This window comes from Pyrus communis, chromosome 10 (genome assembly GCF_963583255.1).
Source record: "Pyrus communis chromosome 10, drPyrComm1.1, whole genome shotgun sequence".
Lineage (NCBI taxonomy): Eukaryota > Viridiplantae > Streptophyta > Magnoliopsida > Rosales > Rosaceae > Pyrus > Pyrus communis.
The window spans coordinates 9,880,130-9,952,218 of NC_084812.1; the positions used below are offsets into that span (position 1 = coordinate 9,880,130).

Genomic DNA, 72,089 nt, shown 5'->3' on the forward strand with positions numbered 1-72,089 from the left:
GTGTGAAGGTATTATGCGTAATGCTTACAACCAGCAGAGTACCGGTGTACCAATGTTTCTGATTGTAAACAAGATCAGGGCCACAAGAGTAGCTTTATTAAAGTGGCAGCAAACAATTTTTAAAGGCAGGCAGGAGGAAATTAATGTTGTGCGACAAAAGTTCGGTTTCATCCTTGCCCAACCATTCACGGAAGATGCACTGGCTGAACGAAACCGGTTAATGCAGCGGTTTGATCAATTATTGGGTCAGGAAGAGATATACTGGAGGCAAAGATTGTGTGCGTTATGGATCAAGGCTGGTGACCGTAATACACAATTTTTTTCATCAACGAACCAGGAATAGAAGGGCCAAGAATTCTAAAAAACGGTTGAAAGAGGAAAGAGGAGCCTGGGTCTATGATGATGCAAGAATTGAATGCATGTTGATTTCATACTTTTAGGGAATATTTCAAACGGCAGGGAACAATCAGGATGATTATTGAGGCCGTGGACACTAAGGTAACGACAGAGATAACTAGCACGCTAGAAGCGGCAATCACTGATGAGGAGGTTCGAGATGCGGTATTCCAGATGCAACCGTCTAAAGCGCCGGGGCCCGACGGAATGAATCCTTTCTTTTTCCAAAAACTTTGTAATATCGTAGGGGGGATATAACGACTGCAATTAAAAACTTCCAAGCCACAGGGAGACTATTGAAGCAAATAAACTTCACACACGCGACCCTTATTCCCAAAACAAAGGAACCAGATGAGGTAGCTCAATTTAGGCCCATTAGTTTATGCAATGTATTGTTCCAAATCATCTCTAAAGTACTTGCGAATCGCCTTAAAGGGCATAGTTCGAATAATGCGCATTTGTGCCAGGTCGTCATATTGCAGATAATACCATTTTGGCGTCAGAGATAGCTAACTACCTGTTTAGACGGCGCTGTGGAAAAAAAGGTTTTGCCTCGATAAAGCTGTATATAAGTAAGAATTGAGTGGGGGTTCCTACATTGAATCTTTACTAAGATGGGTTTTTTCTCAGCATTGGATCAAACTCATCATGCTTTGCGTGACTATGGTCTCTTATTCTGTTTTGGTGAATGGATGCCCACAGGGTTATATACTCCCATCGCGTGGATTACGCCAGAGAGACCCTCTTTCACCGTACTTGTTTATTCTCTGTGTGGAGGGATTGTCAGCACTAATAGCTTAGAGGGCATGGCAGGGAATGATACAAGATGTCTCCATATGCAAGGAAGCATCGATGATTAGTCATTTGTTATTTGCAGATGACAATTTACTATTTTGTCAAGCGACGAAATCAGACTGCAGGCAAGTACGGGAGGTCTTAAAGATGTATGAACATGCTTTCGGGCAGAAGGTGAACCTCGAGAAAAATGAGTCTTGTTTTAGCAGAAATGTAAAGCGACCGGTACAACGAAAACTTGCTGGGATACTTGGTGTGAACCGTGTGGAGCGGCATGAGAAAGACCTTGGTATGCCAACATTTATGGGAAGGAACAGAAGCTTGTGTTTTGGGTATCTAAAGGATCGTGTATGGAAGACATTAAAGAGTTGGAAGGGTTATATGCTAAGTGCGGCTGGGAAAGAGGTGTTGGTGAAGGTAGTGGCGCAAGCAATCCCAAACTACTCCTTGAGTTGCTTTCTTCTTCCCAAAACCTTCTATGATGACTTAAACAAGTTAATTGCTTCCTATTGGTGGAGTGGTGACAAAGGAGACAAGAAACTACATTGGTGCTCTTGGGAACACCTTTCTAATCCAAAAAATGAGGATGGTCTTGGGTTTTGACTCTTATATGTATTCAATTTGAGTATGCTAGCAAAGCAGGGATGGCGATTAATGGCAGACCATAACTTTCTGGTTGCTACAGTTTTAAAGGTTCTGGAAAAGAATTTGCACGACAAGGAAAGTTCTAAGCTTGTAAGATGGCAGGTGGGCACTGGGTAATCCATCCGTATCTGGGATGACCCTTGGATCCCTATCCCATCTCGATTTCACCCATATTCGCCCAAACCAACGGGGTGCACGATGGCAACGGTAAATGAGTTGATTAATCCAAGTGCAAAAAGTTGGAACATTAATATGCTAGAAAACCTCTTCTCTACTGAGGAGGTAAATTTGATCCGGACAATTCCATTAAGTGTTCGAAATCCGCCGGATCACTCGTTGTGGCATCACGAGAGACATGGAAGGTTTACGGTCAGGTCGGCCTACCATGTGGCAAGGAATTGGCTTCGGCCCACAAACCAGGCAACATCATCCTCTAACGCTAATGGTTCTAAGATTTGGGCAAAAGTGTGGAACGCAAACGTGCCACCGAAAGTTAAAATCTGCATACGGCGACTGACTAATGAGTTGGTTCCTACTAGGGCTAACTTGGTGGCAAGACATATTACCACGAATGTGGAGTGCGTACTGTGTGGTGGGTATGGGGAATCTACCATCCACCTAATGAAGGAATGCCATTATGCGAAATGTGTGTGGATAAGCTCGCAGGTGGGTCCACTTTTAAGGAACACTCACCTTTTATCCTTCCTAATATGGCTCAATGAGATTGTGGATCTAATACCTAAGGCAAGCTTTGATGTGTTTCTGATGGTTTGTTGGGCATTATGGGGGGCACGGAACAAGAAACTCTGGGACGATAAGCTGGTGTCTCCTAAGATATGCACTGCTAGTGCTATTCAATGGTGGTTGGAGTTTACCAGAATCACAAATCCAGGTGTGGAACAAGACAACATATTGAGAAACACCCCCAGATGGACTGTCCCACCCCAGAGGTGACTCAAGTTGAACATTGATGGGTCCTAGAATGCAGAGAGCTTAGTTGCTGGTTTCGGTGCCATGATCAGGGATGGTGATGGTCTCTTTGTGGCTGCTAGTATTGGAAGTTTTGAAGACATAGCCTCCCCACTGCTCTCGGAAGCTATGGCAATGAGGGCAGGTTTGCTATAGGCGATTGACAGGGGTTATCAATTTCTTATTATTGAAACCGACTCGCTTCAGATTATAGCGGTGTTAAGGGATCTTATCCTCAATTTGTCACCCATAGGACAAGTTGTGGAGAATTGCAAAGCGTTACTCAATACAACCACTGAAGCAAATATCACCCACATTCGCCGAAATGCAAACACTGCTGCTCACCACCTTGCAAAAGTCGGCCTGTCTTTGATGCAAAGCTGTGAATGGATCGATTCTCCACCTAGTATCATAACTGATATTATTGTTGAGGACTGTATGTAGTTCTACGTTTAGAGATAGATCAACCTTTGTAATGCAGTTAATGATGAAATGAAATCCACTATTATATCTTTTAAAAAAAAATAAAAAATTTGACACAACATTGCACTTTTCTATAGGTTGACCTTTTTATCATTTGAGAGTTGGGTCAATTAAGCTTCATTACAATTTACATAATATCAAAGTTGTGGATCAATGAATATTTTCTATTTGCCAAACAAATTGCGGATCAATCACCCGAAAACCTGAAAACTTTATTAAAAGAGCTAGCTAGCATCTCCAATTATAAAAAAAATTAAAAATTAAAAAATAAAAAAAACAGTACCTGGTATTGCAAGTTAATCCCACTTTTCTTATATTCCACATAGAAACACTTAGAAAACTAATCGATATAGCCGAAAACAATCACCTAAACAATAAGCACAGATGGATCCAAAACAAAAGAAATAACAATCCACGAAATACCACGAAAAAGCTTGTATCTCAGTTAGTCGAGAGGAAAAAAATAAAAAATAAAATAAAATAAAATAAAGGAAACCAATTATCGTTGCTATAAATATAAAATCAAAATTCAAGAGAAACCCACAATTCAAGAAATAATGACTTGCCTGATGTCATTTACATGCCCGAAATATAATTAAGAAACATAGGGTGTCAAAACAGACTTCCCTTTCATGTTCTCATATTTTCCCTTTCATTTCAATCAATTCGGACGTACTCATCGCTTGATATACTTGTTTTATAACAAAACTTTCAGTATCATATGATTTTCTTCGTGTTCATGAGTTGATATTACATTTCATCACGCAGTAGTGCAGAAAGTGCTAACAGTTGGCCGTGCTTACTAATAGTAGCAATTGCATGGTTACCCAATACTTAACCATTATCTTATGACATCATAGCCAGTGACGGATCCAAGATTCTCACATTGGATAGTCCTAACCATCCAATGTAAAACGTCCAAAAAAAAGAAATAAACAATAAACTTACAAAAATTAAATAATAGTATTTTTCATTCATAAATCTTGGTAAAAACAAAGCTAGGTCATCATGAATAAAATCCCTTCTTCTAATTTGTAAATATTTGCCACTTAGTACTACGGTCTAGTAGTATTCCTCTTCACTTGTAAGTGAGAGGTTTTAGATTCGATTCTCGCCAAAGGCTAATTTGAACCACATTATTGCTAGCCCATTGTGAGGCTAAGTCCACCATCTCCCCCTTAGTGTAGATAATATTGATTGTTCAAAAAAAAAAAAATTGTACATACTTTGATAACTTTTCACAATTTTACGGAAAAAGAAGGAAAAAAAAAGTTTTTCTTTTGTTAAATATAAATAAAGGTAATGGTTCCTATTAAGATCATGTAGTATTATTGTATTAGTAGAGATAGAGTATACAATTCAAGTAAATCTTATTTCTATGAGAAAAAATGATTTAGATGTGATTTACAAAATACAGGATTCTTAGCACATAAAATAGGATTCACAATAAAAACTGGGCCTTTGACCATTTCACCCAATAGAGATTTAACCAAAAACAAAAAACAAAATAGAGATTATAAAAATTAAAATTAAATAATAAGAAATAGAATAGTAGATGAGAAAGTGCTCTTCAAAAGCAATATTTTAGTAGCAATGGTAAGCCCATGTAGCAAATAAAATAAGAAAAAAAAGGAGTTTCAACCTTCTTCCTTGCGGGAAAGCTACAACTCCTCTACCTCCTCCATGGATGCACTGCACCAGAATTTTGATTGTACCATGGTCCATCCATAACTATGTCATTTAACAAAATAAATTTCCTAGGCATATCCCATATAGTCCTAAGCTTGAATCTGATCTCCCTATTGTAATATTTGGAAGGTCCCCGAAGGATCTTCATAGGCGTTTTTCTAGCATCCGGGTGGTTCTAGGACCACCTTGGTCCCTCTATGAATCCACCCCTGATCATAACTACACTCATTGCTCTTAATTACTTAAATTGAGTGGTGCATGAGTATTACAAAAACATGCATGAGGGATTTACAAATGACTACTTGGAAGTAATCATTTACAAATCCAAGTAGTCATTTGTAAATCCCTCTTACATACCTTGCAACATAGTTAATGCTCATATTGTGCATTTTTAATCCTTCCTATCTAACTTCTTGTGATCCTTGTCTTCATTTGCCTAAATTTCTTGAAATTTAAAAGTCTCTCACCCAAATGTACTCTTAGTGAAAGTGACAAAACCGCATGGTTCTTTTTTATTTTTTGGTCAAAAGGTAGAGAAATTTCATAAAATAAGTCCAAATGGACATATCAAATAAGGATTGGCATACAGAAAGAAAACACCACTTATGCAAGCAAAGCATGAGTAAATGGTCTTCCCTATAGCAAATTACAAATAGTACATAAAGAAAATAAACATGAAACGGTCTCAACCCAAAACAGATCCTCCACGAGGGCTTAAATAGTAGAGGCCCAAAGGTGGCTAATAGAGAAAGCCCTAAAAGCCTAGGTGAGGAATCAACTGCCACAGTTGCTTGAAAACCAGAAATGGTAAACATTTCACACTGCCAGATTTGCACCACAAAAATAATAATTATTCACCCTTACTTCGGACCATATACAGACATTCACAATTGACAAATGAGGTAGACCATAATCTTTCGAAAGATTGGGCACACTATCATCAATTGAAATATGGAGCAAAACCAGGCAGTGAAGGGGAAAAATAGGAAGAAAAAAAAAGGAAAGGTAAGGAGGGATGAGAGACGCTGGGTAAAGGAGAATGAGTGGAGGAAATAGGGTACAAGGGTACTGAGGAAGGGAACGAGGGTAGGGGGAGGTGAGGGGGATGGGTAATGTGGTCTTTGGAAGATAGAAGAGATGACGGGAAGGGGTAAGGGGTAAGGAGGAGAACAAGACAAAGTGGGCAGGAAGTGAGGGGGAAGACTAGAGGAAAAGTGCAGTGGGAATACCACCAGCCTCAAGCCGAAGCAAGAGGCAGCGATTGAGTTGATTCAGAGCTTTAGGTTTTCGATGAGAGGGAAAAGGTTGTGATTGTTATCTATTTATTTATTTAATTTTGTTTGAGAAACTGGAAATGATATTACCAAGGAAAGAAGCCAAAGGAAACAAACAAAAGCCAACGCATGGTAAACAGAAATGCAAAGATGTGGGGGCAGGGAACAAACGACACCACCACATATGGCAAAAGTGTCACCCAACCCACACACAAAAACAGGCTAATTCGGAGGACAAGGTAATCCATCTTTGTTTAGAATTCTTACACGAAGATGGAAGTCGATCAACCCAAATAGAATCGCACATCTTCATAAATTGGTACAACGCAACAAAATCCACCGCTTCATTCCCCGATCTTGGGACCCAAGACCAGCTGCAAGTTTGTAATGAGGCACCAATATCCAAAGCCCGAGACAGTGCAGGGAAGGCCTCCCAAAAAGCGTTGTCAATAGAGTCCCGCAAGCAAGAGATGACATGCTTAGTCAGACTTCACAATGACCTGGGCCAAGTGCTCATGCTGGGCAAGGAGACAACCTTCGAGCATAGCAAGAGCCTCAGCCACAGTAGCACTTGATGCACTGACCTTCTTCTGCTTGACCGCAAGACATCTGCCTGTTGAATCTCGGAGCACCACACCAACGACTCCCTTAGAAATCCCTAGTTTCCAGCTTGCATCAACGTTGATTTTGGCCATGTGAGTGAGTAGGGGAGTCTATGGAGGCCGCGACATTTAGGACCGCATAAAAATGACAGTGGGCTTACTTAATAGGGTACCAAGCATCACGAACAACCCCACCTCCAAAGATATGGCGTTGATCGTCTGAATAGGGGACAAAGGCTTGTGATTAAACACAGCCTTACAACGACTGTTGCATATGTTCCAGCAAGTGAAGCAGCCGTCGTGAGGAAAAAACTTCCTCTCTTCCTTACTTCCATAGCATTCATTTCCCACTTCAGTAATCCAAGCATCTAGGGTCATAACTGAGAAGCAGTCGACCCTATAGTTGAGAGGTCCCCCAAACCAAACACGTTCTATCCAAAGGCACATAAGTAGAAAATGTTTGATTGATTCCTCTTCCCCATTGCAGATAGGGCAGATGGGGAAGGGTGCACATCAGTGTTTGAAAAGACAAAGTTATGTTGCTAAGGCTCCACGAAGTCCCCGCCACATGAAATTCCGAACCTTAGGTGGGGCATCGATACTCCATATGCATTCCCAAACCCCGGGATCCACTTCCCAAGAAGACGAAGGGTGGCGTGACCTGAAACGTTAAGCATTAGCATAAAGCCATCGATAACCGGATTTAACGGTATATTAACCCTGCGGTTTTACCGGCCAAATCAATCAATCATGATGATTGAGATTACCAACTTGAGTAACGAAAATGGCAAAGCACTCCCCATCAGGAATAATGGAACAAATATTGTCCAACTGCCACTCCCGAGTCTCATGGTTGATAATGGTGGAAACTTTTTGGTTGACATCAAGAGTAGCCCCGAGGGTTGGCGTAGAGTGGCCTAGCGGGATGCCCGGGACCCATCTATCAAACCACAGCTTAGTTTGATCACCACTCATTATTTGCCAATGGGCTCCCTTTAAAAGTAAGTCTCTACCTTCCAGTAAACTTGACCATGCCCAAAAAGCTCGGCCACCCTTTTTAGCTTCTAAAAATGAGACATAGGGGAAGTATTGGTCTTTAAGAACCCATGCTCAAAGCGAGGTAGGATTAAGGATCAGACGCCAATTTTGTTTGGCAAGTAAGGCCAGGTTGAAGTCCTTCAAGTTTCGAAACCCCATACCTCCATCATGTTTTGCAAACCCCAAAGCATCCCAACTAACCTAATGGATATATCTCTCATTTTCCTTTTGCCCCCACCAAAACCAAGCAATAGCAGCATCGATATATTTGCATAGGTTATCGGGAAGCTTGAAGACATTCATCAGGTAGGCCGGGACTGCCTCCACCACTACCTTAATTAATGTTTCTCTACCGGCTTATGATAAAAACTGTTGCTTCCAACCGTGAATTTTTGCCATAACATGGTCTTTCACAAAGGCTAGCGCATCTCACTTCGAGCTACCCCAGATAGTCAGAATGCCAAGATACTTCCCGGGGTCATTAACTCTAGGTATATTCAAGATGGTGCAAAGTTCCTCGCACACCAATGCTAGAGTGTTAGCACTAAAATACATGATGGATTTTTGGAGGCTTACCTCCTGACCCGAGGCGTGGCAGTATGCCTCAAGAAGTTTGACAATGTTGATGCAAATGGTCTTAGACGCATTTAGGAAAATGAGGGTGTCGTCAGCGAAAAGAAGATGGGATAAGCATGGCCCATTACTACAGACTTTGATGCCCTCCAAGAAACCAAGGTCCGTAACATTCTGAATAAGCAAAGACAAGACCTCACTAATTATGAGAAATAAGTAAGGTGATGAGGGATCTCCTTGGCGTAGACCTCGCGTTGGCTTGAAATTTTTTCCGGGCTTGCCATTGATTAAACCAGCGAAATTCGCCGTCGAAACACATTTCAACACCAGATCAATCCACTTCTCATCAAAACCCATTTTTGCCATTATAGCTTGGAGGAAGTCCCACTCCACCCGATCGTAAGCTTTGTTCATATCAAGTTTAATGCCCAACTTGAAATTCCTCTTCGTCTTCCTAAGCTTCAAAAAATGGAACACCTCATGTGCGCTTATAATATTATCTTGGATCTACCTTCCTTCCACAAAGGCGTTTTGACATGGGGAGATAATATTTGGAAGAAGTGGTTTTAGGGCTCGTTTGGATGTGCTTTTAAAATAATTGAAAGCACTTTTAGAGAAAATATTTATGGGATCCAAAAGCACTGAAAGTGCTTTCTGCAAAAAGCATCAGTTATGTGTTTCTTTCGGGAAGCACTTTTAAGTGTTTTTCCATGACTTACTTGTATCTTTACTGAATATTGGTTCTAAAAATATTTTCACTAAAAACACTTTCAATTATTTTAAAAGTACATTTAAACGAGCTCTTAATCGATCTGTCAGAATTTTTGATAAAACCTTGTAGGAGTAATTGCAAAGATTGATGGGGGCAAATTGGTTCATGGACTCCTATAGAAAACAAAATTAGTAAATTTGTCTTGGTAACAAATTATTTAGAAGGATTAACCAGACCTTGCTCATGGATCCCATGTTAAGTAATAGTACACAAGGATCCTATTATCTTACCCAGATATGTATGTCAGACTTATTAGTGATAAGTTCTCTTTGCTTGCATAAGTTTTTGAAAATTTTATATTGATTGGAGTCATTTATAATCTGAAAATTCTAATTGTTAAATTTTACACAGTGTATCTTTAATCAATAATTTAACAAATTAAAATTTTCAAATATAAGATATACTGAAATACAATGGAAATTCCGCCTTAAAGCTCATCTATCACTTATTGTTGTAAGTTCTTCTGCTATCCAGTAACCACCAATTCACATGCCTGCATGGCTTTATCAAGGGACATGATCTATGCTACGTACCTCTGCACCAAGGATTTTGTCCATCCTCGCAATTGTCAGGTTTGAAGGAAAGAGATCATTTCCGGATCTCTTCCACCAAGGTCACCGGATCAAGTGATCTGAGCCTTTGAAATTTCATCCAATGAGTAAAAATTATTATAGCTTTTAAAGAATCAAAGCAGATGGGTCGTTGGATGAAATTTCAAAAGCCTAGATCACTTGATACGATGACCTTGTTGGAAAAGATCCGGAAAAGATCTCTTTCCAGGTTTGAAACCCTAGGTCCCTTGCTACCCTCTCTCCCTCTACGTTTTGCTGGAGCATGACCTAGCTATTTGGTTATTTCATTTCAGTTGCATACAATTAAATGTAGGTTGACCCACGTAAGAGGAATGTTGTAAGGATTAAGAGCATAAAAAAACAAAAAACAAATTACAACTTATATTGTTATAATTTTAAACATCTAAGGGTTTTTGTTTGGATTAATATTTGAACATTGGGCTGCAAATGTTTGGAAGCCCAAAGATACCAATTAAAGGGAGACTTGCCCGAGGCCTAAGCATCAAGCCCAGAGACAAATTAGCACCTTCCCATTAATGCATAGGCTATATGCCTATGATTTGAACGTCAAGTGATGAGGACTAACTCACAATCAGCCAAAAAGCAATTTTCAGTGGCAATACAAGTAAAAAGTTGATGACTCACTACCCTCCAAGTGCTTTCGGGGCAATAGCAAAGTCACTGTAGTCGGGCTAATCTACTTATAAAAGGAGGAAGGGGCCCCAGAGACAAGGACACTTAACCAATCAAACAAACAAATATACAAACTCTGCTTTCAAGCCAGATTTGCATCCAAAAGCTGTAATCAGCCCAGATCTCAGTCATTTTTAGGATATCTCCCTCACAAAAGCTATATTTTGTCTAGTTTAAAGCTTTACTATCACCCTAGTGGCGTAGTATCGATTCTTTTGTGTAAGCTGGTTTACCATCCATCCATTTTTTAGCATAGAAACCTCTGTAAACTCAAAGAGAAGTGATTGCAAGAAGTTCAACCTTGCCCAACAAGGTGAAATCTTGCTTAAAGTTCTTTGTGTGTTTTCTAAGATAATAGATCTACTGCTTAATGTATTCTCCAGCATGTATTCAAGTCATATCCATATGTTTTCCTACTTTAAGAGTCTCATTTGCATCTGGATCTGGTCAACTTAATGGATATGCTTTCATTTAAAAACAATCAAGAACCAAATAAATGACTTAAGGGATCTGGACTCCACTCATTCGAAATATACAAGACTATGAACTGAAAGTCCTTGGTCACAAGGTAAGAAAAAGAACTTAATGTGGACTTAACCCATCCATGACAATCCTTTGATAATAAGAAGTCCGAGTAACTTGGGACGCAAGTAATTGACTAAACACAATCTTGTTCTACATTTGCTATATTGAGATAGCAGTGACACGCCTAGCACTTGGTTAGTTTTGATTGCGAGCCTCAAGGCCTACACCTAAGGCCCCATAAAGGCACTTTTCAAAACTAACCATGTCCTCTTCCTGCAGCACATCAGCATGCAGGAGCCCGACTACACCTTCAAAATGCCAATCCCTTGGAGAGCTGTGCTGAAAGCCGATGAGCTCTCTTTGAAGAAATCTTTGCCCAAACAGTTTTTGTATAATATGTCCACATTACACGAGGATTTAGTGACAAGAATATTAATACGATAATGTTAAACCTCAGTCGGTCTCTCCGAAACTTAAACAAACCTTAATCATCGTTTCACGTATGTCGTGGTTTTGTTCTTGTCCAAATATGTGGCTTTAAGTTAGCAAATTACTTATCTAGCAAATTAGAGTTGGGAATACTTTTCAACTTTAAATACATATAGACTTTGACTTTTGTTCCGCACCATATAGACGTTTGAGCCAATTATTTGTTCTCTAATCGAGACTCTTGACTTTTGAGTCAATGCTTTGTTCTCTGGTTGCTTTCTACATATAAAAGTAAAGACTTTGACTTTTATACGTGGCTTTAAGTTAGCAAATTGCTTATCTAGCAAATTAGAGTTGGGAATACTTTTCAACTTTAAATACATATAGACTTTGACTTTTGTTCTTGACCACATGGACGTTCGAGCCAATTATTTGTGGAGGCAGATTCTCTATCCTCTCATTTTTCGTGCCTTTTTGTACCTTTTTGTTTGTGTGGTCACGGTTAAGTCACGTTAACATTTTATATTACTATTCCTTTTTGTCTTATTATCTCTATAAAAAAATAATATAAAATGTTGACGTGGCTTAACCGTGACCACACAAAACAGAAGAGCACGGGAAGTGGGAGGGCAGAGAATTTGCCTCCATTATTTGTTCTCTAATCGAGACTCCTGACTTTTGAGTCCATGCTTTGTTCTCTGGTTGATTTATACATATAAAAGTAAAGACGAGATGAGAGATGCGAACCAAATCAAAGAAATTGAGAGTTAATGATGCAGAAAATAGAGAACATGACAGAGAAGCTCCTTTTGTTTTTCCTTTTGTTTATTTGCTTAGCAAAAGCTAGTACCTCAACGCCATCCCCGCTCCCCAACATTCACAACCAAACTCAAAGTCCAAAACATTTTGTGTTGATACATGGAGGTTGTCTTGGAGCATGGAGCTGGTATAAGGTGGCCACTCTCTTGAAGTACTCAGGTCACCGTGTCACAGCTCTAGACTTGGGAGCATCCGGGATCAACCCGATTCAGATAGAGCAACTCCCTTCGTTATCGGAATTTGTCGAGCCTTTGACAAAGCTCATGGTTTCTCTACCACCAAATGAAAAGGTTATCCTTGTGGCTCACAGCTATGGTGGTGCCGTCATATCTATCTTCATGGAGAGGTTCTCTCATAAAATTTCTGCTGCGGTGTATGTCACAGCTATCATGTCTGGTCCTACTCTTAATTTCTCAACTATATTTGCAGAGGTAATGAACTTCACACCGACATAGATTGGGTTGTGCTATATGTCTTCTTTGTAGTGCCTTACTACTATGAATTGAAATTGACCATATGCCGTACCTTGTTCATCGTATCTTGTGAATCAAGAAATGTGATGAATAAGTATGGTATAACTATATCGCTGTGTTGAGGGTTTCCTCCATGAACTTATTTGAGAGACACCTTGTTTGTACACATGTCGTACATCTTGTTCATTGTTGTCCGCATTCTACCGATCAATGAGATAAGAGTAACTAACAACTAATTTTCTTTTAAAATGTATAGGCTACCAAAAGATTTGACTTTAAGGACTCTCAATTCAGATATGACAACGGAACCAACAACCCTGCAACCTCCTTTATCTTTGGGCCTAAAGACTTGGCGACAAGCTTGTACCAGCTCTCACCACCATATGTAAGTCTTAGTAGTTAATTGAATCGGAACCGTATTCTGCTCTATTAACCCTATTGGCTGGTGATTGAAATAATGTGCAGGATTTAACCTTAGGGTTACTGTTGGTGAGATTTGTTCCTCTGTACAATTATGATGTAATAAAGCTCACGAAAGAGAAATATGGATCAGTTCCTAGAGTATTCATTGTGTCCCGCCAAGACCGTACGATTGTGTTGGATGTGCAAAAGTTTACGATCAAGAACAATCCGCCAAATGAAGTGAAAGTGATAAACGGTTCTGATCACATGGTCATGCTCTCTAAACCCGTGGAGTTGTTCTTCCATCTCCAAAATATCGCTGAGAAATATCATAAACACGGACATGGTTAATTCAGGCATACTAGCTTGCGTCCAATGCACCACATGTAACATATGTATGTATAATTAGATGAATAAATTAAAGAAAGTTACTATTTTCAACCCGCAGCCACTGTAACCAAAAAGAAAAAAAGTGTACCACAAGTGTTATACTATTATCCAAATAAGTGAGATTTTTTTTTAAAGTAATAAGTACTAATAATTATTGGGAATTTTATCAAAAAAACTCACGGTACTGTTCACTTTAACGAAAAACCACATTTTTACACTAAAAAGTCACTCTTGGTACTATTCACTTGACTCTTTATTTTGTCCTTATAGTTAAAACTCAAAGTTTTCAAGCCATTTTCATTAGTTTTCCTATAATTATATGGGTCCGTGAACATTAGCTCAAGAGGCATGAAGTATTTTATGTAAATCTAACTATGCACTCTAGTATAAGTTCAAACTCTATTGATGTCACTTTCTCATAATAACTAACTAATTAATCCATTAATGCTATCACTCTATTAAAAAAAGCTTAAAGTATTACATGTAAATCTCATATCAATTTTATGTGTGAACTCATAACAGTATAAAGAATAATGAAAAGTTTGAAGGATTTCTGAAAATTGTTAGAGAGCAAAGAGAAAAACTCAATTGAATACAATAAATGAAGACAATTAGAGAGCAAAGAGAAAAACTATCTCCCTTTTGTACTTTTTCTCGAATGAAATGGTAATTCGTGTCAAGATGTTTAATCTTGGAATGGAACACAAGATTGGAACTTAATGCCAAAGCTGACAAATTGTCACAATGAAGTGTGGTTTTGATAAGAACTTATGAATGTCTTTGAACACATATCAGATCCAAAATACAGCAGTTGCACAATGAGCTAATGCTTTGTATTCAACTTCTGTTGAACTCCTCAAGACAATTGTTTGTTTCTTTGACTACCATGAGATTAGATCGGATCCCAGATACATTACAAAACCTGAAATAGACCTTCCAATGTTGATATATGATGCCCAATCAGAGTTTGAATAGGCAGTAACTTGAAATTTGTGCTCTTTGTATAGTGTAAACCATAGTTTATGGTCCCTTACACATACCTAAGTATTATTTTCACTAAGTGAAAATGAGCATCTGTAGGTTGTTTCATATATTGACACACCATATTGACAAAGTGTGCAAGATTTGGTCTTGTAAACGTGAGGTATTGGAGAGTTCCCATAATACTCCTAAAGTGACTTGGATCAGATAATAAACTTCCTTTATCTACAAGTATTTAAGTGTGAGGTTTGGATGAAGTTAATGTTAGTTGGCAGGTTTCCATACCAGCTTTCTTCAATAGTTCTTTAGCATACTTAAATTGATGTATGAACATAGATCCATCAACATTGTATTGAACATGTAACCAAGAAAATAAGTGAGTTTACCCATGTCTTTAAGGTCAAACACCTCTGCCAGGTTATTGATCACTTACTGAATTTTAGTTGGACTTGACCCAGTGAGGATTATATCAGCAACATAGAGCAGAAGTAGAACAATATCACTACTATCAACTTTAACAAACAAACTTGTGTCTAAAAGTGATGGTTGAAAAACCAAAAGCTAGAAGATAACTAGTGAACTTTGAATTCCATGCCCTTGGGGTTTGTTTTAACCCATAAAGTGACTTCACCAACCTGCAAACATGATTAGGATGTTCAGAATCCACAAATCCTTAAGGCTGCTTCATATAAACTGATTCCTCAAGGTCCCCATGTAGAAATGCATTCTTAATGTCAAATTGTCTCAAAGAACGACAAAAATTGTGCTACCAATGCAAGGATAATTCTAAGTGTGGTATGCCTGATCACTGGGTTAAATGTCTTAGAATAATCAAGACCTTGTTCCTAAGTATACCCTTATGCAACTAATCAAGCTTTAAATCTTGATATAGAACCATTTGGGTTCTTTTTAACCTTATAAACCCACTTACTCCAATTACAGTCAAATTGGATAGAGGTGGTACCAAAAGCCATGTTCCCTAAGATTTTAAAGCATTGGATTCCTCCTGCATAGTTATTTGCCATTCAACTTTATTGGAAGCACATTTGAAAGTTTTAGGCTCATCTACATCAGTTATATAATCCAAGAAGGAAAAATCAGCATGAGATTGATCAGATACTTGAGTATTAGAAAATGTATCGATGAGTTGGAATGATGATAACTCAGGTAGTAATGCCAGAAAACTAGCATAGTTTTTCCTTGTAATTGCACTAGTTTGTAGTCTAGTTTGGATACCATGATCTCTCAACCCAAAATGTACTGAATCAATATTACAAGAAGAAGCAGAGAATGGAAGAACTATTTGTAGCTGTGCAGGATTTAAGACAAGGAGCAACAAAGTTGTATCATTTGGAGTGGAAAAAATATAGCCAAAATCTGATGTTGAGTCTTGAATTTGAGAACTAGATGTTGATTAACTATCATGAACATGAGAACTGGATGTTGATGAACTGTCAAAACCTTAAGTGCAATTTTGATGCTGATCATTTACCCCTGAAAAATGTGAGCCAGATTGATTTGAACCAGAAATCTCAGATGATGTATATGATGGTATTGTAGAGTTAGACAAAGGAACTAGGTGATCTACATGCCTTGTGCTTAATTGACTTTGAGGAATGGGAATTATAACAAAAACTGGTAGGGAATGCTGAGGTTCTTGGCTATTTGATATTGTCACAAATTGTGATTTAAACAATTTACTAGGGAAACTAGATACATCAAATACCAAATGTCTAGAAATAATACATTTTCTAGTTTGTATGTTGAAGCAGATAACACCTTTATACCCCATTGAATATCCCAGAAAAATACACATAACAGACCTAGGTTATCGCTTATTTGCATTATAGGGTCTTAACCAAGGAAATACCGCAGAACCAAAAATCTTCAATGATTGCAAGTTTGGAGCCTTTTTGTACATCAACATATAAGGAAAACTCATTGAAAGTGTTTTGCAAGGCATCCTATTGCACAAGCAAAATACCAAAATTCAAATGACAAACTAGCAACATTAAGCAACATGATTGCAGCGTTTTCTCTCTGCCAATCCATTATGTTGTTAAGTGTAAGGGTATAAGATTAATTGAACAATACCTTTGCTTGCAAGAAAGGAAGTAAAGCTTTTACTAATGTACTCCCTTCCCCCATCTATTTGTAAAGACTTAATATGTATCCTAAACCGTGTAAGAACAAAATTATAGAATCTCACAAAAATTGCAAATACATCTGATTTATTGCTCATGGAAAAAATACATACATATCTGGTATATTCATCAATCAATGTTACATAATACCAATATCATTCTAAGGATCTCACAAAAGAATAACCCCAAATATTAGTGTGTACTTTTTCAAATGGAGATGTACATTTAACTGATCTAGATGGAAATGGGATTCTAGACATCTTTCCTTAGATACATGGAATAAAGACACTATTTTTGTTTTCTACACAAGGTGTAACACTAGATTGTTGTAACATTGATGACAAAATTTCAGGAGAAGAGTGCCTCAACCTCTGGTGCCAGACATCAAACTTTATTACTTTTCCTACATAAGCTACTGGATTACTCGCAATACACTTCAACCCTCTTGTACGCTTGATCACTAAAATTGGGAACAATTTTATAGAATATCTCTTTCCTTGATACACTATTTCCCTTGTCCTCTTGTCCTACACAAAAAATTCAGACTCATCATATATAAACCAGCTTTTATTGTCATTAAAAAGTTGTTTCACGGATAATAAACTCCTAGCAATATGTGGGACATGTAAGACTTTACTCAGAACAAGAGAATGAAAGTTGGTTTGTAATGTAGTGGAACCAACATTATGTATTGGTAAACCAATGCCATTTCCAATTGTTATTTTCTCATAGCCCTCGAATGGTGTTACTTGAGACAAAGAATTGATGTCAACAGTCATATGATAGGATGCACCAGAATCAACATTCCAAGAGTCTTAAGGAATGAATTGTGTAGTCTGTTGAGCATTCATAGCAGTCAATGATGAAGGTGAATGATGACCTTGAAAGGAATAGTTACTTCTTTGATAACAGTTAAGAGCTGAGTGCCCCATTTTTCCACAAATCTGGCATTCAACAATAAACCCAGTAGTTGATGAAGTATTGTTCCTATGGTAACAATTAGCTGCAGTATGTCCCATTTTGTTGCAAATTTGACATTCAATTACTACAGTAGTTTTGGTATTAGTATTACCAGACCAAGTGTTATTCCCATTCTGCCTTGAACCCCCTAAGTAGTAGTTAGATGAACTACCAGAATTATAGCATTTTCCCTAAAATTATTGTTGTTTATGAAGTTATTTCCGCTATATTGATTTTCATTTAGAGGTCTGAACCCAAACTGAGTTCCCACATTAGACTATGAACTTAATCCATTATGATCACTTGAATTTCCAACAAACCCAAGGTCATAAGATTCACTAGGAAATTGATTAGATGAAGGGAAATATGGTGCATGAAGTTGAGGATGAGCAAGATAAAATTGTTGTGGAACATGTTGAGCTAGTTAAGAAGAAACATAAGAGTCGTCTTGAAATTGAGATGAAGATCCATATGGCACAACAATGATTGTACCACCAGTAATATCAGGTATATGACTGTGATTCTCAAAGTTAGAACATGATGCATAACTAGATTTAAAACTAGAGCCTTGAACAAACATTGCAAACATGCTTTGTGACAGCACATTCATTTCTCCCTCAATTTCTTTCTCAGCCCCTAAACGTTATGCTCTAAATTCCTTCATGGTAATAGACAATTCCCTAGCCAAGATTACAGTTCGAATGACTACATATTCTTTAGGTAGACCAGCAAGTCCAACAATCATGATGTCTTTATCAGATACAGATTCACCTGCTGCAGTTAATTGCTCTATAATTCCTCTTAATTTCAGCAGATACTTGTTAATAGAATCAGTTCCTTTCTTAATTGTGTGCAACTCTGTCTTAAGATGATTAACCTTAGACTTTGAAACAGAAGCATATCTATCAACAAGATTTTTCCATGCTTCATGAGCAATCCTACACCCAATAACATATTCTATTGCCTCATCAGTCAAAGTGGCAAGTAAAAGACTTAACTATACCATGTCTCTAGAGTCCCAATCAATGAAAGCCCCAATGATTTTTTTGTAACACCAGCTTCAGTGCTAACAACATATTTTGGTGGACACACAGTTGTGCCATCAAAGTGACCAAACAATTTGTAACCTTTTAGAACATATTGAAACTGAAATGCCCATTTGGCAAAATTATCATCTCTTAGCTTTATAGTAAGCATACTCAATACTCCTTCCACTTTAAAATTTGGAGTAGTCATGACTATTTTCACAAACAACAACTAATCACTTATTCCAATTATATGCAGAGAATGACACTATGATCTTAAGAAGAAAGATTGACACTTTCTTGAAGGAAGATTACTTTCTTGATTTAGAAAGAATGACACTTTCTTGACTAAAAAACTTCTTATCTCAACACATCCATATCAATATATGCAGATTATTAGAATCATCCAAATCAACAGAAATATCACAGATCAATCAAAAACATCCTAAATCAACATCTTGAGAAACCAACTATAATCTTCGAATTCAAGTAATGAATTAGAATAAAGAAACGAGAACACCTAAGATGATTGTAGAAATAGCTAACAACCCAGAAAAAGCTTTGCAACCAATAATTCCCAGCAATCTTCACTTTAGTCAACCAACACAGCAGCAGAAATCGCACCACTCCATTGTACCAATTTTGCTCCTCTGCAGCACCCCTCGATATCGATAGCAGCGGAAGAATCAGGATTGAAACTGGTGATGAACCATTTCCGACGATGATACCATCATAATAGTGTAATGAACAATGAAAAGTTTGAAGGATTTTTGAGAAATGTTAGAGAAAGAGAAGAGAAAAAATCAATTGAATACAAAGAATGAATTACAAGATGCTTCCCAAATGTCTAACCACTTTACTTCTATAGTAAACTAACTAATGACAAAATTACTAAACTATCCTTTCTTACAATCCCACATATTTCTAACTAACTTGATCCATACAACCACCTTATAACAACCAATCGCTACATGTCAACCAATCGCCACATGTCAACCAATCGCCACATGTACATTATAGTTATTAAGAACAAGAATAGTTAGTATCAATCATTTTTGTCCAATAATAGTACATAAAGCTCTGTATACCCTTCGAAATCTCAGTACATATATATATATATATATATATATATGGGAAAGCGTTATTGGCACTCCAAAAATCTCATTCTACACTCTTCACAATTATATTTTTCTTTCATAAGATAAAAAGTTTGGAATGTAGAAAGAGATTTTTTGAGTGCTAATAACAATTCCCATTTCATTCTACACTCCTCACAAGTATATTTTTCATTCCTAATATAAAAAGTTTGGAGTGTAAAATGAAATTTTTGAAGTGCTAATAACAATTCCATATATATATATATACACACACACACACACTGAGTATGTAGATAATTATTTTCATAGAAAATAAATCAAAATAATCATTAGCTCACAAGGAGAATGAACCCTAAATTTTAAAGTAATAATACAAAATCCATGTTCATATCTATCCAAAAAGGAATTTGGTTGAATTTTTTTATTTTGTGTGGTTCTTATGGTGATATTGTACTCTCAATGTGATTCTCGTGGTGAAAAAGTTGTTACTTATGAAGGAATAAATGATTCATATGAGATGCTTATGAGACAAGAGGCGTGACTATAGAAAATAAGATATTGGTTCACATTGAAGAGATACAATAAATATACCAAGAGATATAACTCTTAAATAAAGGGTCACGAACATTTAACAAGGGAGTGATCCCCTTTAGTTGTCTATAAATAAGATTGCAGTCAGCCCATTTCCTTCTATTTCCAGTTCACTTGCCTATGAGAGAGTCAAAATATCTCTTGGAGATCATCACTGGAGATCATAATTTCTTTATTAGTATGGAGAGTTAGGTCTTATGCCAGGGAGATTTAATAATTTTTCTAGAACCGTCTACGTACAAGCTACACTAAAACTAATAGTCCAACAGAGGCTAATAGTTATCCAAGAAACAAAGAAGTTTGTGGTGGAAAGAGTATTAAAGTTGACTCCTCATCCTAACAATGTCGCCAAGTGAAGTTGGCAGCACCGTACGTCTAAAGAAGGGCAAGTTTCCAACGTCTGAAAAGAAATCGATTTGGTTGGTGGGTCAAGTTGGCGTGAGAACAAGTTTCCAACCTCTGAAAAGTCAAGACAATATTAAATAAAATTGGAAATCAATTATAAACCAACAAAATACCTTGCAAGGAAATTCAAAATCGGATATGAGTTCGGATAACTTCAGTGTGAATAAAAAATAGTATGAAACGATCAAGTATCATCTCACGACATACCGTTTACAAATTGAAAAAAAAAAAAAACAAACTGAAACGGAAAAAAATGAACCATAAAAAAACCTAACAAAATTAGGGAAATCAAATCGAATCAAATTCTATTAATTAATTCGGTTTCGAATTCAAAAGTTAAGACAGTGAACCGAATTGAATACCTAAACCTTGAAACAACATCGTTTTATGCTTTACACTAACCCTAACTAATACATCCATCGTCTAACCTTGTCTCCAGACTCCAAATCCATACCCTACCTCCAGTCTCCATGTCACGCCCCATTCCGATATACATCTAGGATCAATGTGATGCTCGACTCTAGGGGGTGCCAAGAAATACAAATAAGAAATACTGGAACTGAAATTGACAATATTAGGTAAGGTGGTGTGGTCTGTCAAAGTATTTACAACAGCTGTACAACGAAGCACAACCCTCACTAGGGTGACACGACCGTAGGCTAAATATAAGGAAAAGTAGAAGAGTAACATAATCGCTACAAGCTCCTTGAACTCTAAACTGATATCCCACTAATTCCTCGTATCTACTGACACCTGTCCAAATAATCATTAGCTCACAAGGAGAAGGAAACCTAAATTTTAAAGTAATAATATAAAATGCCTGTTTATAACTACCCAAAAGAGAATTTGGTTGAATTTTGTTTTTGAACAATATTTGGCTGCTGAAAATTCAATAATCATTCATGCTTGCATTCAATTAGATTTGGATACGTGTCCAATTTGAGTATACAATTCAATTATTTGGTCACGCATTCATATCTAATTGGATCCAAGTATTGTTTTTTGTTTTTTGTGGTTCATGTAGTGATACGATACTAAATAATCGATGTGATACGCCTATTAGCCAAAAATGTTACTTATGAATGATTAAATAATCGATGTGATACGCCTATTAGCCAAAAAACCTGACTCTAAAAAAAGAGGCATTAGTTCACAATAAAGAGTTACACATCTTATAAGGATTACACCTATTGACCTGAGTGATATCCTTTGGTTGTCGTAAATAAGATTGCAGTCAACCCATTTCATTCTATTTCCAATTCACTTGCCTAAGAGAGTAAAAAAACAAAAAACAAAAAATCTTCTTGTGTGATCCCAGTAACAATAGACATCACTAGAGATCATAATTTCTTTATTGATATGGAGAGTTAAGTTTTATGTCGGGGAGATCTAATAATTTTTCTAGAAGTATCGACGTACAAGCCACTAGGATTTAGTAGTCCAACCAAATCAAGTTGGCACCACCGTTTTAAGGACGCAAAATTATCTTTTTTAAAAATATTTATTATTATTAAAGAGAGGAAAAGAGTACGAAATTATTATAATAATTTAAGAGTTGAGAAGTTTCAAACTCAAAATGCATGGATAGAAACCTAACATCCTATCTACCAAGATATTGGACCATATGCAAGAAGAACGTAGAAATTGATTTGGTTGGTGGCTCAAATTGGCGTAAGGAGGATAGCGGTTTCGAAGCAAGGAATCTAATTATTTATGCAGCTACGTGCCACCAATCGCAAAGTCTTATAGAGAACAAAATCTGCAAACATCAGTCTTGGTAACATAAATATTTGGGTTAATCTCTATTTACTATCCTGAAGTTTCGTGGTTTTCAACATTTGGTACATGAAGTTTTTTTTTGCTCAGAGTCAAAGATCAGAACTGGAAGTCTTAGGGTTTCGGTAGATCTGCGCTGCGTAGTATAGATGGGGATGAGAGAGAAGGAGGGTGTGATCTGGGTTGGGGATGGTCGACAGTTTCAGAGGGGATCCCTCCGGCAAGCTTGCAACACCGGCGTCTCAGCAGCAACCCAATGGTGGTAGCAATAAATCAAAGAACCAAGAATGTTGAAGCCATGACTTCAAAACATGGTTGTCTCTCCTTCGAGGTTCTGCAGTCCCCTAAAGGTCACGACATGGTTAAGAAATTCGAGGAATCCAATCCTCGGGAACCCTCATTCTGCAAAGTCAAATAAGCAAACCCTCGAGCAACTCACAACTTCATTGCAATCCTAACACTTGCAGCTACCAACCCGCAACCTTCAACATCTCGTTTCTCTTGCCACTTTAAAATCAAACAACAACTGCACCTCTTTTGCAGACCCGCGACTCCCAGATCCACACTTGCAACCGCTACAAATTCTAGCCTCAACCCACGACCTTTAATGTGCGGATGGGGATGAGAGAGAGGGAGGGTGGGATCTAGGTTGGGGGAAGATGGAAGCAGGGAAGAAAGGTGAGGGAGAAAGGGGTGGGTCCCTCATGCAAAAAAAAAAATTAAATGATTTTATTTTTTTAGTTTTTAATATTTAATTAAATAATTTTAATTTCCACGTGGACCTCTTAATGACACGTGGCCTAGTCATTGTCCACATGGGCGTTACGTTATCAGTTAACGGAAGACTTAACAGCTATACTAACAGATGTATGAGACTATCCCAAAATTAACACTTTGGGTATGACTTTGGGATGAAAAAAACTTTATGTACTAAATGTTGAAAACCACGAAACTTGAGGGTAGTAAATTGAGATTTACCATAAATATTTAGAAGGATTAACGAGACCTTGGTCATGGACCCCATTTTATGTAATAGTACACAAGGATTCCATCATATTACCAAGATATGTACGTCATACTTTTTAGTGATAAATTTTCTTGGGTAAATTACATTTTCATACCTTAAGTTTGGGATCTATTTCAATTTCTTACAACATCTTCAAAACATTTTACTTTCATACCTTAAGTACTATTTTATTTCAAAATAATACCTCTGTTACATTTTACATCCATTGATCTGCTAAATGCTGACGTAGCTGTCACATATATACCACGTGGCTGCCAAATGTCTACCACGTGGCAAATAAAATAATTTTTTAATTTTTTTAAAAAAAACCTGAATTTTCTCAAAAAAAGAAAAAAAATTGAAAAAAAAGGGGGGTAAATTACACTTTTATACCTCAGGTTTGGGGTCTATTTCAATTTCTTACAACATCTTTAAAACATTTCACTTTCATACCTTAAGTACTATTTTATTTCAAAATGATACCTCCGTTACATTTTTCATCCATTGATCTGTTAAATGCTGACGTGGCTGCCACATATATGCCACGTGGCTGTCAAATGTCTGCCACGTGGTAAATAAAATATTTTTTTAATTTTTTTTAAAAAACCTAAATTTTCTCAAAAAAAAAAAAAAAAAAATATTGAAACCAATGCCTTCCCCAGCCCCCCCCCCCCCCCCCAAAAAAAAAAAAAAAGCCCCAGTTCGTCCCACTCGAGCCACCCATTTCTCCCATCCCCCATCACCCACAAAAATTCCACTTGAGATTAGGTGGATCTACCACAAAACCAGTCCAAAAATCATCTCAAACTCAAAGTATTTTCTAAACCCACCCATACTGAAAATCACGAGATCCTAACCCGAGGGGGGCTGGGAAGGGGGGAAGGTCGCGGTACGCCGATGGGGAGGGGACGAACTGTGTTTAGGTTTTTTTTTTTTTTTTTTTCCCCTTCTTCTTCTTCCTCTCTCTCTCTTCTTCTTCCTGCTGCTGCAGGTTTTTTTTTTTTTTTTTTTTTTTCCTTCTTCCTCCCTCTTCTTCTTGCTGCTACAGTAGGTTTTTTGGGTCTTGGGTTAGGGATAGGGATGTGGATCGCTGGGGGGGGGGGGGGGGAGGGATAGTGGGTTTCATTTTTTTTTTTTTCAATTTTTTTTTTCTTTTTTTGAGAAAATTCAGGTATTTTGAAAAAAAAATAAAAAAAACTATTTTATTTGCCACGTGGCAGACATTTGGCAACCACGTGGCATATATGTGGCAGCCACGTCAGCATTTAACAGATCAATGGATGGAAAATGTAACAGAGATATTATATATTATTTTGAAATAAAATAGTACTTAAGGTATGAAAGTGAAATGTTTTGAAGATATTGTAAGGAATTAAAATAGACCCTAAATCTGAAGTATGAAAGTGTAAGTTACCCAATTTTCTTTGCTTGCCTAAACTTTGAAAACATTTTATGGTTTCTGAGTATTTTATAATTTGAAAATTTTAATCAGAGTATAAAATATCCGAAAGTACAATAGAAATTCCGCCTAAATGCTCATTTATCACAAAAGTACAATAGAAATTCCGCCTAAATGCTCATTTATCACAAAAGTTCCGCCTAAATGCTCATTTATCACTCAGTGTTGGAAATTCTTGTGCTATCCAATAGCCAAGGATTTTGTCCATCCTAGCAATTGACAGGTTTGAAACCCTAAGTCCCAAGCTACCCTCTCTCCCTTTAGGTTTTGCTGAGCATGTCCTATTTGGCTATTTCATTTCATTTCCGTTACATATGATTCAATGTAGGCGGACCCATGTACGAGGAATGTTATAGGATTAAGAACAAGCAAAACAATTACAACTGATTTTACTTTCATTTTAAATTACATTCAAGTTTTTTTATATAAAACGTTCACACTTACTAATTACACGAGTATTTAAGTGAAGACACTATATGTAATGATAAACAACAATCCATCTCTCTGAAACTCAAACAAACCATACGCATCGTTTCACATACATCGTCGTTTGGTTCTTCACCAAATAGAATCAAGATCCTCGCCAGATCCTCTTTGTGAGGATCCTAGGGATCCGTGAATCGTGTCCATTCATCATACATCGTGCGGTCATAAATCATTTTAAATATTTTATTTAAAATTAAATACAAACAGTATCTAAAATTAAATACAAACAGTATCTAAGAAAACTAATTGCACTATGTAAGATAAACAGACACGATTTACGGATCTCTAAGATCCTCATCAAAAAGATCCGGAGAGGATTTTTTTGGCACCAAATATGTGGCTCTACATAGGAAACTACTTCTAGCAAATTTGAGTTGGGAATACTTTTCAACTTTTGACGAGAAAGAAAGATTACTTTTCAACTTTAATACAATGACTTTTGACTTTTGAGCAAATTATTAGTTCTCTGATCGAGACTTTTGACTTCTGAGTCAATTATTAATTCTCTGATCGTGTCTACATATGAAAGTAAGACGAGAGATGCAAACCATCAAGGAAATTGAGCGTTAATGATAGAGAAGATGGAGAACATAACAGAGAAGCTTTGCTTAGCAAAAGCTAGTACCTCAACCCCATCCTCGCCCCCCATTCACAACCAAACTCAAAGTCCAAAACATTTTGTGTTGATACATGGAGCTTGTCATGGAGCATGGAGCTGGTATAAGGTGGCAACTCTCCTGAAGGACTCAGGTCATCATGTCACAGCTCTAGACTTAGGAGCATCCGGGATCAACCCGATTCAGGTACAGCAACTGCCTTCGTTATCGGAATACGTCGAGCCTTTGACAAAGCTCATGGTGTCTCTACCACCAAATGAAAAGGTTATCCTTGTGGCTCACAGCTTTGGTGGAGCCGTCATATCTATTTTCATGGAGAGGTTTCCTCATAAAATTGCTGCTGCAGTATATGTTACGGCTGTCATGTCTGGTCCTACTCTCAATTTCTCAACTATACAATCAGAGGTAATGAATTTCATACACACAAAGATTGAGTTGCATTATAAGTCTTCTTTATAGTGCTCTACTGTGAATTGAAATTGATCATATGTCATACCTTATTCATCGTATCTTGTGAATCAAAAAAATAAGTATGGCATAACCATATCTCTCCGTTGAGGGTTCCCTCAAATAAACTTATTTGAGGCACTTTGTATTGCCAATTTTATAACTTTTACAATGATCTGAATCGTCTTATTTTAGTTCATTCATAGATCATCTTTATAAAAAAAATTCACTCCGAAACTATTAAGCATAAATCAAATTAGAGGGAAAAAAATAGATAAATACGATTCTTTACAGAAACAATAAAATGGCTATTATTTAATTCAATCATTATATATATTGAGAATTAGACCTACAAGAGATCCCTTCAATAAACTCATTTGAGAGATCTCTAAATTAAATGGGACTATGTTTGTGTGCGTATGTCTGATCTCTTGTTCATTCTTGTCTGAATCCTACTGAATAAGATATATAAGGGTAACTAACAAATAATTTTCTGAAAAATGCATAGATTAAGAAAAGATTGGATTATATGGACTCTCAATTCAGATATGATAACGGGACCAATAACCCTGCAACATCCTTTCTCTTTGGGCCTAAGGACTTGGCGACAAGCTTGTACCAGCTCTCACCACCACAGGTAAGTCTTAGACTTAAAGTGTGTCTATTGCAATAGATAGGAACCCTATTCGTGCTCTCTTAACACGCACTGGAAAGATAATAAATACTTAGCTAAATATACTTTTTTTTCTTTTTGGTTGGTGATTTATATATTCGTGCTCTCTTAACACGCACTGGAAAGATAATAAATACTTAGCTAAATATACTTTTTTTTCTTTTTGGTTGGTGATTTATATAATGTGCAGGATTTAACCCTAGCGTTATCGTTGGTGAGATTTATTCCTCGCTACAATTATGATGTAATAAAACTCACGAAAGAGAAGTATGGATCACTTCCTAGAATATTCATCGTGTCCGGCGAAGACCATGCGATAGTAATGGATGTGCAAAATTACATGATAAAAAGCAATCCACCAAATGAAGTGAAAGTGATAAACGGTTCTGATCACATGGTCATGCTCTCTAAACCCGTAGAGTTGTTCTTCCATCTCCAAAACATTGCTGAGAAATATTCATAAACACAGTTATACAGAGATGGTTAGATCAGGCAAACAAGTATTATACTATTATCCAAATAAGTGAGATTGTTTTATAAGGGATAAGTACTAAGAATTATACGTGTCCATGAACTTTAGCTAAAGAGGTATGAAGTACTCAACAATCTCAGAATTCTCAAATACAATTTCAATATTTTTTTTGTTCACCGTAAGGAGGTATTTATATAATACAAATAAGGAGTATTAGAAAATAAATCAAAACAATCATTAGCTCACAAGGACAAGGAAACCTAAATTTAAAGTAATAACATAAAATATCTATTTAATCTACCCCCAAAAAGAATTTGGTCGAAATTTTTTGTGGTCTATGTGGTGATATGGTAATTTCATGTGACTCTCATGGTGAAAAAGTTGTTACTTATAAAGAAATAATGCATCTATGTAATACGTATATTGGTCAAGAAGCGTAACTCGAGAAAAAAAGGCATTAGTTCACAATAAAGAGATACATCTCTTTAATATGTGAACCGAGTACAACAAATGTACCAAGAAATATAACTCTAAAATAAAGGATTACACCTCTGACAAGGGTTACAACAATTTGACAAGACTTATACCCATTGACTTGAGTGATACCCTTTGGTTGTCTATAAATAAGATTGCAATCAACCCATTTCATTCTATTTCCAATTCACTTGCCTAAGAGTGGGTCAAAATGTAAATTATCTTGTGTGATGCCCAGTCTAACAACAGCCATCACTGGCGATGATACTTCCTTTATTAGTAAGGGTTGGGTTTTAAGTCAGGGAGATTTAATAATTTTTCTAGAAGCGTCTACGTAGAAGCACACTAGAACTAATAGTCCAACAGAGGCCGATGAAACAAAGAAGTCTGTTGGAAAGAATATTCAGTTGACTCCTCATCCTAACAATGTCACCAAGTCAAGTTGGTAGCACCGTTTCAAGAAGGAAATCGATTTGGTAGGTGGGTCACGTTGGTAGCACCGTTTCAAGAAGGAAATCGATTTGGTTGGTGGGTCAAGTTGGCGTAAGGACAAGTTTCCAACTTCTGAAAAGTCGAGTCAATATTAAATGTAATTGGAAATCACTTATAAACCAACAAATTGCCTTGCAAGGAAATTCAAAACCGGAACGAGTTCGGATAACTTCAGTGTGAATAAAAATAAATGTTAAATATTCCAATGGTATGAAATGATAAGGTATCATCTCATGGCATATACCGTTTACAAATTGATTTATAAGGAGTATACCATGAGATGTAGGGTAGATTCGAAAAATAAAAAATAAAATTGAACTGAATCAAAGCAGAAAAAACTGAACCGAGAAAAATCAAACAAAATTAGAGAAACCAAACTGAACTGAATTCTATTAATTCGGTTCCGTGTTCAAAGCTTGGGACAGCAAACCAAACTAAATATCTAAACCTTAAAACAACATCATTTTATATTTTACACTAACCCAAACTAATACACCCCTCGTCCCATCATGCCTCCAGAGTCCAAACTCGTACCCTACCTCCAGTCCCTAGACTCCAAGGTTTAAACTTGATACCTCAACCTTATCGATCACCTTCCAAACTAGAATCTTCTCCTCTCGACGTCGAACATCTGACACTTCACTCGTCGTCGCACTGGCCCCTTGGTTTGATTGGCCTCGATACACTTCCCTTCTCTCACATTCTCCGCGAGCACCTCCTTCTCTGTGATCTCTCTGACTTGCCAAACTTCGTCTCTGACTCAACTAGGCTCACCATCTTGACCTCACCATCAAGGTAAGCCCTCCTAACACACCCTGACCCTGATGTCTACTAAACACCAAAATTGAGGCGCGTTGGCCATCACCTAGATAGGTGAGGAAGTCTTGATATGCATGAAGTCATAACTAAAGTTTTCAACTATTAAAATCTATCGAAATTTTGGTAGAGCTTCCCTTAAAATAGGAATGAGCCTAATTAAAATACCTGCAAACAACCACCTTTATTCCAACAAATCCTCGAAGGGCCACACCTAATAGGTCTCAAACCCTTTACTACATGCAAAACAATGGGTTCAGAGCATAATTACCCAAATATAAGGCTTATGAATAAGTTGAGTAATTACCATAATTCGTAGGAATATGTCAAAGCTGCTAGAATGTACCTCGACGTCTAATGTGATCACTATTACGACTACTAAATCTGGTGCTCAATGAAGTCTTCCTCTAGCTGGGCTTGTTCTCTAGAGCCTCTGGAACTGCTCACATCTACTCCTTGAATAAGAAAACCTCATCAAAATTTTGTGAGCATTGTCGAAGTCAAGGTCCGAGGCTCGGCTTCATGTTTTCTAGCGAGAATGAGGTCTTTGTACTTGTGGTGAGCTAGAGATGATGAAGATAATGGTTTTTATGGGGTTAAAACTTGTTGAACTGTGATGGTTGTGTGTGGCTCTAGGGAGGAAAAAAACATGTGAAGGAAAGAAGAAAGGGAGAGAGAGTTTTGGAAAATGGGAGAGGGACGTGAGTCCCATTGGAACCCAAACAAACCAAAAGAATTCTCCATAAATGGAGTGAATTTATGAAAATGCCTTTGCATTCATTGTCCCGTAAAAACTTTGTTTTAAGTCTGATTCTCTGAAGGAAAGAAGAAAGGGAGAGAGAGTTTTGGAAAATGGGAGAGGGACGTGAGTCCCATTGGAACCCAAACAAACCAAAAGAATTCTCCATAAATGGAGTGAATTTATGAAAATGCCTTTGCATTCATTGTCCCGTAAAAACTTTGTTTTAAGTTTGATTCTCTGAAGGAAAGAAGAAAGGGAGAGAGAGTTTTGGAAAATGGGAGAGGGACGTGAGTCCCATTGGAACCCAAACAAACCAAAAGAATACTCCATAAATGGAGTGAATTTATGAAAATGCCTTTGCATTCATTGTCTCGTAAAAACTTTGTTTCAAGTCTGATTCTCTGAAGGAAAGAAGAAAGGGAGAGAGAGTTTTGGAAAATGGGAGAGGAATGTGAGTCCCATTGGAACCCAAACAAACCAAAAGAATTGTCACATCCCGGCCTGAGGCCCACCACATCCCGGGCCTGCTTCACCACCGTAGCACGATATTGTCCGCTTTGGGCCTCGACCACGCCCTCATGGTTTTGTTTCTGGGAACTCTCACGAGAACTTCCCAGTGGGTCAACCCATCATGGGATTGCTCTTGCGCGCTACTTGCTTAACTTTGGAGTTCCGATGGAACCCGAAACCAGTGAGCTCCCAAAAGACCTCGTGCTAGGTAGGGATGGGAATATACATATAAGGATCACTCCCCTGAGCGATGTAGGATCTTACAATCCACCCCCCTTAAGGGCCCGACGTCCTCGTTGGCACACCATGACTAGGGTTAGGCTCTAATACCAAATTGTCACATCCCGGCTCGAGGCCCACCATATCCTGGGCCCGCTCCACCACCGCAGTACTATATTGTTCGCTTGGGCCTTGACCACGCCCTCACGGTTTTGTTTTTGGGAACTCTCACGAGAACTTCCCAGTGGATCACTCATCATAGGATTGCTCTCGCGTGCTACTCGCTTAACTTCAAAGTTCCGATGCAACTCGAAGCCAGCGAGCTCCTAAAAGGCAGGTTTTTGGGCTTGGCAGGAACGGCCCGAAGGCCTGGAAGGTTTCTTGGGCTGAGTTTCACGTTGGAGAAGAAGGCCGGAACTCGGCTGGAATTTAGATAAATTTTGAACGTCCATAACTTTGTCAATAGTCAACGAAATCGAGTGATTCAAAAATGAAAATCGTAGCTCTCGAAGAGACAAAGAGAATGGTTCCTACACGACGTCTAACTCGCCTTGGTTTGGCCGGAAAACGCCTCGAAAGCCTCGGAGGTCATCGAAAACTGGGTAAGATTCAAATAGATATAACTTCTTCAATACTCAACGAAATTAGGTGAAACAAAAAGGAAAGTTGTAGTACTCGACGAGATGAAGAGATATCTTGCATGCCGGTCAACTCGCCATGGTTTAGCCGGAAGTTGGCTCGAAAGTCGTCGTACTCACTAGTAAAACTGGGAAAACACCCTCCGAGTTGTTCCTGACTACAAACCTTCACCAAAGCACCTAAAATGAGTCCTAACTAGAGTTTGATCTATCTAAGAGAAAGATTAGAGAGAGAGTTCTGAAGCTTACCAAGGTCGAGGGTTCATTGTTGTGGTTCCCCGAGTTTACGAGTTTGAAGACTGGTAATAGTTCCTTCCTTCGCTGAGATGGCGACTAGGTGTAACCATGTGAGTATGTATGTGTAGGTATATGTGTGTTGTTTTCAAAGAGGAGGGGGATAGCGCAGAGAAGGGAGAGAGAGTTGCAGAAAAACCACTGTAACATGATATTGTCTGTTTTGAGCCCCGACCATGCCCTCACGGTTTTATTTTTGGGAACTCTCACGAGAACTTCCCAGTGGGTCATCCATCATAGGATGGCTCTCACGCGTTACTCGTTTAACTTCGGAGTTCCGATGGAACCCGAAGCCAGTGAGCTCCCAAAAGGCCTCGTACTAGGTAGGGATGAGAATATACATATAGGGATCACTCCCCTGGGCGATGTGGGATCTTATAATCCACCCCCCTTAGGGGCCCGACGTCCTCGTCGGCACACACCATGGCCAAGGTTAGGTTTTGATACCAAATTATCACATCCAGCCCGGGCCCCCACTACATCCCGAGCTCGACTGCACCGTAACATGATATTGTCCGCTTTGGGCCCCCACCACACCCTCACGGTTTTGTTTCTGGGAACTCCCACGAGAACTTCCCAGTGGGTCACCCATCATAGGAGTGCTCTCATGCGCTATTCACTTAACTTCGGAGTTCCTATGAAACCCGAAGCCAGTAAGCTCCCAAAAGGCCTCGTGCTAGGTAGAGATGGGAATATACATATAAGGTATAGAGGATCCATTCCCCTGGGCGATGTGGGATGTTACAAGAATTCTCCATAAATAGAGTGAATTTACGAAAATGCCATTGCATTCATTGTCCCGTAAAAACTTTGTTTTAAGTCTGATTCTCATTCCGTTTGTACCTACGCGTTCGTAACAATGATTACTATGAAAATACACTAAAAAATAGTTTATATGTGTCACAAATACCAGTCAACGAAAGTCAACACATACCGTTCTAGGGGCATTTTGGTCATTTTACACCTTCAAGATTAAAATAGCTTAAAATCAGGGACGGGTTATAACACCTCCCAACTTGGTCCCCGATGTCATCATTTTCTACAGATTTATCACCTGATCTCCGACTTGACTTGGCTCTTCATTTTATTTCATACAATCGCATGATTGTGGATTAAGAACTGCAATTACAATGGTATTTAAGTATTGGGTCTCCTGAATTAGGGTTTCTTCCTCATAAAGGGGAAAATTTCACATGTTGAGCTCTTTGTTTGTAAATTAAAGTGTGATACAGCTTCTTTCTAGGCTGAACTCTAAGTGATATTAAGTGTGTGTTTCTTAGTTGAAATCCCTCGTTGGGCTGGAAATAACATGGGAGTTGAGGATTTGGATTGATATGTGTCAATTTGCTTTTTCTCCTTCTCGACAAATTGCGTTGAAGGTAGACAGCCATAGTGTGCATCAACCCGCACCATCTTATCCTTCAGTTCTAATTTATCCAGACCTTGATAGGAAACGAGTGAGCTAGCTCACGTAATATTTTTCCATCCCCTGTCACCAAATTGAGACACCGCCTATCTATTTAAAAATACTTTTATGAAAAGGGGAAAAATAATAGTTAAGGTTTCAGTTTAGCATGCGAACAATATCATATTTAACAAAACATGATCCCTGCATATTGCATAACAAGAAAAGAAAGCAGTGCATCTAAAACGTTGTCATAGAACAAAGGAATACCATAGCATCTAATTGGGAATTGAAATATCAAAGCGAAGGGAAAAATAATTCCTACGAAAGATGAGAAAGTTAGGCTGCGCCAACCGTAAATGTATGTATATACGAAATTTCCACTCTAATTACAAACTAATAATTTCCCACTACACGGCCATGTCTTCCCATGTTTTACAACCCAAACATCAACCAGGCACGGATCTACGTGGGAGACTGGATAGGTTGGCCCAGCCCAGTCATTTTTGTTTTCGACCACTTCAGGATCTATACTCAAATTCCAAATTCTATTCACACATTCATTTTTTTTCTTTTATACATTTTTGTTATTTTTTGTTCAGTCCCACCAAATTCATCTTCCACCTCTGGCTTGCACAGCTCCGTCAATTCTCACGATTCGATCGTCAATGTCCGTCTCCTTCTCTCTCTATCTTCTCTATATCTCTCTGCAACTCACTCCCCCTCTATTTTAAGATTCAGGGTTTTTAATTTTCGAATTAGGGAGAAAATTTCAAGTTTTTTTATTTTCCATTTTGGGGATGAATTACAGAATTGGGGAATGATTTTCGAATTTGGCCTAAGAGATCTTGGTTTACAAACCCAAAAAAAACCTAGAAAAAAATTTCAGGATTACCAATTTTCGATTTGGGATCGTTTTTGTTCCTCTTATTCCGACATTTTTGTTCAATTTTTTATGACCACTCTTAGGTTCGGTTGCTGAACCTAAACCAGCACTCCTAGAAACCCAACATCAATTTTGTGGATTTCGATGTTGCCATACCTTATAAAGTTAAACATTGCGACATTTTTTGTTCAATTTTTTATCAGTCATGCTTTTCCCGATGCTCCGCGCGAATTACTACAGTGCAAGTCCCATAATTTTTCAAAAATCTTCGACCATGAACAACCGTAAATGTTCTTCGCTTTTGGCGTGTAATCACAACATGTATATACACATTTCCAAAACCATCTTTCTCATAAGTTCTTCATAGATTTTACATAATTAGAAACCATTCTAATTCACTTTTTCCACAAACTAAATAGTGACATCTAGTAATGGCTTTCGAGGTAGCTAGATTAATCAAAATATGTATGAATTCATACAACATATATTTTGAACCTTATTTATGGTTACAATGTAATTTTGTTCTTCTGTCTACTATATTCAGATCATGTAATTTAGAGTATGGAACTAATTGTCAAACTCTACATATATAGACATGATCGCTCCGATGTATCTCAAGTATATTGTTTTGGGCAAAGACTTATGAAGGTAGATTTTCGATGGGCTCCAGGAATATCTACCTTTATGATTACCTAGAAGATGGCAGGTTCCTTGTTGTGCATTCATGTATCTTCATATTATGGTTGGGAACATCATTAGGACTTAAGATCCGCAATGTGCGTATGTCAGAATTGAAACCTCAGTCTCGTCCCTATAACTTAATGTATTCCTTGGAATCGCCCCAAACACTAATGAACCTTCCTGATCTGCTGTAAGGTCATGTGTTTGACCGACATACGCTCTCACGTTCCTTTATCATTGATGACTCGACATTAGGTTGCCATAAATAACTAATTATGTGTTGTAACGTCAATTACTTTTTTAGCATACTCCAACAGTTTCGTTGCTGAGATGGGTGGGTGCGTTTTTTTTTTTAAGTTTTCTACAACAATGAACGGAATTGACCTTTTAACCCATTTATGGGGATAGAGTTTTGAAAGAAATTATAATTCGGCCTACGATTTCTAAAGGACTTGACCATTGGGCCATGATTAATAGTTTTTTCACTTTAGGGTCAGATTAAAACTAAGGTCTCACCACAATGATCATGGAAAAAATTTGGCCTATTTTTCTTTAATATTTTCCAACACCCTCAAACTTATTATGTGGAATCATGAGTTTACCAAGAAGGAAATTTATTTATATCTACTAAAACTCAGCGGATGGGTACTGTTCATTAACAGTGCCCATCCGGTTTTACCCCTTATTCTCTTCATGTGTTTTAGGCTTTAGTGGGTTTGTATGATGAATTGGCCACTTTGCCCCTCTCTCATTTTTGTTCCCGTGCGTGCGTTTTGTGTGGGAAGATGCTTCCAGCATCTTTCATTTTTCACTTTCCTCTTTCTTTTCTTCTCTCTGTCTTTCCGTTTCTCTCTATTTCTCCGTTTGTCTTTCGGTTTTGATTCCAATCGGATCGTGTGGAAGGGTGTTTGGCATGTTTTTCTCGCTGTTTTCCACGAACGAATCGCTCTGTTTCAGGTGTGTTTGTTCATGCGTTGCTTTATTTTCTGTTTGGTTAGGAAGAAATTTTTTTAATTGATTGTTCTAAAGTTCGGCTCTTCACCTATTTTGCTCAGCGTTTTTTTCTATTTCTTCGTGTTTTACATCTGGTTCTTTCGTTTGATTTCGTTTTTTGGTTGCAGGAAACATTCGTTTGATTTCGTTTTTTCGTTTGATTTCGTTTATGATTTGATTAAATTGTATTTTTTTCCATAAGAAAGATTTGCATGCCGTAGGGAAACAATTGGCTGAAATTTATTACACCAATCATTGCTCATATATAAGTTTAAGAACTTAATTACTTTTCATTTCTATAGGTCCTTTATAGATTTTTGGATTACTTAAGCAAATTTGACTGGGAGAACTATTGTATAAGTTTAAACGGGCGTGTGAGGAGCTCAAGATCTTATAAAAGGTATTTTCACCTTCTTCTTCTTTTTTTTTCCCTGTGTGTTTGTTTTTTAACTTTTGGGTATTTGGTAAAGCTTTCATCTTTTGCGTAGTACACCATTTGTGGACTTAATTTTGGCTATTTGATAATTTCTTTCCAAAATTCTGATTATGTTTATAGTTCTGTCAGTCATTACATTCTTTATAAGTACACTGAATTCACATTGTATTTCAATAAATTTTAAACGCTTTGTCTACACTCTTTAAAGTTTCTACTTACAAATGTGTTGATATTTGTAATTACTGAATCAAATGATCACCATTCCATTTAGCAGAAAAAAAATGTCCAACATTAATTATTCTTATCATTCACAGATGTGTGTTTCTCAAGCTTTGTTCTATGCAAATTTAAATGTACTTGACACTCACTTCAGGATCATTGGCATTGATCAAATAAGGTGACCAAATTCTTATTATTGGTCATTCAATACCTTTTTTCTTTGCTAAGTTTTTTTTCACCCCTCTTAGAACTTATTAACTTTGATATGCTTCAAATTATTCCTTGCTATAGAACCCACCTCAACTGCTTTCAAAATAATCAGATGCTCTTTTACATAATTATTGAATTTTCACAAGAAATTGATTTATTTATTTTTATATTTAGGCAGGCAAGAGAAAAGGGATTGACAAAGCAGAAAGTTTTAGAGAAAGTTAGAAAGTGTCAAGTAATAATTGTGAATGTATTTTGGGTTATTCTTCTTTTCATAGGCTCAAAATGCAGTGCTTATTTTGTGGTTGATAATTTTTCTGAAAGGTATTAAGATAGCTTCTTTTGTCAAATTTTCCTTCCTTTTTGGTTAATGGTGGGAATAATACGGGTAAAAAAAAACTGCATGTTTCAAAGGAAAAAATACACTAGCGCACACTTGGAAATATCTGGAGGTATTGGCAAATCTCACTTTGTATATAAATGCTTCACAATTCATGGAAAACCACATGACTCCTGAAAATGATAGTAGCAAATATGATGTATTGATACTAATATTTTAATAACATGTTTCTTAGGGTGTAAGAGTTATGCGAGTATGTGTAGTTTACCTTGGGTGTGGGTTGATGGTTGTACACATGTTACGTTTGTGTTACAATACTTAAAAATAACACCGTATTTCGTGGATGAATTTATTTCTACTCTTCATTTAGGCATTGAACCTGATACAATCTTAACATATTGATAGACTAGAAGTAGATATCTGTTTTGTATTCTCCACACTTCTGTCTAACTTCTTCTTGAGTGATAGTTTAGTTAATTTCTTATTACTTTCTTGCACGTTACATATGGCTCTTATGAAGTAAGAGTTTCTGGTGATAGGAATTATCGGGTATCTGCAATAATGAGAATGCAAAGTAATAGGTTTGTCATTTTTTATTTATATTAATTTCTTATTGTTTTGTAGATTAATAATTATCCATCTGATTATATTTTATTGTGTTAATGTATAGCAAAATAGAGTGAGAGTGAAGAATGAATAAGGGTAAGATTTTCAAACTATCCAAGGGCTTTAGTATAATAAAATGTCTCGACAATTTTACCTTATTTTTTCCTATTTACTTTTAAAAAAATTTAGCCTCTCAAATCCATTTTGTGCATTAGTTTTAAATTTTCACTTTAATCTCATTAGTTTGATTCTAATTCAATAAATTTATGTAACATACAGTTTTCTATTAGAAAAATAATTGACCTTTGAATAGAAGACGTTGTCTTGCTTGATATTACTAGACTAGCAGGTCAAAAGATCAACCTTTTCCTATCTCTAAATGTTGATTCCTCTCTATTCAACAGAGTAATTCCTTTTTATTTTCAAGCCTTGAATTTTATAAACTATTACATTTTAAAAGTGTAAGTTGATGATTACATCTGTCCATTTCTTGAAAAAAATTAAATTATCAAATGATGTCTCATGATACCAACTCCCCTTACTAGGGCATTATGAATCCAGTCAAATGTAACCTTCTCATTCCCTTTTCCCAACATTTAGAATAATTTTTTTATCATGCATATTACCGTTCTTCATTCTAGATTTGATTCGTTTAGTATTAAAGCTGATGCAAGGATTAATATCTCATTGTACCACTGCAGCTATTACCACAGTTGTCACAATTGCAGAGATTCTCAAAAACAATAGATTTGCTGTTGAGAAAAGTAAGACATCTGCTTTTATTTTCCTCCTTTCAAAATGAGACAATCAAATTAATAAGTGTGGAATATCATGTTTATGACATCTTACTTATTAAGAAAAAACTTTACATGTGCAATTATTAAAAAATATCTAATTGCGTAACAATTAGTTTTTTGGGCTAGAGTTTTTGAGTTATTTCACGATTCTCTCTCTCCTCTTTATTTTTTTTAATTACATGTAATAGTTTATGGTCAATGTGATTCCGTATCTATTTGATTAATTATATTCTTAGATTATGTAGGAAGAGTAGCAAGTAGCAATGATGATGCTTTTTAAGTCAGTTACTCTTCTTATTACAGACAAAGTCATTCGGATAATAGCCTTGCATATAACATCCTTTCAGAAGCAATCCATATGTCCATATTGGTAAGCATCGTTTTCCTATTTTTCTTTTATTATATATTTTCAAAGTGTAGTATTTTGACCAATAATTTGTTATTACAAGGGATTTAGATTTTTTATACGTAAACAATTTTTTTGAAGTGTTAATTAAAATGGTTAATTGATGGGTATTACTTACCTATGCATATTCTTGCTTAGTATTTACTATGCACATGCATATTCATGTTATACTAAGTATAATGTTCACTGTCATTCACTTAATCACTAGATATTTAAAAATATTTTTTTCTTTCCATTTTTTCTTGCTGAAGTGTTAAGCAATATAAACTAATACAAATTTGGTTTTTTCATCGTTAATCTACTCATGCTAGGGATAATTTGAGCTTTTACATTCTTTTGAACATTTTTCATATTTAACTTGCAGGATCAATGTCACTATACACTTTTCTGCAACTGTTTGTTCTGTCTTTCTCCCTTCCTTTGTGTAATTTTAGTCAATTGAATTACTCTTTTTAACTTAAGATTGAACTGAAGTGCTAAGAACTTAGTTAAATAAAAGTTTACATTGGTTTGATGACATTTAGGTGTTCAGTGTTAAGTGCATGATTATTAGCTCCACGACCATTAGATACATGATCTTTCATATGTTTTTACTATAACATATCATAATCCCGCAGCATCGCGCGGGTAGCACTTTCTAGTTATATATACTAAAACTCAATTGATGAACACTGTTTATTAACAGTGATTTTACGTTTTAGCCCCTGTATTGCTGTTTGTTTGCCCTTTTATTTTTCAATCTTAACGGTAAAATGGCAGTTTTATCCCTGTGTACACGTGTGGGTATAATGGTCCTTGAGTTCCAGCTGTCGTTATCCCTTTTCGAAAGCATAAGGCCACGTGTTGGTCTTCGCGGTAAGCTTTTCTATTGCTTCCGGTACAGGTCTCTCGATCCCTCCAGCTCTCTCTCTCAAGAACCAAAAATCTCTTCAGTTCTCTCTCATTTCCAGCGTCCACCGCCACCACTCAGACGTCCCCAAAGGTAGATTTCTTTTCTCTTCCTTAGATTCGGAATCTTGAAAATCCTCGCCGATATCGTTTGATTTCTGCACAGCTATCGGCCAACCAAGCTCGCCCATTTGGGCTTCCATGCCCACCCAACAGAACCCCCATTAACATTCACAACAATCCACAGAGGGGTTATGGACACCACCATCGTGGGTCGTCTTAGAATCCGAGCAGAAAAACTCAGAAGTTTAAAAAACGAAAAAAAGACAAAAACCCTCGATTGAATCGGATACTGGTATGGTCCCTTACAGGGGGAAAAAACATCATTTTTCTTGCTTGAAATTTTAGTTTTTGTTAATTTTTTTCACAGATTGTAGTTTTTCTTTGTTGCATTTGTCAGTTGCCCTCAACAATGAACCACTTGCTAAATGTAATGTTTGTTTATTTGGGCATGTTTAGAGGTTTTGCTGCACTGTGTTTGTCATGAGCGCAAACGAGTCTTTCCATCAGGATGGCGTCCACTAAAAGTCTGCAACTTGAACGCATACGGGCAGAAAACAAGTAGAGGTTGGTTGCCTGCAATCTAAATTCCCAATAGTTAGGGTTTAAATTTTATAAGTTTTGGATTTTTTAATTAAGCCGACCCCAAGTGGATAAAGCTTGGTTGTTGTTTTTGTTGATGATTTTTTTAGTTAATTGTTTGGTTTGGTTGGTACTAGATAATGTGTGATTCTGATGAAGGGATTAACAAGTTACCAGATGAGGTTGTCGAGAAGGCCGCTCCGATTTCAATACTCACCCTGTTCTCCTCTTGCAAGGTAATAATTGCATTATTTGTTATGGCAATTGGGTTTTCAAATTTGTGTTTTCAATATTATTTCTGTTGGAATATAATTTTTTTTTAACTGAATTTGTTGAGATATCTGAATACATCATAAATCTCATTGCTTAGTCTGCAATTCATAAGACTCACCTGAAGGCTGCTTTTAACGATGTTCACAGTTTTGGTTCCATCAGCACTAGGCGGGTCATAAAGTGAATCCTCTGCAAATTCTGTTGGTAACGACTTCCATTATATTCTATATCTTCTTGAACCTGAGTTTGATTTTAGTACATTTACGCACAATCGCACATACACACAATTAGAAGTACTGCTCATACGAATTTGACACAAATATCAAATATGTAACTCATTATAAAGTGAATTACTAAAATCTTTGAATGCATTATCCCTCCTATGCTGTCTCCAGGTAGGATTTGTATATCCATGTACCTTGGGAAGACCTGGCTCTAAAACCAACGGAGCACTCCTTGAGTTCCAACCAACATATCCTCGCACCGGTACGTCAGCCATTATGCCCATAAAGATTACGGTCAGTAATGCCATTAACATGGAACTTTATCTAGGACATGAAAATGTATGGCCTATTTTATAAGCATTTCATATCTTTAGTTTTTATTTTTCATTTTTGCGTTACAGAGGAAGTAGAAATACATGGGAGAAATCTAGAAGAAGAAATCTAATAGAAGGACTGCACAAAATGAAGGGTAAAAACATTTTATTTAAGTTGTTTTCATTCCTTTATTTCTTGCTCCCATCATCCTTCTTCATCCCTTATTTTAGACGACCATGGTAGATATGCCTAAAAGGATTGAATATACCACATGGTTTGAGCCAACAAGGAGATTAGCATTAGAAGTGCTTTTCATCATGGATAAAAGACAATTACAGTAAAAAGTTAACCATGAAAGTAAAGAGACCCTTGAAGGAGAAGGGAAAAGTAAATATAAATTGGGAAGAAGAAAAGGAGATATGTATAGTATGTTCGTTCTTCCAAATATCATTGTTGCTTTTTGCTTCTGCCATCTCTCTCTCTCTCTCTCTCTCTCTCTCTCTCTCTCTCTTTCTATAGATGTGTGTGTATATATATATATATATATATATATATATATATATATATATATTTATATATAATTTCTGTTTTTTCTCACTGTTTTTAGTATAATTTGCATTCATTTTGCTGACAGTGTTTGACTTTTAGTTTTCATACACAGAAAAAGAAGCATGTAAGAAAACCCTCACATGAATATCTCAAAATCTGGGTCATAATTCATGAATTTTGATGAATCGTGGGTCCGGAACCAATTATTATTTTAGTGTGAATTTGAACATGTCTTGATTAATTGAGGAGTTCTGGTAATTATTAGGCTACAATTTATTCATCAGATTTTAATAGGACAGAGAGGAACCATACGAGTTTTTCCACCATCTTCTACTTCATTGATAAACCCACAATCCTCGATATAAAACTTTCTAGGTTTAACTAGAATTTTCTTTTGAATATGTTCATGTGCCTAGTACAACAAACTGTGTATCAATTGAAGTTGTTGTTATTGATTGACTCTTACAAGTTTTAACAGCCTCTTCACAGCATATACTATTCCTTTGTTTAAGTTTTGTTACTCTGTCATTGTGCTGAAGTTAGTGGTTCACCACTTTTAGTTGGTGTTATAAGTTGTGTGAACAAAGAATATATCAACTGTTGAGTTTGTGACATTATTTGCGCGTATTGAAATTTCTTTTTTGTGGACAATTTAGGAATACAAATACTGGATTTGAGGTGTAAGATGAGGAATTGGGGACAGAAGAATTTGGTACAGTGTTTCTAAAAAACGACCAAATGCATATTCCTCACTCACATAAAAACTTTGAACTTATATAATTAGTGTTGATTTACACCTGTGCTAAACATAATTTATAACTTTTTCTTACGTATTACACATAATTTGTTTGAGCATGATTGAACTGATTGGTTTGAGTTTGAGTGGCAACTTGGATTCATATAGGCTGTAAAGTTTAGGAGCTTTTTTTGCTTAAATAAGGCAATACTATTCCAACTTATTTTCATTGTTATCATCTATTGTTCAAACCACACCCATATTTGTTCTCTCATTTGCACTAAGACTGTTATTCACGTACATTAACAACTTTCTGTTTTTTCCAATTATGTAACTGACAAAACAAAACCTACATGTGAGAAGAAAGGAGAAAGCTCTACCTAATGCAGAACCCTGCACATGGACACATTTTGTTACTCATGTAAATATTACTCCACCCCCGGTCAATTATGTTCCTCATTGTAAATAAGATTATAAATAAATTTTCACATTTATATAAAAAGTACTCCATCCCTGGAAACCTATGTTGTTCCTCATTACAAGTATATGTTTCCATTTAGGATTTTGACACGTTTTATACAGCTTTAAAACCAGCAGCATCGCGCAGACTATCTTTCTAGTAAAACCTAATTCAAACTAAGTAAATTCAAAACCCCCCCCCCCTCCCCTCAAGTGTTACCATGCATTTAGTGAGTCACACGTGCAGGAAATCTTCATAGATATCCTGAATTTTTTATTGACATGCTGATGCTGATCTTTTCAAAAGCTTAACAAATCATAATATGTCAGTAATAATGCCTCTTTTTGAGCCCAACTAGGACTAGCGCTAATGAAATACCAACTAGACAAACCCTCTTTTCCAAAGCTTGACTAACAAACCATAATTCTCGAAATTAACGTCTCTTTTAGAAAATCCAACTAAAACTAACGCTCTTTTCAAAAATCGCAACCAAATATCATCTTCAAATTACATAGTCAATAAATACCCAAGTATCATCTGATTTTCTTTGAACTTTTCTTTTGATAAGTTGAGGCCGGTGTCCCAAAGGAAAAATATCCAACTCACAATTCTTTTGACGACAAGATTTTCCATCACTTTATCATTGTCCATTGTGCTGGCGGCTAAATAATGGTTAGGAGTGTGATATTCACACACCTCATTTTACTTCTCACATATTTTTTCTTAATTTTTGGTCGTCGGATCGGATGAATTGAAGAAGATCAATGGACATAAATTATCAAGAAGTATGTGAGAAGTAAAATGGAATGTGTGGATAGCACACCCCTAATGATTACTGTGCTGGCGGCTAGATATTGGTTACGACATCATGTTGTTACTGGACACCACCTAGTGACTACTTCAACCCATCAACGATCACAGAGAAGAGACGCACTTCCAAATAAAACTACACGTTTTAATTTTTCTTCCAACTTTCACAATCCTTCACTAAAAAGTTAAAAACATTATTTGACTTGCAACGCTAATATTAAAATGTGAGCATTTAACTTCAATCAGTTAACAGCGATTAAAATAATACTTCATTTTTTTGACGTAGAATAATATTCTCAACTCTAAATTGGAATAATAAACACTCTTAAGTCACATGCTTATATATGTGACAATTGCTTTTTATACATGTGACAATTGTTGGATCCATTAATAGAACTAAAGAGCTTTTCGTAGACCCAATATGTTTTACCATTTCTGTTTATTAAAATTATACGACTTATACTCCATATGACCTGTATGTGCGTGACACATGTATTTGTCACCTTTTTTTTTTTTTTTTTTTTTTTTTTTTTTTCTGGGATGTTATCCATATAAAATCAGTGGCCTCAATGCAACCTAGCTATTTAGTGCATGCACCAACACTGGAAAGAGACTAGGATGAAATAGCATTTTGTCACATGATCATGCTCTTGTTCTGTATCCATCAACTGCCAAATTTTCATAATTTCATTATATGTACCTAAACAACACACTACATAGTAGAGATTACATTATATATTGAAGGGAAAATCATATTCACACTACTCTCTTCTCTTTTTACACACCATTATTTAATTTTATGCGTTATTTTCTTTTAGTTTATTCAATTTGATGATCAAAATAAAAATAAATTTCCCCGATCCACACAAAAAGGGAGATATGTGAAACCATACTCCATGTTTTACATGATTTTTGAAAATGGCCATGACTTGAATTTTTCCTATTGCTACACAATTTTGATATGTTACCAATTTCATCCTATTGTGTGTTTAGCTGGATGTTCCTCCGTTGACTGCCTTACCTATAAAGCGAAGGACAATGAGAACAGGCTTCAACATCTCGTTAAGGGCATTTTCGGCAGAATATTTTCCCCTCGGTTTTTTTTTTATCTGATAAGAGTAATGTTCGGTTAGACCTTCGATAGGGTTAGCTAGGTAATTGCCTTGACAATTACGCTCTGTGTTAGACCCAAATTGTGCAGGGGAAATAAATTTCTTTCAAAAAAATTCCCTTAACGAGATGTTGTGGTGTTTGATTGCCTTTTGGAAGTGAGTCAAGTAAGTAGTTAACGGAAAAACATACGATCAAAAACGTCAGAAGGTTGAAATTGATAACATTGTAGAACATTGAGTAGCAATGTGAAAAAACTTGAAAGGACAAAAAGTGTGCCCTTTACAATAGTTAGAAAAGGGAACAGATAAGATTTGAAAACATCTTATGGTGTTTTCATAGCCACTTCACATAAGCATTGGCAAAGTTCTATAGGCTTTGTTAGCATGACCATATGGCCAGCTTCTCTAATCAATCTCACTTCTGCATTCGGACCATTCTCAATCATCCACCGTTGAAATTCTTCTTTCATCACCTCATCTTCTTCACACAATACAAAAACTCTAGTTACCGACCCGAATTTCGCTTCTGTAAGCAACCCTTCCTTGTTCATGTCTTCCAAGAACATCCCAGATGGCCTTATCAGCATTTTAGCTAATTCGAGATCCTGCATGCAAAGACAAAACCAATACGACTGTGTTTTAATCAACCATTGGGACACTAGGATTTAATCTGGGGTAAGGTAAGAAAACTAGCCTCTGGGTTGCAGTGCTTGTACAATTTGGCTGCCATATATTGTGAACCAAACAGGACTGAAGTCAACTGATTTTCCGGGTTATTTTGTTCAAATGTAAACTGGCAATCCAATAACGACTCCGCCGGGGTCCTTTTCAAGAACTTTGATTTCCATCACATAAACAAAAAAGTTAGCGCAAAGAAAATTAGAGCTTGTTTGACAACCATTTCAATTTTGAGCTAGTTTAAACTCAAAACAAGATGGTTATCAAAACGACACCAAATACATCGATCAGCATTTTTGAAGCAGAAATGTAACAAATGAATCAAAATATAAACATAAATGCAAAAATTACATACTTCTTGTATGAGGACTCCGGGGGGGAAAGTGTAATGAGGCAAATAGGCTGTGACAAAAACTGCAACCGAAATCTTCTGAGGAAACATCTCCATGGCTAAAGACATAGGAAGGCCGCCATAACTATGACCTACCAATATCACCTTCTCATCTTCAGGAATAGAACCCAAGAACTCCATCAATGGCTGGACATAATCCCAAATGGAAGTGACCTCATGAATCTGGTTGGAATGGATCCCAGAACCACCGAGGTCCAACGCGGTGACGCGGTGGCCGTTGTGTCGGAGTAGGGCAACAAGCTTGTACCAACACCATGCTCCATGGCAAGTGCCGTGAACCAAAACGAAGTGCTTTGCATTCTCCATATTCCTAGATAGTAGCTTATGAGAAAGCAGTGCGAACATGTATACAACAATGAGGAGAAAAAGAAACAAACAGAAGCAGACGCCAAAGGATATGGATGGCAGGCGCGTGTTATTTCCAAATGAGAGATTGTATTCTCACTTCAAATTACTTTTCACGCATATTTTTAATTTTTAATTTTTAATTTATTTTTACTAAATGTTAGTTGTGTGCCAAAAAATATTAAAAAAATAAAAAAGTATTTACAAGTAATTTGAAGTATTTGAATATAATTTCTCTTTCCATATTTGTTAACTGTATTCTCAATCTTTCTGCTAGAATCCACTTTGTGTCAATTGAAGGAAAATTTGTCACGTCTTGGAAACTTCAAATTTTTGAAGAATCACCCCTTTATTTCATTACGAGTTGTCATTTTCTTTTTTTTTTGTCTTTTTGTTTTTTCTTTCAAATTGAATAAATTGAACAAAAATAATTGATATAATCACACGTGATGGAAACAATTGTATGGTACAAAATCTCGGTCTCACGTATATCCCAAAAGATAAAAATTATGTGCCAATCTTATTAGACTGTTCGTATAACTGATAAAGCTGGCGTCTCAAATCTCAAATATTTTCAGTGGTGAGGGAGGAAACACATAAGATTTTCATTCAAATGCCTGTCAAGAAACTTTAAAATTTGGAAATTATTTGGAAATTTGTCTTGGTGCGATGGAATTATTATACCGACATCTGACTTGAAATCAAGATAGAAGCTTGTAGAGGTATTGAAGTAATTGAACATATAGCTGGCACGATTGAATTTATAGTGGAGAAATATTAAAAAAACTCTTTTAAAAGGGAATTATTCTTAGTCACCTCATCTTTTGACACAATATTTTATAATATTAACATAAAAAATATGCAGAGAAATAAGGTGGCAGAGAGTCCATAAAATTACAGAAACCATAAGACCATCTCCAATGGTGACCTAAAACCTAAAAATATTTAGCCATAAAATTTAGCTTTTAGCCCAGAAACAGCTTTTCTGCTTCAACCCTTCTGACCTAAAATTTTAGCCTGAAGTTATCAAAGAATGAATTAAGACTAATTTTTTTCAAATTAACTTTAAAAAAAAATTATGTAGACTATCTGACACACCCCGACCGAGATCAGGGCGTGCTGGCCGTCACGCAAAGGTGACGTAACCATGTGCGCGTGCGGAAGCTATTAAGATAGTAATATAAAAGTACGAATAATTAAAAACCTAATAGCATACAAAGTACTAGTGTATGTGTGACACAATTCAGAGGAAATCTACAACAGTCCAAAAGGAAAAGATACGACATATTTACACCCGAAGGTGACCCTACAATGGTGAGTGTCTGTCAGAAATGCCGGGACGCCCTCTGGGATAAACCACCGAACTTGCTAGACCACTAGAACCTGGAGGGGCGCAAAAACAAAAGCGTGAGTGGGCAAAAACAAAGTTCTTTGAAAACTCTTTAGCAAAATACATTCTATCCCCTCGCCGTAAAACCTGTATACTTCCCAGAAAATGAACATATATACGTATGTATAGGTATGCCAATCATGCTCCACAATATGCCATTCATGCTTGAGAATATGCCACAACAGAATCTCATAATCAAATATAAATGCTCAAGCATAACCACATCAATAACATATGATCTGGCAGCCGGGAGTCACCTAACGTGACATGTACCGCTGCCTATAGAGCTCCAATCTCAACTCAACATCTGAATCTGCACACAAGTCGGAGCCACCTAACGTGGTTTGTACGACAAGACTGGGTGTAATATATATACGCTCTAGTGCTACGATCACGTGAAGACTATGCGAATAATCGCGGGTCACCTACGAGTCGGAACCACCTAATGTGGTCTGCACGACAAGGCTTGCACCTAACTTGGATCCAAGGCGAGCGTGTGGTGCTGGTGAACATACACATGAAGGACTCTGCCCCTCTCTGGGCGGGAGCACTAACACCGGGGGTGCAGATTATGAGCTCTCTAAGCATCTCAAACTACGATTGCATAATAAACAGGAATGCATAACCACATGAATACCGCTTACCTGGCACTTACCTGTGCGTCCACAGCACCAAATACACATTTATATATATGTATGCCAATTACCAATGCACGTGATGATACGTAAACAATATTCAAATGATGCATGGCATAAAACATATAACCTTTTCTATTCTATTTCTGGGAATTTAGAGGTATATAGGTATATACGGAAAACAAAAGCCCACTCACTGATAATTAGAAGGGTCGTAGCCCCCCTGCCTCGAGTGCGTACGCTCGTCCTCGGAAAACGAATCACCTATACGCGACAAAGTTACGAAAACATTAATTTAAAAGCACCTAAGCAACTTCTCGTAATAACTTCTCATACATTGCTCAAATTGGACATATGAATATACCAACGTGACCTACACAACCTCAGGATCACGCCCATATTTTTAGAAAAAATTTTGGACCACGCACGCGCCCCCACGCGCCTGAACAGCCACGGACCTACGCGCCCCCCACGCGCGGTCACATGCGCTGCACACTGACGGTGTCAACAGACGCCGTCAGGAATATTCCGTTAACTGACGGAATATTCCGTCAAATCTAACCGGATTCCGTCACTGCCGTTAGGAATATTCCGTTAAACTTAACGGAATATTCCTCTGTCTTCTCCGGCGAGACTCCGGCGACGGCGCCGGAAAACTGGGTAATTTTCCAACTTTGTTTTCTCCTTCGTTTTTCAACCATTTTTCACGTTCTTTATACCAAAATGAAGCTTAGGACTAGTAGAATCACGTTAGACTAGTTTTAAGGCCTAAAAATTGCTAGATCATACCTGTCCACGACTTCAAAGTTCGGCCAACTTCGAACCTAGCCTTCCCAACGTCCAAATTCACCCAACGAACCACTCCGAGGCTCCTTGGGACCTCACAAACACATCTACAAGCTTAGAAAATCCAAAAACAAGCTAGTTTAGGTTTGCATGAACAGTGTTTCAAATCGGCCATTGTTGAAACGACGTGAAAACGTTCGAATTCTTACCTGGAATTGGTATGGTTGTGCTCCTCACAACCTCACGAGTTCAATGGTGTAATTGGTTTCTTGTTTGGTGAAGATTTGGGTATGCTTGTATGTGTGTCCGTGTGTAGAGGAAGAAGAAGAATAATGGAGCTCGGGGAAAGAGAGAGAGAGAGAGAAGAGAGAAGAGAGAAGAGACAGAGTGAGGGAATGAGGGAGGGAATCCCGGGAGAAAAGAAAATGTATGATTGTGTGTGGTCCCACCACCCACACAACACAAATATACACGTAAACGAATAGATTAGGGGTAAAATTGTAATTTCAATGTACGTTTCGTTAGTTTCGGGACGGGATGTTACACTATCCTAAATTAATTATATGAACATTTTAACCTAAAAATATTTAAATTCCGATAAATTTTGAAAAATCACTAAATTAATACATGAAAATCATGATAAACCACATAAACTTAATACAAACGACATTTAATAAACCACATAAACTTAATACAAATGACAATTAATGAACCACATAAACATTAAAAAAAAAAAAAAAAAGGAAAAAGAAGACAATTAATAAACCACATAAACTTAATACAAACGACATTTAATAAACCACAAACTTAATACAAACGACAATTAATAAACCACATAAACTTAATACAAACAACAATTAATAAACCACATAAACATAAAAAAATAATAATAATAAATAAAAAGACAATTAATAAACCACATAAACTTAAAAAAAAATTAAAAAAAATAAAAAAGACAATTAATAAACCACATAAACTTAATAATGATATCCACAATCTTGACTTGGTGATGGACTTGGATGATAGTCTTGAGATGAATCATCATCTTAAAATATACTCCTTGTGGCATCTCTTCGTAAAATGTCATTTTGCTTACCACGTAAGTATTTGTTCCTCTCTGGAGTGTATTTGTCAAGGTCCTCCATCATCAAATTAATTTTGAACCTTTCTTGTTCCCTATCCCCTTGTTCCTTCATGGCCAAACGCATTTTGGCCGATTCTTCTTGTTGAGAGATATGGTTTTCATTCATTCTTACCATTTTGCTAGCAAATTGTGCATGTATTGGATCTTGGGACTTCCATTTTCTCTTTGCTTCCTTTTGCTTATCTCTACCTAGGGGCCTTGCAAAAGAAGTTGGGGTCATTTGTTCGACACCTTCATTGTCGGCAAAATTCACACCTTCATTGACATCATTTGGGGGTGGGGCTTCACTATGAAATAATCTTCCCCATTGTTGGTTCGCATCGGTTCTCCAATTTGGACAATCCTTGAGGATGTTCCAAGCATGATGCAATAAAAGCTTGATTTTTTGGTGTAGTTCTTGTCATGTAAATTGACATTGCTTTGTCACCCTATGCAACAAATACATAAAAATAATTAGTTGCAAAATACTATTATGTACCTGACAAATAAAATATCAATAAAGAAACTCACAATTTCTGAGGCGCCTCTTCCACTAGGCATGTCTTCCATGGCTCTCTCCAAGCTTTCCTTCCACAAAGTGCACGCTTTGTTGATAATCTTCCACCGATCATAAACACCACCAACTTCCCTTTGACCGGCGTTGGAGTTTTCATGGAACTTATCAACAATTTTACCCCACAAAACTTTTCTATTTTGATTCGTGCCAACGGCACCATCTTCGCTAATAGAAATCCATGCCAAACATAAAACAATATCTTTGTCAAAGGTCCAATTACGACCTCTAACATGCTCTTTTGCCATCTTGAAAATTTTGGAAATGAGAAGAAATGGTAGAAAGAAAAATTGGAAGAATTGTAGGAGAAAAGTGAGTTTTGTGTGGATGTTTGAACAAATACATAGGTATTTATAGAGTTTTTGGTTGAATTTTAAGTTAAATAATTTTTTTTAATATTTTAGCCGTTGGATTTAAATTTGGACCGTTAGATTTTTTTTTATCGTTAGATTTGATTATATTCGATCTAAGCCGTTGGATTCAATAAATATATAAATATAAAACAAAAAAATAATAATTTGAACCTTGACCGTTGGATTAACCAATGGCCCATTTAAATGGAGCCACGGGATGAAGAAAAGTAGCTGTTGGGCTACTTATGGATCTGACACCGAGGAAACAACCCCAGATGGGTATGTTTTTCTGGTGGGAAAGACCTAGCGCTTGGGCGCGTAGGCGAGTCATGAATTGGGCAGTGGGCTTCACAGCCCGGTTTCAATCTCATTTGCTGGGGTCCACTTTGCTTTGTGGCCTAAATTTGGGCTGGTATGTGGGTTAGTTTTAGGTTTTAGGTTTTAGGTTAGTTTTAGGTCCTGGGTTAGAGTGCGTTTTTGAGACAGCCCGTCCTAAATTATTTGTATCGTAGGTGTAAAAGAAGATTTTGCCCCTAAACGTTAATTGGCGTTGTAATTGTTTGTTTTGTTTTGGTTGGTGGGCTGCCATCTGGACCACACACTCACACACACTCATCTCCTTCTTTCCCATGACTCTCTTTCCCTTCTCTCTCTCTTGGATTTCTGCCATTCCTTTGCAAGTGTACGGACAAACTTCGAAGCCAACTTTCCACACACGGATCGAAGGTTTGAAGGTTGGTTTTGGACTCCTTGCAAGCCCAGGAACTTTTCCTTACCATTTTTAGGACGTGAAACCTTCAAAAACCCGAGAACCCAGTTTTGGTGCACTGTTCATGCACTCGTGATCGCGGAGGTTTCATCGAGTTTTGAGGTTGTAGGAAGCTTTAGGACGTCTTCACGAAGCTTAGGGAGTAATTTTGAAGTGACGTCGGGAAGCTCGAGTTCATCGAGTTACAAGGTTAATCGGATTATCGAGGTTCATCTGGCAAGATTTCGTTGGATTTAGGTTCCAAAAGTGGTAAGGTTTTGTTCTACTCATTGTAAGCTTCATTTTGGTACAAATTTCATGGAATTTGGTTGAGAAATTAAGAAGATATTAAGCTTTGAAGTTTTTCTAGAAACCGACGAAATTTCGAGTTGCAGACGGTGGCGACCGGCGTGGCTCACCGGAGAAGGAGGCAAATATTCCGTCAGAGTTAACGGAATATTCTAATGGCGTTAGGTAATGGCCGTTAACTTATGTTAGGGTTTTAACGGAATATTCCCTACGGCGTTAGGGTTTCCACACGCGTGCCCGCACGTCTGGCCATGCCTTGGCCGGCGCGTGGCGACGCATAGGATGTCAGAAAATTATTTTAAAAATATGGGGATGTTCGTGAGGTTGAGTAGAGCTTGTTGGTATATTCAAACACCCTAATTGAGCAATGTATGAGAAGTTATTACCTAAGGTTGGTTATGTGCGTTAAATTGATGGTTTTATAATTGTTTTGCATATAGGTGAGGACTATCCTGAGAACGAGTGCAGCCACACAAGGCTCAGGGCTTACGATCCTTCTACGTATCAGTGAATGGGCTTTCGTTTTCAGTATATATATATATATATATATATATATATATATATATATATTGATTGGCATCTTTCCAGAAATTACGTTTTAATGGTTTTATAATTGAAATGCCATTTCGAATATCGTTGATATTATTATTGTGATTATGTTGGTTATGTTTTGGTGCCGTGGACGCTCAGGTAAGTCAAGTGTGTATGTTGTTAGTGATAGATGTGGTGTTGATGAGATTGAGTTATAGCTTATATTCCTGCACCTCAATGATTGTGCTCCGCCAGAGTAGGGCCTAGCCTTCACGTGATCGTTCACCTCTCGCACCATACGTTCACCTTGGATCCAAGGCAGGTGCCAGCCTGTCGTAAGACCACTTTAGGTGGTTCCGACTCATAGGTGACTTGCGATACATCGCACAACCTTCACGTGATCGTAGCGCTGAGCGTATTTATATACACTTGCCTGTCATAGAGACCACTATAGGTGGTTCCAACTCATCTGCAGGATAGTGGTTGAGGAGCTATGGTTTCAACCGTACAGGTCACTTTAGGTGACTCCGGCTGACATACTGATATTATCGGCATATTTTGATTGTCTTATCTCACCTACTTGGTGCTTATACTATTTGTTTGAATATTCTGACAAGACATATTCTGGCATGGCATATTTGAGCTTTATCGTTTTAGCATGATTTGATATACGAGTACGTATAATATTTTCTGGAAAGTATACGGGTTTTAAAGAGGTTTGAAAAACAAACTTTGTTTTTGCCCACTCACGTTTTCTGTTTTGCGTCCCTCCAGGTTTTAGGTAGCGAGGACGTGGGTGACGAAAAAGGCATCGAGGCATTTCTGACAGAGCACCTTCCATGTAGGACTTTCTAGTTAACGCTTGTGTAGTATTATTGTTTATTCTGGACTGCACCTAGGATACTTGAACTTTTACTTTGCATTTCTCCTTCCATGTTCGTCGCTATCACTCACTAATCTTTTTGTTGTAAATTATCTTGTCAACTTTATTTTTCTCGTATTTTCACTCTTTTACTTCCACATTGCGCACTTGGCTACGTCACCCTCATGTGACGGTCAGCACGCCCCAATTTTTGGATCAGGGTGTGTCAGTTTTTTGGGGGAAAAAAGAGGAATTTTAGGTTATAAGCCATTGTTGGAGTTGGTCTAAAGATTGTACAACTTTTAAAGAAATTGTTCAGTAGCTCGAAACACAAATCGACACATGTCATAATATAAGTAGAGGACACTGAAAATATATATATCATTTTTTTACTTATATTATGGCACGTAATGTATCATCTTGTGTTCTAAATGCATTAAAAACTCTCCAAATTTTGTGTGCTAACTGTATCGATTTTCTACTTCGCATACTTGTCACTGTCACATATTGACCGATATAAAGGCTATTTAATTGTCACACACACACATTGATCGATATAAAGGCTATTAAATTGGCCAAGGTGAATTTTTTTTCTTTTGCTTTGGACAAGTTTTTTGGTTCAGAACTTAATAAATGTAATAGGATGCCCTGTTACAGTTCTAATAAAATTGCTATCGTTTATGAATCATGATCACCAATTAACAAGTTTTTTTTTCTAGCAGAAAATGCGTGGGACTTTCTCTCTTTGATTTCTCAACATTGCAAACTTTTTTGCCGCTGGCCCCAGCTTTTGGCTTGGGTGCCAGTGGAAGTTCCTTGTTCTTTTTCTCTCTTTCTCTTGATCTTCTTCTCTCTTTTTCAATTTCCCTCTGAGATTTTTCTTAGTGTCCTTGAGCCAAATATGGTTGCCAACTTTATTTCCCTCCCTCACTGCCTCCCACCCCACCACCCCAACACCACCCCCCCCCCCCCCCCCCGGCGCAGGCGCAAAAAAAAAAAAAAAAAAAAGACGACTTGCTGGATTTCCATCAATGCCAAGTGTATTGCAACTTCGTCCAAAGTAAGGGTATTTTATATATCCCCTTAGCCTCAGCTTCTATCCAAGTATTACTATGTTTATATATATTTGCTGGGATTCGTGAATGAGATTTATATTTGATGACTATCTTTTGGTTCTGCATCTCTGGTGAAGAAATATGGATGCGGTGTCCTTCTTGTTCCGGGTTTGGTACTTTTGTGTTGCGATGTCTTGTTTGTTTTCACCACTTGGTCATTTTCACTAGTATTGCTGCTTCGGTAGCTACTGGCAAGACTTTCATGGCAATGACAACAGCAAACGCTGCTTTCTGCAGTTGAAAATTAGGAATTTGGGTTCCTGTTTTGGTTTATTTAATTGGGTTTAGCTTTTATGTATCTGTTTTCCCCCAATGTATTTGGGTTATTTTGCCTTCCTTTAAGTTGGCATGTAACCTACCATTAGATTAATGCATTTATCTTTTCAGACCAAAAATTGCTATCGTTTCACCTAAAAAGCAAAAAAATAAAAGGAAAAACTAAAATTGTACACATAGCTATGAGTGATAGTGTACCACAAATGTCCTTCAATCAAAATACTAAAATATACAAAGTTTCAACTTAAACTTTTAAGCTGCCATGCACCGGGATTGAAAAATCTCCAAAAGGGATGAACACACATGAATGGAGATAGAATGTGAAGGAAGGGAATATTTACATAAAGAAAATAACAATCTATGCACTTCGAGTTTACTTTACATAGAAACAAACCTTGCTCATAAAAGATTATCGGTTTAACACATTCGTGGACCTTTCGAGTCATCATGAACATGGAAATTGACCTACTTTTGGAGCAGATTAAAAACGCGTTATATGCTCACAAAAGCAGATAATCAGCTAAGCATGGTTGGATGGCCAGTATGCAGCATCCTCTTGATCATGTCCATCCCAAATGCAGAATCCGAGGAACTGACCAAGGCAACACAAATATCAAATCAGCAGTCTAATCATGAGATTCAGAGAAACTTCTTAAAACAATCATAACAATCACAGCAGCACCAATAACAATAACAACTTCTTGTTAAGAAACTAGGACGCAGACATAGGCTTCACCTGTACATTAACTAGAATCGCATTCCAACCTATATCAGCACGCTGGTTTTGGTAGTTGGATGGAACGTGTAAAGTGGTTTGACAAAGTCACATTTATGTAAGTCATAATAAATTGGATCCACATCAGGGTTGAGGTTCAGAACGTACAGTTTTTCGACTGATTCATACAACACTAATTCCTAAATCCTATGTTTTAAAAACTCAGTCCACAACTGTGTTAACCTTTCTTTTATATGAAGCACGTCGCCAATTCAACTTGTCAATACGCCTAATGAATGCTCTGATCATGTGTTTATTTGGACTGTCTATGACTCTATGGCATTGACATTCATTTTGACTTTTTGCGTACCTTTTCATGCAGACAGACATACAACCTTGTGTAACATGCTAAGAAATGTACATCTGCTCACGTGTGTAGTGTACAGACATGACAAAATACAACCTAAATGAGCGTAGTGAACGAATCTGGCTCTCTCACTGAGCATACTATCGACCAAACAGAACTCCTTTTCCAACACCATGAACAAAAACTACAACTGGCATATATAACCAAGGAAAGTTTAGTTGAGGTAAGGCAATTAAAAGAAAAATAAAATTGTCAGTGCATATATTAAACTACCATAAAATTCTATTTCCACGAACACAAAAATCTTTTCTGGCAGCAAGGCATTTCCTAGTAAAATTATTGCATTGCAATAGATGGCATCAGATAACTGCCAACCTCATTCTGCCTTGACAAAATTCTACAAAGATAACTACATTATATAAGATCAACAATTATCTTTAGCGTCAATGATACCAAATGCATTCCGCCTTGACAAAATTCTACAAAGATAATTACATTATAATATCAACAATTATTCTTAGTGTCAATGATTATATATTCCTTTTATTCACTCAAAGACAAGATGTAAGATATATGTACCAAGTTTCAAAAGATAAATGCATAAATGCAGAACCAACCTTGGGATAGCAATTTCATGAGGGAAATAGACTACACCCTCAGTATGTGGTATCGGGGGAACATGATCTTTCTTCTCATTCACAAATTTTATTATTTGGAACAAAACCTCATGAAGAGATGCTTCAAGTGCTGATCTGCGAGCCATTCTCTCGTCCAATGCACTCTCTGCACTCATAGGTCAAACAAATATGAAGGTCAGTGTCAGCATAGCTTCCAGAAAGTGAAGCATCAGAGAATACACATTCAGTACACGATAATTGTACCTCCTGGATCAACTACAACTTTAGAATTATGAGATTTGCCCGAATGTGCTTTCGGGTGTTGGGCCACATTCAAATTTATATACCATTGTTCCCAGTATAACCTTTCTCTTTTGTGCGTAAACCAAGTTGGCTGTTTGTTTTTCACTTCAAAGAAAGACAAGCAGACCTGCATCACAAATCATGGCAGTTAATTTAGGACACTTTCTCAGAAAAATATATATTGAGAAATCAAACAAGTGATTCAAAATGATGATTGAAAAAGAATTATCTTTCCTAGAATTGATAAATTTACTTGTGATTGGATGATTACTTAAAACCAACGGCAAGCACAAACCTGACTTTTCTTGTTTGGGTGTTTCTCTACCCAACTAATGAATTGCTCAATCTTCTCATCTATTTTTTTCTCAAGTTCAATATCTCCGCATTGCACCTACACAAAAAGGAAGATTTTTTTTTAAAAGTATACACAAAAAGGAAGATTTACACACAATACACACATATCAGAGGCTAAAGATCAGAATGTACACATCAGCTCAATCCCACTCCCACATTGAGGATGATTAGAATCCGCAAGCATTATAATCATAAAGATTCATCTCAAAATATAAATACACAGGATCTGATGCCAAAATTTCGACAAACAAACAAACATGATGAAAAAACTAATTTCCGGCTGAAGTTTCATTGTGATTGTAAGAATTTTCAGTTGGCACTAGTGCTCCAATAAAAGCATGCTGGTAAATGTATAATTCAGTTGGGCATCTCAAAACACATTACTATTTGGTTAAAGGGAAAAGTCATGCAATACAACAATATTGATCCCTATAATCATTCTCACTCATCCAATAAGCTGGGACAAATAAACTGAGAAGAAAAAATCATTCCAAGTTAACTGCTGCTAACTAAGATGCATGTGCACGAATGATATTTTGAAAAGGTCTGAATCAAAAGAAACCAATATATAGAGCATAGAAAGTACTTACATATGTAATTTCGAAAAGTTCTAAATCAACATCTTTGGGCCGCACAAGACCCAAAGCCCGATGAAACACAATTGTGTGAAGTATGCCTACATTCAAGTATAAAGTTCTGTAAGTTGACGTGAAAAATAAATATACTGAAAGCGCAGTGAGTGCAGGAACATGCATCCTATATGTAACTAGAGGAGAACCTGAGAAGAATAATATAATTGTTTAGAAACCAATCAGAAAGCCTAATAGACCTGAACTGAGATGGCTTTAAAGACCAAAAAAAATACCCATTCGTTATGTTGATCATGCTATACTAAACATTAAGAAATGACCAGCAACAAAATTTTCACACTTGCAAGCTCAATGCCTTGAACATGTATTCTTTTTTTAACTTCTCGATCCCCACTTTTGACTGTCACTTGGCAGAGAACACAAAAAAGTATGTAAAAGAAAAGTTAAAAGTTCTTCACTTCCACTACAACCATAGATTTTTGAAGTACAGTTTACATTATTCAATATCGCTATTGAATCATAAAAGATGACTGAAGACCACTGCAAACCCGAAAACAAAAAATACAAATATGAATGAAAACACACACTCCCTCACTTAAGCAAACATTATTTTACATAAAGATACATACTTTAACATCAATTATACTAAAACACGTATCGAAGTTGAATTGTTCAAACAATCTCTACATACTAAAATCTTTAAGCTCCAGAGTTTTCGATATCAGTAGTACAGAGACATAAGCTAATACATATACACAGACAAAGTTGAAAAAAACCAAACAAATTAAATTACTTGAAATTCAATGTAAAAGAAGGTATGATTTTTTATTGCTAACTTACAGCGCAGAACTTCCCGTATCTCAAAGTGCTCGACTTCCTGAAACAGCAGTAAAACTCCAATTTTCAAATACAATTTATTTCTTGAAATTAGAAAAAAAAAAAAAAAAAAAAAAAAAAAAACAGAGAGAGAGAGAGAGAGAGAGAGAGAATCATACCAATTCTTTGAGCTGGCAAACTTCACAGTTCATGGTGCGCTCGGCGATGGCAGTGAATTGGGATTCAGAGCGATTAAGGAAACCCTAGATTTCTGCGAGGAATTGGAGTGGAAATTTCGCGGTGGTGAGGGGAGCGATTGGCGTAAGTTAAACGCTTTTACGTTTTTGATCGGAGTGTGTGTTTGTGTTAAGTTTTGAAGTAATCGAAGTCTTCTACTGTAAGTTCTATCTTAATCGGATTTTAACTTGGCGATGTTGGAGGAGGAGGTGCAAACTTTATTTTAAATTTGGGCTTTTCTTTTAGTCTTTTGGGTGGTTTTTGGGCTTCATAAATGGGGCCAAGACGCTTGTAGTTTTTTCCTCCAATTGGGAATAGGCCCAATGTTGTTTCTATGGGTTCTATTTGAACCACAAATTTATTCATTCGGCTCTCCATATTTCTTTTCCATTTGAAATGACAATATTCTACATTAAATTAGTCTAAATTATTTATGGGGATGGAGATTCAAATTCAGGTCTATTATTATCTATGGGGATGGAGATTCGAATTCAGATTTAGGCAGAACGCATACACTCTAACTAATGTGGTTACACTCACGCCTGCAATAGCAACTGCAAAAACAAGCGTTGTAAGGTAAATTGTGGGCGCTCTAATTCAACCAAAATAATCCTCTTGCACTCATATCATTTCAATTTTTTCCAAACAAAATAATGATGACTATTAAATGACTATTTAAGAGTGTCAATAATCATAGAAATAATGGACATACTTATTAATTTTTCTTGGGCTTTAAAAAACAAGGAACACATGTCATTTTTTGATGGGGCCAAATCGAAAAATGAGTACATAGAATAGAGAAGAGATCATCTCCGGATCTTTTCCACCAAGGCCACCGGATCAAGTGATGCGGACCTTTCAAATTTCATCCAACGGTAAAAAATTATTACAGTTTTTAAGGGATCAAAACAGGTGGGCCGTTGGATGAAATTTGAAAGGCCCGAATCACTTGATTCGGTGGTCTTGGTGGAAGAGATCCGAACACTCACTAATGAGTACTAAGTATTATCTAATTCTTCTCGTCTCAAGATGGGGTGGTCAGAAGTATCATAGTTTCAGTGATAAAGTACTTTTAATTGTCATGCTTGTTACAAGCGTTCAACTCTCAACTTCCGCCCTCCCTAGACCTTGGACCTTTGTCTTGAACTGTAGTAATGAAGGCCTTGCAAACTGGCTCATTGTGTAAGGGTCTATAAGATGGTTTTTAAAAAAATTAAAGACAATATCCCTCTTACAACCAAAACCCCAACTAGAAGCTAAACAAGTAAAACAATGACACCAAAAGAGTGACTTAAATCTGTTAAGCATCCACTAAAAAATTAGCTCAAAGGCAGCAAAGCGGCAAGACAAATAAGGTTTACGCCTTGCGCCTCACTTTAAATCCTTAATTAGAAAGAAGGAGAAAAAATAAAATAAAAAAACTCTAATTCTCATAAATCTCATATGATGTACCTGAAATTCATATTGCTTTGAAAAAAAATTATATTAACGTACTAAATTAGAAAAACCTCATTCCATTTTCGTCTTAAGCTTCATTTTGCTGTGGGACAGCTAGTAGATTCGAAAAGAACCCATTGAAAATTGATGCTTGAGAATTGGTAGTAACTGCCTGCATCTAAAAAGGTACTAACTTTCGTTGATATTTGGGCTCCTATACCTTGCTAAGGACTATAAATACATCTTTCCAATGTATGCTAAATTGTGAAAAGGTATCTTAGACGATCCCTTGATGAGTGCAAACACAGATAATAGATTGGCGTGAGATAATATTATTAGACTCATATCATTGTGGAGTCCTATTCTAATTAATGTGCTCATTTTGTTAGAGTTAAGAAATTAGATAAGTAATACAGTAGTCACAGTCAAATTGAGTAACATAAAATTGGACTCATCATTGCGCACGTTAAGAGACTAAATGTCATATAGTAACATCGATATGTACAAACAAGTCAGTATTATGTTGTCGTTGACAAGGAAAAAAATTTAAACAGTAATGTCGCCATCAAATAATAAAGTTGGAAATGAATCATGATAAAAAGACAGAATTAGATGAAGAAACCAACCACATATATCCTTCATATTTGTGCCTCTAGTAATTAGTTGAAAGTGATACATGCAATACCAATCTTGACCATTGTAACCCACAATATTGTAATCACATATATCCTTTAGTTTTTCTTATCATCTTGGTTTACTGCAGAGATGAACAATTCAAGATTTTATATTCATTGTGTCATCTAGTAAATTCGATAAGTATATACTAAGGTAGATTCAAGTCCAAATGACACCTCTCCTGATGTATGTCACATCTATTATTTACTCTCGTATCTTAGTTTCTCTAGGACCTAATAGTTGTCTCAAAATGTAGGGTATTGTTGGTGTTTTGAGACTCCATGTCCCACATCGGGGAACATAGGTTTCCCAAGGGCATTTATATATGTTTTGTCTTTTATACTAGTAGTTACGATTTGGACCATTTGGTAATGGATTGAAGGCTTGGGCCTTATGGTTATGTGGATTAAGCTTGTGTAATATAGCTTAATATAATTAATTTAAATTAATCAAGACAAGGGCCTTGGGCCTTGGAAGTTAAAATTAATCAGAGTTCATTAATTTTAATTTCAAATTAACTTTTTAATTATTAATTAAAAAATGTTTTGATTAAGAGACACATCTTTGAGAAAGACTTGTGCACTTTCAAATACATTCAGCATGTATTTGAAAGGGTATAAAACATCTATATATTTGCAGTCTCAGTTTCCAACAATGTCATTCTTTTCCTCTTTCTCTTCCAAATAAAATTCCCAGAGAGTAAACATACAAAACAATTTGCCATAATTCTATAATCCAGTGCAGGTTGTAGAATTAGATGGTTGTATCCTGGTCGAGTAGACGTCGTAGAATCACAAGCACAAGAATGGACGGAAATGCTGTTCGAAGGACATAACTTTTGCGCTAACCTTTATCTGTAATTCAATCAAGTTAGTATCATTTTAATTCATGTAATTATTTCCTTTATTTCATTCTGAATTGTTCTCCAACACTATCAATACATCTTTCCAATGCATGCTAAATTGTGAAAAGGTATCTTAGACAATCCCTTGAAGAGTGCAAACACAGATAATAGATTGGCGTGAGATAATATTATTAGACTCATATCATTGTGGAGTCTTAATGTGCTCATTTTGTTAGAGTTAAGAAATTAGATAAGTGATAAAGTAGTCATAGTCAAATTGAGCAACACAAAATTGGACTCACCAATGTGCATGTTAAGAGACTAAATGTCACATATTAACATCAATATGTACTGAACAAGTCAGTATTATGTTGTTATTGACAAGGAGAAAATTTAAACAATAATGTCGCCATCAAATAATAAAGTTGGAAATGAATCATAATAAAAAGACAGAATTAGACGAAGAAACCAACCATATATATCCTTCGTATTTGTGCCTCTAGTAATTAGTTGAAAGTGATACATGCAATACCAATCTTGACTATTGTAACCCACAAAGTCTTCTAATCCTCCAAATTTATGCCTCTAATTAGTTGAAATTGGTACAGCCTCAAATATTGTCACCCACAAAGTCTTCCAATGATGGAATACAAATCAAAATTATTTGTCTTGTGGAAAAGAAAGATGTAGCAATATTGCAAGCAACTATTTACATCCTATTAATCAGACAGTAGACCCTTGATGTAATGACTGGCTGCATTTTATTATTATTCTTAATTCACGTTCTTGATTTTATTTTACTCTATTTTAATTTAATTTTTATAAAAATAAATACATATAAAAATGTACAAAGATAAAAAAAAAATGTAAGCATAAATCACTTTATTTTATAATATACTTGTGCTTGTTTAATTATTATATTTTTGTCAAATGATAGAAGATTTTATTAAATTCGAATACAGACGATATTAGAAGCCAAACCATTGAAGATTGAACTACCACACAAAATACTAGGCATGTTTAATTATTTACCCACACAAAACCCACAGGGCAGATGAAGATATGCAATCTACGGTGACGATACGGTGTTGGGCAGTTGGAGAAAACAAACGACGTACGATCGATTTATTCCTATCCTATAATTGGAACTTTTTTTGTCTCCTTACGAGGAACTTTGACATTATATAAAACATATTATCCATATATAGAATAATGAGCATAAACATATGCATTGAGAGACTGAGCTGCGTGCTTAAAGGTAATAATCTCAGTGGTGCCAGCCTACTGCCGACGTGATTTGGACTGATGCGGAGTACCTAAAACCCATTAATTAATCTTTGAGTCTTGACACAGGTCACAATCTTAATTGCATTAGGTAAGACTAAATTATCTAGTGATTGATGAGATGTGAAGGTGATCATATTTTATAGTTTCTGCAAGGATATATGTAAAAACAAAAAGAAGAATTCGTAGCAGGGCTTTTCTGCTAAAATTGCAAAATTATTAGATAGTGGTGCGGTCTTTTTCTCGTGGAGCTTCTAATGTAGTTTTCGAGATTGCAATGATTTAGTCCTCTTGACTAGAGTTTAGGACTAGAGTTTAGGATTTAGGACTAAAGTTTAGGGTTATATGAATTATGATAGAACCCAAAACACGCATGTCTTAGATAACCTAATTATCCACAACTTGAGGCTCAAGTTTCAAGGTTTGCTCGATTTTTATATATCAATAATCCATAATTTACTAGGAAGACTAAATTCATAGATTAAATTTTGTAAACTAAATGACTTGAAAATTGATGAAATTATTATTACTTAAAAGTTTATAAATATGCTTATTTCTTATTGATGACACATCATTTAATTTATAAATTTAGTTTACAAATTTATTCTTTCTAATATTACTCTTTCATATATGCAATGTTACCTCAGTTAGCAGCAAGTTGCATGCTCTGAATATGTGATACTATGACGGCTCCATTTTCTCCAATCATGAAATTTTCCACTGTTTTGGAATATTAATTATAGCTTGTATATATAATATGGGGTGTGCTATCCACACACTCTTTTTTACTTCTTACACATTCCTTGTTGATTTCTATCTCTTGATCTTCTTCAATTCATCCGATGCGACGATCAAAAATTAGAATAGCGTGTAAGAAGTAAAAATGATGTGTGGATATTACACCCAATATATGTCTTGTAAATGTGGGAGTTGTTGGAGCGTACCTAATCATATAGGTCCAGGGAACACATATATACTTATTTAGTGCAGGCTAATTTAAGTTAATCCCGCGGTAGAACACTGATTTAGATGTTGTATTATTTGTGTGATGGGAAATCAGCAGTAGTCCCATAAGAAAAAAGTATCACATGGGCTCCATCCATCGGCTGTTTTGGTAGAGAATAATTCAGGCCTTACAATACAGCTGATCCATACCATTACTTAGCTAGGTCTACTTGCAAATAAATTAGGCACTAAGTCTAATCCTTTACAAAGTATAAATTTAGCGTCCTAATAACTCAGAGCCGTGTTTGAACTAACTATATTTTAGACCCTTCAGATTTAGGGTAATTTTTAAAATGAGTTGTGAGATTTTAATTTTTTTTACATTGCACTCAAGTTTTGAAAATTTTATTAGTTTACCTTCTGTCTTTTTGGACGTCTAATCATCTATAAAAATAATACACTTTTTTGTCAATGAAGTGTAAATATGACTTACATGTTAGCTTATATAAGAGTCTTAAACTTACTATGTCATCAATTTAATAATTACCATACGATTAATCAAAATAAACGCAAAATTTAATACAATTTCAATACCTCATAATGTAATATAAGAAAATTAAAATCTATGACATTTCGAATTATCCCAATTTATAGGGTGCAAATGAAATTAACCTTGTAGTGACTGTATCTAATTATGTTTTTCTACAAGAAAAAAAATGTTTATGTTTCGACCAAAAAAAATATATATATTTATGAAGTTATGTGCTACTGATCACAAACTCCTATAGAGAACAAAATAAGCAAATCTCAATCTTGATAACAGAAATATTTAAAAGGATTAACGAGACCTTGGTCATGAACCGCGTGTTATATAACAGTACACAAGAATCCCATTATCTTACAGGGATATATGTATGTTAGATTTGTCAGTGATACATTATTTCGCTTGCCTAAGTTCTAAAAAATTTGTACCGTTTTGGAAGTACTATAATTTGAAAATTACAATTGCAAAAATTTAATCAATGTATCTTGTATCTTGGGCCAATAATCTAACAATTAAAAATTCCGGATATCCAGAAACACAATAGAAAATTCCGCCTAAAAGCTCATTTATCTCATTTATCTCACTGTTGTAAGTTCTTGATCTGCTATATATCCAATAACCACCAATCCACATGCAGGCATAGATTTGTCAAGGGACATGATCTATGCTTCCTCTGCACCATGGATTTTGTCCATCCTAGCAATTGTCAGGTTTGAAACCCTAAGTCTCTAGCTACACTCTCTTCCCTCTAGTTTTGCTGAGCATGGCCTAGCTATTTGTCTATTTCATTTCATCTCAGTTGTAAATACTTCAACCTAGGGGGGACCCGTGTAAGAGGAATGTTATAGGATTAAGGGCCATCCATTTTTATCCTTTCAAGGAATTTGGTGTCGACCTTTTCTCGGTAGTACTAGATCGCTAGTAGTAGTAACCCAGCTAGCAGGTTAGCTGCAACTCTGTGATATGATATGATATGCATATCCTTACAAAAACACAAATCTGATGTTTGCATTCAACAGTTTGGAAAGGGATGTAACTGAGGATCCCAAGAGAGTAGTGAGAAAACAAACCCTAATGACAAAATATATCCTTTATGTGACGTTGAAGATTTTGAATAAATCCAGATTAGGGACTAATGTTTTCGTGATTGTAGGTAAGATTGATTAGGACAATCAAGGGCCCTAGGGCATTTACATCAGAAAGTGGCTGAATTATAAGGTTTAATTCAGTACAACCCACTTTCAATGCATCCGGCCCCTTCTATATGACCAAAGAATATTTTGTGTACGAGCTAGCAACATTCATATATTTTATTTCAAGTTGCTATTTGCGAAAATAATGGGTACAGTTATATGATAGCATCGGTCCCCTTATAACACTACTGCAAATTATAATTTGCTTGATGAACCAACTTTCGTCAGGCAAATAACTTTACTTGACAGAATACAAATGTTCATCGAACAAAATGGTTAACGTCTTGATTTCTTCCAAGGCTTTTACCCAACGAAAGTAGTTCGACAAGCAAAATGTCATTCGTCGCGTAAAGTTTTCACGGCAAGAGAAAAATTTGGCGTGTAATATGCCATCCTTTGCACTACAAACTATTCAAGTTTCGTTGCGCAAGTTTTCACGGCAAAATATACTATTTCCTCAATCAAAGGTGAGGAACATTTTGGCATATTCAATTTCTTCGATGATTTTTGTAGTCCACAAAATTGATTTGAGCGACCCAACCATCAAATTAATTTGTATATACTCTGAGATGATATACACCAAAAATCACAAAAAACAAACTTTCAAGGATTAGGTAGTGGGACGAAATCCTTCGACGGTTAGACACGAAAAATCACGGTTTAATGATTATTTTAGCTATGAGTTTGATGATTTTTACAACTACAGTCTCAACCCCAGAGAAATACAATAAATGAACCTGATCATCAAATTAAAATATTTACACTAGTGGTTAACTACCACAAAATCTTATGTTCTACTTAATGGAAGTATAGAATAAACTAAATGTTTATTGAATCTATTGGTTTGACGGGATACGCAATCTACGAAACTAATTTCAATGATCTAACCGTCAAATTTGTTTGGAATGCTTTGAGATCGCATACACAAAAAATTACCATAAAAAAAGATTTTAGGAACTAGGTAATTTGACAAAATCTTTCAACGGTTAGAAACGAAAATTCCGATTTAATGGTTATTTTAGCTTCGGTATGATGATTTTTTTTATAATTACACTTATGACCCTAGAAGAATACCATGTACGGACCCGATCATCACTTTAAAATATTTATACTAGTGACTACCACAAAATCTTATATTCTACTTAATGGAAGTATAAAATTAACTCTAAGTGTTTGTTGAAAATATTGTTTTGACGAGATACATAGTCTATGAAACTAATTTCAACAATCCAACAGTCAAAGTTTTTTGCATATACTCTGAAATCGCATATGCCAAAAATACCAAAAACGAACCTTCGGGAATTAGGTAATGAGACGAAATCCTTTGATGCTTACAAATGGATCATTAGAAGTTAATGGTTATTTTAGCTCCAATTGTGATATTTTCTTTTAAGAACTCTAATTGTGAGTAAAACCAAAGATTTGAGATATGATAATCAAATTCAATGATCTTACCGTTTGAAATTAAATTTAGAAGTTAATGGTTATTTTAGCTCCAATTTTGATATATATATTTTTTTTTAAGAACTCTAATTGTGAGTAAAACCAAAGATTAGAGACTTGATAATCAAATTCAATGATCTTACCGTTTGAAATTAAATAAATATATATATATATATATATATTTTTTTGGGTAAAGTACAAAAAACTACCTCAACTATTGGTGTCATGACACTTTTATACCTCATCTTTTAAAATTGACAATGTCATACCTCATCTTACGAATTTATGCTAATGTCAGATCTTCGTCAGTTTTTCTATTACTTTTTCTGTTAAATTATGATGTGGCCAGAGACGGGACCTATTTTTTATTAAAAAATTAATTAAATATTAAAAATAAAAAATAAAAAAAAACCCATCAACCCGTGTCCCCCTCCCCAAAAACCCAAATCCCCTTATCTGAGTTCTCTCCCACCCAACCCTCTTTCTCCTCTCTCTCTTTCTCTCTCGCCTCTCTCTCTTCTCTCTCCCTGCAACATGCATCCCTAAAATCCCAAAACCCAGAAATCCTTCACACCCGTCCCCCCCAACCTTTGTCTTCAATCCCACCGGCGACAACCCTACCTCTATCGTTGACTCCAACGATGACAGGCACAACCCCCAATCGCCCCTAAACCCTAACTTTAGCCACAACCTCCACAACAATATTCCCTTATCTTCCTCACCCCCGGAGTCTGCCCCTCCAGAGATTTGCGAGAGAAAAACAATATAATAACAACAATAATCCCAATAGAAAAACTCTCCGTTTTTCCCAAAAAATTCTGAGATTTTCTAAGAAAATCAGAGGAGGTGTGAGAAACACAGAGAGAGAGTTGTGAACTGAGAATGGCTCTCTTTGGTCTAAGTTTTCAATAAATGGTGTATATAAGCGGGTCAGATGATGAGGAGATAATGGAGGTGAAGTCCATAGCAAAGTGTTCTGATAGGGCAAAGCCTCTACACAATTTCAACTTGCCGTGGTATTTGAAGTGAGGGAACCAGAAGCACCTGTGGTGCCAGAAAGAGAGCTCCGACGCCAGCGGGAGTGGCGGGGAAGGGTCTGGGGTTAATCGGTAATCGTCGACTCAGAGGATTGAGAGCTTGTCAGCTGTGATAACTCGGGTGGGAATGGTTTCTGGGTTTTGGGATTTTAGAGATGCAGGTTGCAGGGAGAGAGAAGAGAGAGAAGCGAGAGAGAGAGAGAGAGGAGAAAGAGGGTTGGGTTGGGGAGAACTCAGAGAAAGGGATCTGGGTTTTTGGAGAGGGGGGACACGGGTTGATGGGTTGTTTTTTGGTTTATTGTTTATTTTTTATTTTTTTTAATATTTAATTATTTTTTTAATAAAAATGGGTCCCATTTTTGGCCATGTCAGCATTTAACAGAAAAACTGACGGAGGTTTGACATTGGCACAAATTCATAAGATGAGGTATGACATTGTCAATTTTAAAAGATGAGGTATGAAAGTGTTGTGGCACCAATAGTTGAGGTAGTTTTTTGTACTTTACCCTTTTTTTTTTTTTTTTTTTTTTTATGTTTGTCCGATGAAGTAGGTTCAGATCGTTTGGCAAACGTACATAAATTTGTCATGCCACAGTGTTACTTTTGTCGGGCAAGCGTATACAATCAACTTTCCCCCCAAATCAAAGGATTTACCGAAGAAATACTCTAAAATTTTGTCAGGCAAACGTAATTTCCAACCAAGGAGTGGAAGTACGTAGTACCTATACTACAAGACTTGAGCATCTTCAGTTGAAGCTCCTTCCGATCCACCCCCGGAGTTTGCAGAGAGGAATGACCATTGAGGGTGGATGTGTGGTCATTTTTAAAGCCCTGAATTTCTAAAAAGTTTTTTTTTTTTTTTTTTAATATAATTTTTTTTTTTTTGTTTTATAGCGTAAATTGGCGGCAAATAAGGCTAACCGGGAAGCGAAGCCGTACCTTTATCACTCTTGTTCTCAACCCCTTACTTTTCGAGTCCAAGAACGGCGTGATCAGGGTTCGTTTTTCCCAAAAGTTGAGGCTTGGGGGATAGGAACGACAATAATGGTAACCAGGTGGCTGATGACATTTATGTAAGTATTATGCTGAAAATTTTAATTTCAAAATCCATTACACTTCAAAAATTTTAAAATTATGATCGGGGAATCATAATTCATTTCTTTTTTTTTTTTAATTTTTTTTTTTTTTTTTTTTTAGGCTTTATGTCTAAAAAGAAGAACAAGTGCCTTACCAACCTCTACTAGCAGCAATTAGACACGCTAATGAAGGAGCTGACACTTGATCTACAGGTGTCTCTATAGGTGCTGATAGATAGGGTTGTTTGATGGAAAGGCAAAGAACTCCATGACCTAAAAGTAGGTTGGGTTCGGGACCTCGGGAGATCTTTTTCATCTAAGTCTCAGATTCAAGCGGTTTGTCTTCCATACTGCAGCAGTTGGAGATTGAGCTAACAGACCTAAAACAATGAGAAGAAAAAGCTTGGGAAAGAGCACGCCAACGAGAAGAAGCTCGAAAACAGCTGCATGCCAGCGAGAGGAGGCCCCTTCCACGACACATTGCTGAGATGACCCAAGTAATGGCAACCTTTGGCATTCGCCTTCCTGATCCTTCTAGCGATTTTCAGTTGCCAGTAGTCGCACTTAGTTTATGATTTTTATATACATTTGCACGAATAATTATTTTTAATATTGTGATATTTTTAGATTAATATAATTTAAACTATTTCTTTTTAAAAATAAAATTGAAAGGTTTGCATGACAATTACTTGCGTTTGACAAAATATTTATAAAAAAAAAATTTGTTAATGAAAACCCGGCGAAATAATGGGATTGGGCAAGATTTGTTCGTCAGGTGAACATGGTCAACTCACTTTACTCGACGAAATATTCTCGTCGAGAAACTATGGCTTGCCGGACGAATATATAAAATTTGTCGGGTAAAATCTACAGTGATGATCTTCGCGACGAATTTTGTCGGGCACAAAAGTAGACGACAAAATCCTATTTTACTCGACGAATAAATTTCGTCTAGAAAGGATTCTGTTTTTGTTGTGTAACTTTGTTTATTGATATTGAGTTCAACTTGCACCCACATATTAGAGATTATGATAATTTTTAACTTATATAATAGAGAAATGCTTGTAGTGTTATCAGCCTATAAACTTGTATATACTACAATCAGCTTGATCAATAATCCAAATCGAGTCACAGTCATATCGTCACTAAATTCACAAATTTAATGCTTGAATTTTTTTTGCAAGGAAAATGTACTTTTGTCCCTCTTGGTTTTAAAATTATCATTTTTTTATAGTTAACGGCATGTATAATTCAAATTATCCTTCTTGTAATACAAAATTGATGAAAAGTGATCATAACATCATGGATAATTTTCTTATGGTAACATTATTTGTGACTTGCATTTTGCTGCATAGTCTTTGTTTAAAACAAAAGGAATCATGAATTTATGTGATTTGATGCATCTACTTTTACTCAAGAACTGAGAAAAGCCAAACCTACATAGTTCATAACTTGGAAACTTTGTGTTGTATATTAAACAATAAGGCGTACATCATCAATCGTTAAACTCCTAAACTAGCAGATTTGATACGAGAAACGATTTATGGTTCCACTTGCATGAATGGTAACAAAGGAAATGACAGGAATACTTGTTGGGACATGCTGCTAGCGAGAGGAGAAAGAATTATTGACCACTTTAATCAAAAGAGGACGAACGGTGAGGAGCCCTAGAAAAGCTGTACTGCCGCATAAGGAGAGGACACATACACATTAGTCGGGGTCTATTTAGAATATGGAATTTTATCACATCAGGACGTCCCATATTCCCAACCCACATGCATGTGTTCATCATATGTCATATCTAATCCTGTACATTACTTTTTTTTTTTTTTTCTTTTTTTTGACATATAATATTATTTATACTAAGAAAAGGAGGTTGGCTGAATGCCACAATACGTTAGTAATAATGTGATTCAAATTCGTTTTTAGAGAGTATCGAACTTAAGACCTCTCGGTTATAAGTGAAGATAAATACCACTAGATCATAATATTAAATGGGTAATCCGTACATTATATATAGAGAAATACAAAGGAAACTTTCTCAAAAGTGTAATCTCTATAAATTATTTGTCATCTCATGTTTTTTGCACACTATTTTAATATTGACATAGAAATTAACTTAAATTGTAAGCTGACAGAGAGTCCATAGACAATCCCAATTTTAAGGAGTCTCATTAGCATTTATTAAACTTTTCTCGTTGTAATTGTGTTGGCTATCGCACATCGGCCAAAGGGAAGAAGAAAGAAGAAAGAAGAGTTTAAATATGATTACCCCACTTTAACTAATACCGATATCTTTTGTGATAAAATCTCACACATGTCGTACTTTGCAAATGGTATTTAACAAATTGGGGACAATATCGATATTGTTAGAAGTGGGTTTTTGGCTTGTCTCTCTGATAATTTCTACATGGTATCAGAGTCAGGGAGCAGGCCAATACTGCCACTTGATGGGTGGGTCTCCTTAGCCCCGTGTGATGCTGATGGATCCCTTGGCCTCGCATGCAGGGTAAGTCCCATTTGCTCCACGTGGTTGTTGATGTGTCGATCTTCTACGTATGGCCCACTAATGGGTTCCACATGAGCAGACTTGTTGAAATATCCTACATCGATCGTATATCTGA

General features: G+C 36.4%; 5 protein-coding genes and 1 long non-coding RNA gene across 13 annotated transcripts in view; 4 read left to right on the forward strand and 2 right to left on the reverse strand.

Annotated features, from left to right (window-relative positions):
* LOC137747827 (uncharacterized) overlaps positions 1-343 on the forward strand; it is a 516-nt gene extending 173 nt beyond the window's left edge. Inside the window, exon 1 of the mRNA XM_068487969.1 lies at positions 1-343. This exon is cut by the window's left edge and continues 173 nt beyond it. Coding sequence (XP_068344070.1) covers positions 1-343 — 343 coding nt within the window.
* An 11,842-nt stretch (positions 344-12,185) lies between these two features.
* On the forward strand, positions 12,186-13,685 carry LOC137748765 (methyl jasmonate esterase 1-like). The gene is made up of 3 exons (XM_068488945.1): positions 12,186-12,705; positions 13,004-13,132; positions 13,213-13,685. Exons 1-3 carry the CDS (start codon positions 12,226-12,228, stop codon positions 13,498-13,500), a joined length of 897 nt encoding a protein of 298 aa, XP_068345046.1. The 5' UTR covers positions 12,186-12,225; the 3' UTR covers positions 13,501-13,685.
* Positions 13,686-26,010: 12,325 nt separating this feature from the next.
* Positions 26,011-28,957, forward strand: LOC137748446 (methyl jasmonate esterase 1-like). The gene is made up of 3 exons (XM_068488596.1): positions 26,011-26,491; positions 27,042-27,170; positions 27,397-28,957. Exons 1-3 carry the CDS (start codon positions 26,039-26,041, stop codon positions 27,667-27,669), a joined length of 855 nt encoding a protein of 284 aa, XP_068344697.1. The 5' UTR covers positions 26,011-26,038; the 3' UTR covers positions 27,670-28,957.
* A 6,506-nt stretch (positions 28,958-35,463) lies between these two features.
* On the forward strand, positions 35,464-43,068 carry LOC137748405 (uncharacterized). 8 transcript variants are annotated; one of them, XR_011070047.1, is made up of 14 exons: positions 35,464-35,792; positions 36,131-36,228; positions 36,579-36,661; positions 36,868-37,614; positions 37,704-37,735; positions 38,341-38,403; positions 38,740-38,806; positions 39,207-39,824; positions 39,897-40,085; positions 40,250-40,357; positions 40,510-40,608; positions 40,793-40,849; positions 41,041-41,163; positions 41,271-43,068. It is a non-coding gene; the product is annotated as an uncharacterized lncRNA (long non-coding RNA). The 8 variants fall into 8 exon arrangements; XR_011070046.1 differs by having other exon boundaries at positions 36,579-37,614; XR_011070048.1 differs by lacking the exon at positions 36,579-36,661 and having other exon boundaries at positions 35,465-35,792.
* A 1,975-nt stretch (positions 43,069-45,043) lies between these two features.
* On the reverse strand, positions 45,044-46,343 carry LOC137748356 (methylesterase 10). Its single transcript, XM_068488501.1, has 3 exons — positions 45,885-46,343; positions 45,546-45,686; positions 45,044-45,456 (listed from the first exon to the last, which is right to left on the reverse strand). The coding sequence occupies exons 1-3, from the start codon at positions 46,284-46,286 to the stop codon at positions 45,175-45,177; spliced, it is 825 nt and encodes a 274-aa protein (XP_068344602.1). The 5' UTR covers positions 46,287-46,343; the 3' UTR covers positions 45,044-45,174.
* Positions 46,344-55,142: 8,799 nt separating this feature from the next.
* LOC137748175 (autophagy-related protein 101-like) lies at positions 55,143-59,144 on the reverse strand. Its single transcript, XM_068488282.1, has 7 exons — positions 58,930-59,144; positions 58,775-58,811; positions 57,935-58,020; positions 57,286-57,381; positions 56,952-57,117; positions 56,688-56,853; positions 55,143-55,580 (listed from the first exon to the last, which is right to left on the reverse strand). Exons 1-7 carry the CDS (start codon positions 58,960-58,962, stop codon positions 55,505-55,507), a joined length of 660 nt encoding a protein of 219 aa, XP_068344383.1. The 5' UTR covers positions 58,963-59,144; the 3' UTR covers positions 55,143-55,504.
* Positions 59,145-72,089: the final 12,945 nt, after the last annotated feature.

Excerpts from the sequence above, each read along its gene's own strand:
- LOC137748446 (XM_068488596.1), top strand. The coding sequence starts at position 26,039 with ATGATAGAGAAGATGGAGAACATAACAGAGAAGCTTTGCTTAGCAAAA. Across the intron at positions 26,492-27,041 it reads TCTCAACTATACAATCAGAG|ATTAAGAAAAGATTGGATTA; the intron begins GTAATGAATTTC and ends AAAAATGCATAG. Across the intron at positions 27,171-27,396 it reads ACCAGCTCTCACCACCACAG|GATTTAACCCTAGCGTTATC; the intron begins GTAAGTCTTAGA and ends TATAATGTGCAG.
- LOC137748356 (XM_068488501.1), bottom strand. The coding sequence starts at position 46,286 with ATGTTCGCACTGCTTTCTCATAAGCTACTATCTAGGAATATGGAGAAT. Across the intron at positions 45,687-45,884 it reads CCGGAGTCCTCATACAAGAA|TTCTTGAAAAGGACCCCGGC; the intron begins GTATGTAATTTT and ends TGGAAATCAAAG. Across the intron at positions 45,457-45,545 it reads ACAAGCACTGCAACCCAGAG|GATCTCGAATTAGCTAAAAT; the intron begins GCTAGTTTTCTT and ends CTTTGCATGCAG.
- LOC137748175 (XM_068488282.1), bottom strand. The coding sequence starts at position 58,962 with ATGAACTGTGAAGTTTGCCAGCTCAAAGAATTG. Across the intron at positions 58,021-58,774 it reads GATACGGGAAGTTCTGCGCT|GCATACTTCACACAATTGTG; the intron begins GTAAGTTAGCAA and ends ACTTGAATGTAG. Across the intron at positions 56,854-56,951 it reads AGTTGTAGTTGATCCAGGAG|AGAGTGCATTGGACGAGAGA; the intron begins GTACAATTATCG and ends CTATGAGTGCAG.
- LOC137748765 (XM_068488945.1), top strand. The coding sequence starts at position 12,226 with ATGATGCAGAAAATAGAGAACATGACAGAGAAGCTCCTTTTGTTTTTC. Across the intron at positions 12,706-13,003 it reads TCTCAACTATATTTGCAGAG|GCTACCAAAAGATTTGACTT; the intron begins GTAATGAACTTC and ends TAAAATGTATAG. Across the intron at positions 13,133-13,212 it reads ACCAGCTCTCACCACCATAT|GATTTAACCTTAGGGTTACT; the intron begins GTAAGTCTTAGT and ends AATAATGTGCAG.